Source organism: Lycium barbarum, chromosome 9, assembly GCF_019175385.1.
Source record: "Lycium barbarum isolate Lr01 chromosome 9, ASM1917538v2, whole genome shotgun sequence".
Lineage (NCBI taxonomy): Eukaryota > Viridiplantae > Streptophyta > Magnoliopsida > Solanales > Solanaceae > Lycium > Lycium barbarum.
In genome coordinates, this window is record NC_083345.1 from 20,927,377 (window position 1) to 20,999,465 (window position 72,089).

General features: G+C 36.0%; 3 protein-coding genes and 1 long non-coding RNA gene across 4 annotated transcripts; 1 reads left to right on the plus strand and 3 right to left on the minus strand.

Annotated features, from left to right (window-relative positions):
- Positions 1-4,553: 4,553 nt before the first annotated feature.
- Positions 4,554-6,708, minus strand: LOC132610887 (chloroplast envelope quinone oxidoreductase homolog). The gene is made up of 4 exons (XM_060325294.1): positions 6,423-6,708; positions 6,064-6,205; positions 5,816-5,907; positions 4,554-5,415 (listed from the first exon to the last, which is right to left on the minus strand). Exons 1-4 carry the CDS (start codon positions 6,486-6,488, stop codon positions 4,723-4,725), a joined length of 993 nt encoding a protein of 330 aa, XP_060181277.1. The 5' UTR covers positions 6,489-6,708; the 3' UTR covers positions 4,554-4,722.
- Positions 6,709-15,904: 9,196 nt separating this feature from the next.
- LOC132610889 (uncharacterized) lies at positions 15,905-18,051 on the minus strand. Its single transcript, XR_009571364.1, has 3 exons — positions 17,074-18,051; positions 16,928-16,996; positions 15,905-16,796 (listed from the first exon to the last, which is right to left on the minus strand). It is a non-coding gene; the product is annotated as an uncharacterized LOC132610889 (long non-coding RNA).
- A 916-nt stretch (positions 18,052-18,967) lies between these two features.
- LOC132611744 (ATP-dependent DNA helicase PIF1-like) lies at positions 18,968-25,273 on the minus strand. Its single transcript, XM_060326124.1, has 6 exons — positions 25,121-25,273; positions 24,034-24,312; positions 23,839-23,928; positions 23,572-23,676; positions 23,410-23,492; positions 18,968-23,243 (listed from the first exon to the last, which is right to left on the minus strand). Exon 6 carries the CDS (start codon positions 20,489-20,491, stop codon positions 18,968-18,970), a length of 1,524 nt encoding a protein of 507 aa, XP_060182107.1. The 5' UTR covers positions 20,492-23,243; positions 23,410-23,492; positions 23,572-23,676; positions 23,839-23,928; positions 24,034-24,312; positions 25,121-25,273.
- Positions 25,274-34,736: 9,463 nt separating this feature from the next.
- On the plus strand, positions 34,737-37,423 carry LOC132610493 (xanthotoxin 5-hydroxylase CYP82C4-like). Its single transcript, XM_060324807.1, has 2 exons — positions 34,737-35,849; positions 36,556-37,423. The coding sequence occupies exons 1-2, from the start codon at positions 34,860-34,862 to the stop codon at positions 37,186-37,188; spliced, it is 1,623 nt and encodes a 540-aa protein (XP_060180790.1). The 5' UTR covers positions 34,737-34,859; the 3' UTR covers positions 37,189-37,423.
- Positions 37,424-72,089: the final 34,666 nt, after the last annotated feature.

The following is a 72,089-nucleotide window of genomic DNA, read 5'->3' on the forward strand; positions in this document are numbered from 1 at the left end:
AAGGTAGGCGATGGGGTATGCTGACAACAAATAGCTCTGAGTCATTCAATGGTTTGTTAAAATCTGCACGCGGACTACCTGTCACCGCAATGGTGAGAATGACATTTAAGCAGGTTGTGGAGCGGTTCGTCACTAGATCAAAAGAGGCCAAAGCATATACAACAGAAGGTCTAAAATGGTTGCCAAAATCGTCAAAACTGTTCGAGCACCACAAATATAAGGCTCAGAAACATGATCGGATGGAGTACAACCCTGCAGAGCGCATATTTGAACTCACAACAAGTGTACACCAAGGTAAAGGAGGTAACGTCCACACAATTTGTGAGATTCCAAGAACATGCACATGCGGCAAGTGGCAATCATATCACATGCCATGCTCTCATGCCTTCAAGTGTTTCATCACAATGGGAAAGAACGCCTCCTCGTACATGGCTGAGGAATATACAGTTGAAAATTATGCAAGAACATATGCTGGAAGTTCTACCCACTTGGCAATGAGAGTTATTGGCCACCGGATCCATTTTCAATGGTCGCAAATAAAGCATTTATCCGTAAATTCAGAAAGAATGCATACTCGCGTATTCATAATGAAATGGATGTTCCACTGGGGAGATACACTCGAAAATGCTCATTTTGCAATTATGTTGGTCATGATAAGTGCAAGTGTCCCTTACGACATGGTGGTCAAACTACATCTCGCGGTGGAAGTACCTCTAGTGGTGGTGGTACGTCTAGCGGTGGTGGTACGTCTAGCGGTGGTGGGGGAAGATCAACTCAAGGACATTAATTGATGAATTTTTTTAAAGATTTTTTCTTACTTTGATGATTTTATGATTATGCTGTTATTTTGAAGAATATTAGTATGTTAAGTATTTTCATCTACTCAAGGTTATGAATGAATGGTGCAATTTAATTAAGTTTTTTTTTTTGTATGAATGCTGTCATTTTGAGAAACTTTTGATTAATTATTGATGAACAAGTTTAAATATTCGCAAAGAACTTCAAGATAATGTCGCCGAACCTTCAAATGAAAATGGCGCTCGAGCACTTTTCAGCCACTAAAATGGTCATCCGAAATTTTGCGTATCCTTGATGTATTGATCCTACCTTGGGTTCTATATAAAATATTGATGTTTCGGGGTTGCGAAGCATGATTAATCTATGGTCAAAATACGTTAAAAAGTGTAATGGAAGAAGGGTTAACTAAAAGGGCTGGAAAAAAAAACGCACTATAGCGCAGTAATTTACTGCGCTATAGCATGTTCGTGTAGACATTATAGCGCAGTAATTTACTGCGCTATAGCAGTTAACGACTCCGTCTCCGTTAGTGCTATAGCGCAGTAAAATATTGCGCTATAGGTAATTTTGTAACTTTTTTTATTGGGGTATTTTGGTTCAAAATGTTTTTTGTAAGGGTATTATAGTTTTGGACTCTCTTCTTCATTTCCCCACCCCTCCCCCCACCCGTGATGGAGTTGGGGAGTGGGGGTGGCGTGAAGGTGGAGAAGAAACCAGGGGGGTGTGGGGGCGGGGGCGGGGGCGGGTGAAATGAAGAAGAAGGTGGAAATTTAATTTTTTAACTAAAAGAAAAGAAAAATAATTTAAAATTTAAAATTTAAAATTTAAAAGAAATCTGATTTGGCGCTGACGTGGCAGGCGAGTGTATTACACTTTCCATTGTGCAAGTGGTCATCAGTTTGCAGGGGGCAAATAATTTCAGTTTTTAGATGTTCAGGTGTGTAATAGGTCGTTCGTATAGTTTAAGTGTGATATCGACATTTTGAGTATAGTTTAAGGGTGATTTGATATATTTTGCCTAACTTCTTATTATCCATCCATCTCTGCCTCTTCCTCGCCTTTACCTCTAATCAAACCAAATAAATACCAAAAGCTAAAAAAAAATGACAATGGAGAAGAGATCAGCGATCGATGATTTTTACTTGGCATTTAACTGTACAAATACATTGAAATATATCCCAACAACGCACATAAACTGTACAACGACTCACCAATCTGTCAAACTGATTTTAACAATAAAAACCTCAACATAAAAAGGTAGGTTTTACTTAGCAATTAATTGTATAAACACACTAAAATTCCAAACAAACGTGATTAATACAATATGAATATGAATATGAATGAATAATCTATTTATAGGACTACAATATGGAATACCAAATGATGCCATGGACATGGCTATTAGTTATTTAGGGGTTATGATAATAAAAGGTTGTGTGAGTAATGGAAATAAATATCATTAAGTTCTTTACATTTAAGAATATGAATGAATGGAGGAGTAACAATTGATGACACATTTATTCTTGTACAATAAAAGAAGAAAAATCGGGGAAACTATCAAATAAATGAGAAAAAAGATAAATAGGATCCTAGGCCAAAGAGAGATGCCACATCACTCTTTTTTTTTTCTAGCTTTATATTATATATAAATATGAAGCTAAGAATTAGGAGAGTGATGAGGCACCTCTCTTTGGCCAAAAATTCTATTTATCTTTTTCCTCTTTTTTTTTTTTTTTTTTTTTTTTTTTGTCATTTTCCCCCTCTTTCTACTCATTCAATTAAATTAGACTTAATTTTAAAGATGGAAAAAAATATAATTTAACAGAGCCGTTTTTCTTTTATTTGTAACGTCCCAAAGCTGCCTCAGATTTGCATGTACTAGACTGTCTCAATGTTTTTTATTTGAAAATCCAAAGGTCACTACATATAAGAAACGTTCATTGGTATTAATATTAATAATGAATAATTAGTAACTAATATATCACTTTCTTTAGTTTTTTTCCCTAATATTATGTCATTTATGTGATATGTCAATGGTCATATGTTAAAGAGTCCAACAGTTGCGTCATTAATTCAAAAATAATTACGCCCCTCCCCTTGTAACAGTTGCCTAGAAATTTCACTAATCCAATTAAATACACTTAGTTCTCTACGTTGTTACTTCTATAAGCCCGTTTGGATTGACTTATAAACTGTTTTCAGCTTTTTTGAGTGTTTAGCTGGCCAGCTTAAAGTCATTTTGTGCTTAAAATAAGCTCAAAAATATAATTGGACCCATTTGACTTAGCTTATCTAAAACAGCTTATAAGCTGAAAACAGCTTAGAAGCCAAAAAAAAAAGTTAGACTACCCAACTTATTTTTTTTAGCTTATAAGCTGTTTGCAGCTTATAGGCATAAGCCCATCCAAACAGACTTTGAGCCTGTTTGGATGGGCTTATGGCTTTAAGCTGAAAACAGCTTATAAGTCAAAAAAAATAAGTTGGGGTAGCCCAACTTATTTTTTTTGGCTTATAAGTTGTTTTCAGCTTATAAGCTGCTTTAGATAAGTTAAGTCAAATTGACTCAATTATTTTTTTGAGCTTATTTTAAACACAAAATGACTTTAAGCTGGTCAGCCAAACACTCAAAAAAGCTAAAAACAGCTTATAAGCCAACTTATAAGCCAATCCAAACGGGCTCTTTATATCTTATTGAGGAGCATTCTCCCATCTGATATTCATTTTGGCTCAAAGGATATGATAATCCGGGTATCTGGTATTCCAACCTTTACTCATAGAGATTTAAGATTTATTGTAAATCACTTCTTGGTTGAATTTTGTTTGTAATAAGGAGGTTAAACTGTCTGTGACTCAATTGGACAAAAGCATTGGGACAAATATTTTGATGTATATTATCATTCTAAAATATCATTAATCTACGCAATATTATTATTAGTTCCTCGATTAGCATGTTCTTAAATAACTTTCTTTAAGGGAACTATCCAATTTCCAAATCAGAACTCTGGATGAGAATTATTTTGTTCTTAAACAACTTATTTTGTTTTCTAATTTCGAGAACTTGATTTAATTGGTCGGGAATTCTTTGATCAAGTAGATATGTTGACTATTGTATTAGTGATAAATATAACGGGGCTATTGTGTCGAAGTATAATCATGTATCTAACGTGGATATCATTTATCATATTATCTTCTTCATTTCCTAGGTTTGTTGCCAAGTTATGTGAATTCTTTTATTCTATCGGTTAAATATGATTAATTCCTTCAAAAATTTGCTGACCTTGCCTCTTGATTTTATTATTGAAGGGATCAGTGGCTAAGCTCCTCCTGATTTGGTCAGTTTGATTTATGACCGCACCAAATTTTTGCTAGTAGTGTTTATCTTGGAGTTGGCAAAGTTTTGTTAAACATCTCTTTCTGATTTTCTAGCTAATGTTTTTGAAGACTTTGTGAACATTTTATTGACATCTCCTCTTTTATTAAGGCGTAGAATTAAGAGGGGGATTACAGAATTGGAATGAAAAGAAAAAAAAAAATTGAAAAATTGAAAAAGGAAAAGGAATAGGAGAAGAAATAGATATTTGAGTTTATTTTTTAGAAGTGATGAATTTTTCTAATTTAAAGAATATGTTGTTCATCTTGCTATAATTATTAGTAGAAGATATAAATAAAAAAAATTATTTAAATTTATATTGTGTTTCATAATTGCGCGAAGCGCGAGCAAGTTCTTAGTAAGTAAATATTAGAAGTCTTCTATAAGTACCTGAATATCATATCATTTATATATGCAAGCTAGTTGAGTGAAGTAAAAAATAGTTATTTCCTCCATTTACATGAAAATTTGAGCGGTTTGAGATTTCAATCCTCGTATATTATCAATGCTCAACAGCAACATTTTCACATTTAAATCAATTGCAACAAATTTTTTTATGGCTCCACAATAATTTTCCCTATGGCATGTCCATCAATCATCTTAGCCCAAGCATCTTGAGCCTTGCTTAGAGGATGTTTGGAGTCAACAACAGTCTTTAACTTCCCTTCCTTCACCAACCTAACAAGCAAGTTTAATTCCTCATCTCCATTAGGAATCAAAATAAATGGAAGCAACTGCTTTTTGGAGAATGTCAGTTTCTTCAGTACATATGTGTACATTGCACTTAGCCCAGGAGTCAGATCAATGACTTTACCATTTTCACTCAAATTAGGCTCAAATGTTGACCAAGGAACCCCTCTAGCACAATGAATCACTGCATCATATTTCTTTCCTGATGGACTCTTAAGAGCTGCTCCTTCTGGCGTCTTGTAGTCAAGAACCTCATCTCCTCCTAAGCTCTTTACGAATTCAATATTACGAGCTCCACATGTACCTGTAACGTGAGTGTTACCTAACTTTGCCAATTGAACAGCATAATGTCCGACACCACCTGAGGCAGCGGTGACAAGAATGTTCAAATGCGGTCCACTTCCATCTAATTTGATCCCGATAATATCAACAAGGGCCTTGTGTGCTGTAAGAGCAGCAATTGGAAGCCCTGAACCTTCAGCAGCTGATACTTCTTCTGGTCTTGGAACAGTCAAGCTCTCCTTTGCAACGACATACTCGGCCAATCCACCTCCTATCTGTTATCAAGCACATGAATATTGTTACCTTACAACTATGATAATAGAGTTCATATTCTGTGCATCTGCAATTCAATGAATTTTTACTCTTATACATACAATTTAAGTTGGTCTACATGTAACTCTCCAAATCAACACTTAAATTGTAATCTAAAGAAATTGGATGGATATACTATAACATTTGTTTACACTACCAGCGTATATAACCTTAATACATTATATTAAGGCAAAAAGATCAAGTTGATGAGGATACTTTCTAATACAACAGAGACCAAATTAAATAAGATACAGAGACAAAGGTTTCTGTGACTTAAAGTGTAATTTTAGAACATACCGACTGAAGAAAAATGCAAGAATAACATACTGAAAGCAAGTCAAATGAAAGGTGAATCAGACTTACAAGAAGATTAAGAACTGCCACAACTTTGTCACCAGCCTTAAATTTTACAACACTAGATCCAACCTCTACAACCTCTCCTGCTACATCAGTACCTACTCCTCACAAAAATTTGCAGTATTAGAAGTGTATAACATACTAAATAGAAAACTATAAATGATGAGCTAGAAGGGGTTAATTAGGGCCTCTTGATGTCTCCTTATTTTGGATTCTGAAGAAAGGACTAGATGTGACAGATTAATTGAACTTACCAGGTATGACAGGACATTTGCGAGTAACAAAAGGACGATTGACACCTTTCTGAAACCTCAAGTCTAATGGATTTAAGCTTGTGGCCTCCAACTTTAACAAGACCTCATCCTTATTTGGAGTAGGCACTGGAACTTCAACATACTGCGACAATCAACAAAGAGCAAGAGAATATTTATACTGTAAGATAACTACAAGTAATAGACCATATAAAGGGAGACTAATAACATAGAAAATAAAACAGGTCACCTGCTTACATAGGAAAAGAAAAAAGACTGATAGCTTAACAGAAATATACTAGTTATTTCCATCATCATATATAGAGAGTTTCCATCCAATATTATGACTGGAGAGAAAGTACCTTCAAGCCAGCAGCACCTCCTCCATAAGAGTCGTACTGAACCGCACGCATTAGCTTCCCCACCATACTAGTTACTGTTTCAATATTCACTAATTTCACTTCATCCTCCTACTGCTTCAGCAGAAGCACTTAAAATAAGATTGGGGACGAAAGTTGAAGCAATATTCTAATCTTGAATTGTTGAAAGTTGGTGCTAGTCAGGGTTTTCCTCCTTCCTCGCGCTTTCCATCAGCCTTGTAAAGTCACTTGTTAAAAAACTGATCAGGTTTGAAATAGTCAAATGCATTGACACGTGGAAATAGACAATTGTTATCAACCAATCAAATCCATTTTCTTGAAGATCAAGTTATGTCCCCACACACAGACATGTAAACAAAATAAACATATTAAAATTGATGTTGTTGTATAATTTTAATAATATCTATCTGTCATTTTTTGGAGCATTTGGGCCCTATCTGTCATAGATGTTGTTGTATAATTTTAATAATATCTATCTGTCATTATTGTTTTATAACATGAGTTCTTGTATTTTTGCAGGTTACGGATCGTGCAAGTTCCCAAGCGTCACACTTTGAATATGGGTGGCACGTTTTGCTAGGAAGGTCAATGGAAGCTACGGTGGCAGATAAATTTCAATGAGACAAAGCCACGCCTTCTTTTGTATACGTTAGAATACAGTTGTACACAGAATTGTCTGATGTCGAATCAGAAAATGGTTGTTTTATTCTTATTATTATTGTTCCATTAATTAATCCTACAACACCTTAGATTTGTTTGTCCTTCTGTATTCTGCCGTATAGAATAAAATTACCTACCTAGAACAAGTGTTAGACAAACAATTGGATTCCACATTTTAATAGGCGTTTGGCCATTAAAACCAAATATTTTTCACTTTATTTGGAATTTTGAAGTTGGAATTGAAGATAAATTGTGTTTAGTTATAATTTTTGCAAAGAATATTTGATTTATTTAAATGTATTGAAGTTGCATTTAGAATTTTCATAGTCAAATATTATTGAAAATATGCTTCCTAATAGTATGAACCACATTTCTTCAAGTGTAGTTATAAACCATTTCTAAGCGCTACAAAGGTTGTGTTAAAACATCTCCAGGAATCTTTCACGGAAAGGCATGCAAGAACTGAGGAAGAAAAGAGAAGGCTTACCAGCATTTAGTGGAACTCTCGTTTGTAGTATTAGAACTCACTAATTCTAGCTTCAAGTATTTCAATAAATTTGGAGCCTAGCAAATTAAATGAAGTGTGGTTAGATTTCGAATGTAATTTCATAAAGTTTAAATTCTGAATTCATCTCTAAATTAGTGAATCTGTCTTCGGATTATTCGTCTAGTGCACTAATAGATGAATGTCACATTTGTAAAAATGAAATGAAAGAAACAAGAGCCACGTAAATGGATCCCCTCTAATAACAAAGTGTCCAGTATTGCTCAATAGTACATTTGATGGAAGACATGCGTAAGAGTTAACTTTTTAAATTTTTATCCACTAAATGATTTTAATAGGAAAAAAAGGCTTAATACCTAGATGGACCCTTAAACTTGACATGTTTTGTAAGATAGGCATATAAACTTACAAGGTGACCAGATAGACACTTAAACTTACTCAAAGTGTATTTTTCAAGTTTTCCAGTTATTTTGAAAACAAAAACTATATTTTTCAAACACTCACAATTTTCATGGCCAAACAAGCCCTAAATATATCACAAAATATTTTTTTTTAAAATGCAAAAATAAGGCAATCGCATATACATGAGACTATAAATGTGCACTTAAACCAATAAATACTCGCTAATCGCAATTTTGCAGCTTTCAATTAACTCGGTTTTTTTTTTACACTTGAATAATTAAAAAACAATAACTTTAACCAATAAAAATCCTTAAAAAAAGAAATTTCAAATTAAGATTTTTTTTTTAAGGATTTTCTTCTCGGCTTTACAGTTTTCTTAATTTGAAATTTCTTTTACACTTGAAATACTGAACTTAGAAATTTCTTAATTTGAAATTTCTTTTTTTAAGGATTTTTATTGGTTAAAGTTATTATTTTTTAATTATTCAAGTGTAAAAAAAAAACCCGAGTTAATTGAAAGCTGCAAAATTGCGATTAGCGAGTATTTATTGGTTTAAGTGCACATTTATAGTCTCATGTATATGCGTTTGCATTATTTTTGCATTTTAAAAAAAATATTTTGTGATATATTTAGGGCTTGTTTGGCCATGAAAATTGTGAGTGTTTGAAAAATATAGTTTTTGTTTTCAAAATAACTGGAAAACTTGAAAAATACACTTTGAGTAAGTTTAAGTGTCTATCTGGTCACCTTGTAAAGTTATATGTCTATCTTACAAAACATGCCAAGTTTAAGGGTTCATCTGGGTATTAAGCTGGAAAAAAACTAAAGATTAGTATCCACTAAACGGTGTGGACTGTCGGCAACTCATCCACCATTTACTTCACTTTCCTCTACCCAGCTCCACCCTCACACCAACACACTTTGTCCTTTTCTTCGTCAACATTAATCAAAATGATTGCCTATCTATGTGGGTATTCACCTAGAATTCAAAATAAAAATAAAAATACGGGAGTTCATAATAAATCCACTTTGTTTCTCTCCAGATTTTATGAGAATGAGTTGATATTTCACCAACAAATCGTTGAAACAATTGAGTTGCCGACCGTCTCCAGTCTTCCGACTATATTGTTTGTGAATCTCAGAGCACAGGGAGTTTCAGAAAGGAACCAAAAGTACCGTCCCAAAGGTGTAGTTAAATCATGAATGAAAATGCACTCTAATTTTGTCTTGACATTATAATACCAGTTCATAAACTATTTAAAAAGGAACAAATTTGAGCCAAAGTAAGTACTGAGCATAGATATGCATAAGGGGGAAAATGCTTCCAGCATGCTCAGGGAATATCTTTCAACTTTAATCTTGGGCTATGCCAGCTCAAAATTTTTGGGTCTAAAGTTAATTAGATTGGGTAGTTCAAAATATTTCAAATGTACATGTCTGAATGGCTGAACTTGCAAACTCTCAAGCCTAACTTCAAACTTAAATCTCATATGGACATTTTTATTTCCTCTTAACCTAATTTGCTATCAATATCACATGCCTAATATCTAAAAGATACTTAGGTCAGACTTTCTACCCATCCATAACTCATATGAAGTAAATGTAACTGATTTGTTGACATAGGATTAAGAACATAGGCAAAGGAATCAGTAATGCATCCCTCAGCAGAAAATGAAAATTCAGAGGCGACCCAGGATTTTAAGACAGCGGGGGCACCATTATCTTGACATAACCTCCAACAAAAAGTTTAATGACGACTGAGGGATAATACCGTATCGGACTGGTCATTAATAGCGTCGCAGTGGTGAAAATACAAGTATATAGGTCAAATATGTGTAATAAATAAAATTTAATACACTGAAGCAAATGAAAGAGATAGCTCAGTGGCTAAGGCTTTGCAATATGTGGTGACAGTGCAGGTTCAAATCTGGGTGAGCTCATTTAACGCTTATTGTTTTCCTAAAAATAGGCTCAAAAAAATAATTAAAAGTGACATTCAGGTTCGATCTGGAGTGACATGTAAAGGAAGCAACAGTTGCAACCAACGTGCCTCAAAGACAATTTTATTGGTTAGAGCGCACAATTAAATATATACTAATTTATCAAGTTATATACATATATATATATACATAATTTTTTTTCTGAAATCGACAACTTTACTTGCGCCATTTTAGATCTTACCATTTTGAGGAACATTCTACTTGAGACAATGAAATCAAAACGAAATCCTAGCGTAGAAAACTCAAGGAAAGAAATTAGAAAATGAATAAATGACAAAATTAACAAAGAAAGGGGAAAGTCTTGCTAAGCTCGTCGATTACAAGTGCGACGGGGAAAGAGATCGGGATGGAGTTCCGCCTATATTACTACTATATATAAGGGCAAACTTAGGGACTTTTGTAGTTCTCACGAGAATTTTAATTTTTTTTTAAATTTTTTAATTAATTACTTTTAGGTCCTAATCTTATTTATTTAAGTCAATTTTTTTTGTTTTTTGTTTTTAAGGTTTACTTTTCAAAAGCTATCGAACCTCCTGCCTCATTTTTCATGTTCTTTGATTTTCTATTTGGTGCTCGATATTCGCATTTGAGCCCAATTAATTCAGATAATTCGCACTGTATCGCGCCCATTCGGGGGAACCGCTCCCTCCAAACATTTTTTTCATATCCATGTTCGAACCCCTAATCCATTATTAAGGGAGGAGCAGCTCCATCTGCTGCACAAGTTAAATTATGTATTTGTCTTAAAAGTTCATTAACTATGTATAGATTATTTATTTAGAACTAAATAACTTCAAAAAATTAGGATACATAACTTATAAATGTCAAATTCTGGCTCCGCATTTGATTTGAAGTAAATAATTTCATCAAAATGAAAGTTAAAATATTAAAGGTGTTATATCCCATATTTTCATACATTGGGACGTTTTAAACTAAAAGTGACAAGTTAAAGACAAGACTATTTTAAGATACGAAATAGAGATTTTAACTTCCGGTTTCGTTTCAAGTCATAATTTAACTACAATTTCGTTTGGCATTGATATATTAATGGAAAAAATTGGGATTAAACTAACTATAAGTGGGATTGGGAACAAAAAAAAAATCTGCCCACATTTTTCTCCATGTGTAGCCGTGCACTATAGTGCCTTGGTCAAGGAATCTTGACCCAATTTAGTGTGATCCACATGTCCAAGGCATGGAGGGGACAAAGAGACAAAAAAAAATCTGTTCACTCCACATTTTCACAACTCATTACAACATTCCAAAGTGTAGAACACTTAGAGAGAGAAAGAGAGACTCACGGCTAGAGCTAGCCGAAAATGGTGAACAAAAAATTGATCCAAAAATTTCAGTTTCTCAAGCAATTTAACTCCATTGAAAGTATATTAACGTGTAGCATCCATTGATATAGCAAGAACAAGTATTAAAAAAAAAATCCAAGAAGTGAAAGTGAAGGCTAGCCGATTGAAGTGTAGATACAAGGTAAGAGTTGATAATTTTTTTCATGTGTTGTATGACGATTTGAATGTATAGTTCATGCATGTTGTTGTTGGATTGTTGTTGTAGTTGAAGTAAAGAGTTAGCCGTGAGTGAGGTGAAGTCATGATTGATTTCATTTTGCATGTATTGTTGATGAATTGAATATGTATCAACATAAGCAAACGAACAAAGATTTGTAGAAGTTTGGTTGTGATGTTGTATGTTGGATATTGGACTGTTTTTCTTGAAATGAAAATGATCCGTGTGTTGAAGGTTCTAATGAAGTCATGCTTTATCTTCTTGAACATGTATTGGAATGGATTGAATGTATTGTAGTTGGATAAACGGATGAAAATCACGAAATTGTGGGAAGGGTGTTGTAGCCGTGTAAAAAGGGACTGTTTTAGGGGAGATTTAGGGACTGTTTTGTGTCACATTTGGATTGTTATTGTTATAGACATTGTGGTGTATTGTATGCATGTTGAATATGTGAATTGAGGTGTTAAAGAAATGAATTATGATGAAGTGTATAGGCAGTCCAAAACTGTGGACAGTTTTGATGTTAGAAGTGAATTTGTGTGTGTTGAATGTTGATTCTTGTTGCAAACGTTTAGTGAAAGTAAAGTGCATTGATTCAAGTTGAAACTGAAATGATGGTGGGCTGTTGTAAGAATGAAAATGATGCTAAAACAGTTCCAAAAATCATGAAAGTAATGTCATTAAACGTGTTGTTGTTGTTGCAAGTTAAAACTGGAAAATTGCTAAGTGAGAATGGAAATGCTATGTGTGTTGTTTAGCCATGTGTATGAAACAGTTTTGAATGGTGTATGGACTGCCCAAGTTCCCTAAGTCATGTTTAAACAAGTTTTGATCAATATATGAAAGAACGATTAGCAATGTTAGCTTGTAACGCTAGTGGGTTTGAATGCGAATGAAACGTCGTTTAAATGTTAGAAAGGAATTGTGAGCGTCAAAATACGTATTGAATTCCCTTGTAGACTAATTGTAGTTCTTCATATCTTGATATAGGATAAGTGTTTGTGGGCAGCAAGTACAAGTTAGAATACAACTAAACGCTAAAGGTATGTAAAGCCTATTCCTTCTTTCTTTTGGCATGTCCTAAACATAAGTATGAAACGATATGAACCTCGGGGTAAATTCTATTCTCTAGTTCCATGCATGACTTATGATTCTATATTTCATTAAGGCTATTGTCATGTGCCTACTATATGATTGACTAATGAATGATGTATAGAAGTTCCTACTCTTAAAGAATTGCACAAGTAGAGACATACTTGACTTTCAAAAGCTACACCATGCTAAGTTGATACATGTACACGAAATCTGAAACGTTTCTTGTTATAGTTTGTTATGAGACTTAAAAAGAACTGAATATGAATATTATTTTGACACTTTAGAGCTGGTTAGTGCTTGTCCATTGAGTCTCAAAAGATGAATTGCATATATGTGGTTGCTCATTATTCTGCTCGTGCTTATCGCTATATCCTTCACTGAGTCCCGGGCCAGGACACGTTCTCGTGCGCATATTTACTATATTAATCACCGAGTCCCTCACTAGAGGGCCGGGACACGTTATATATATATATGATGATATGATGATGTGATGATATGATGACATGATGATATGGAGATGGTGGCCAGGAGGGCATATTCCTTATTACCGAGTCCCTTACTAAAGGGCCGGGACACGTCTATATGCATGTTTATGATACTATGATTTTAATTACCGAGCCCCTCACTAGAGGGCCAGGACACGTTATATATGTTATATACAGAATGATTATGCAGCTTTGATTACAAAACACTGTATTGACATTGATATGAGAATGATATAGATCAAATATGTCCAAAGGCAAGTTTTATGAATTTCTGATTGTTGCATTGGGTCCTACATACTTTGTCTCCTTATGAGTCTATTACTACATTTCATGCTTTACATGCTCAGTACATATTCCGTACTGACCCCCTTTCTTCGGGGGCTGCGTTTTTATGCCGCGCAGGTACATACGATAGGTTCGCTGATCCGCCCGCTTAGGATCTTATTCTGCTATTCTGAGGCGCTCTCTTATTCGGAGCCTATATTTTTGGTACAGTCTCCTGCTATTGTATAAATGTACGTCACTCAGGGGTACGACGGGGCCCTGTCCCGTCATATGATTCTGTCGGTCTGTTTAGAGGTCTGTAGACATGTTTGTGGGTTGGGGTCTTTCTGTACGGATGCGTGTATATGTTGTGTTTGGGCGATCCCATTCGCCGCGGCGGCCGGTCTGCATATGTTTAAATGTTGCTTTGTTGGCCCTGGGTGGTCTTTGTTGGTATTATCTGTGCGCAGGGTTAATTTGGATAGTCTGTAAAACAAAGGAAACTCTGCCGAAATTTTTCTGGAAATTATCTAAATTTGAAATATAGCCTTGTCGGCTTCTGTTCTATACCTGGATGTGTTTGATATAATCTGAGGCAGCGTTAGATATTTGTGTCGGTATAAGTCATCTGTTTGCCACTCGGATTTGTGATTGTGTTCGGGTGCCCAATTCGGGCCCTAGTCACTGCCCACGGGGTTGGGTTGTGACAAAAGGAGTAGAATGAAAGTTTTGCTTTCATATATTGAAAATATACTTATATGAAATTTAATTATTACTAACGTAATTACCCACTTGTGGGACTACAAGGGGTATATGGTTGTTATTGTTGTACACTTGTACTAACACAAATTATATTTTTTTAATTAAAATATCTACTTTTATATTTTGAGTTTAGAGCACGGGCCTCACATAACTAGTATATATATAAGGCCATATGTTACTACTAGAGGGGATAAGCCCGGGCCCAATTGAAGTTGATTTGAAGTTGCTTTAATGGGCAATTCGCACTTCTTTTGGGGTGGTCTTTAAATTTTGCCCCTCATATTTGAAATCTTTAAATTTTGCCCTTCGGCTAAAACCCATGGGTTCCAGGTTCGAACCCCCACTCAGTCAAAACTCAAAAATTTTAAAAAAAAAATAGCAAGGCATAGTTTAAATTTCTCTATGCCCCCACCGGCATACACTTGTTAAGGAATTACCAAAATTATGCCGGACCCGGCATACTTATGCCTTATGGGCAGACTTGGCATAAGTATGCCGGATCCGGCATAACTTTGGTAATTCCTTCACAAGTTTATGCCGGATCCGGCATACTTATGGGCAAACTTTTAGTTAAGCCTTAACTAAAAGTTTTTTCCTAGTTATGCCTTATGGGGCAGACTTTTAGTTAAGGCATAACTAAAACTATGCCCCATAAGGCATAACTTTTCCTTAAGACATAGACTTTATTTTATAAGCCAAATTTGGTTTGTTCAAACTCCGCATATTGGCAACCAAATTGAACTTAACATCAGCAAAGTAGTAACGCTGGGAAAGAAACAGATCATACATTGGCAGAAACAAAGCATGCTTATAAAAGACTGATATTATTTTTATATTTTATCTACTGGTGCATCGTCGGATGTGTCAATTTACACAACTTGGTAAGTGCAAATACTAACAGACTGAGGTACATTTGCAAAATTTTAAGACCTGAATATGCATTAAGATACATTTAGGTAGAACAGAACATCCACATTCTTTATTGGTTTGTTATGATTTACTGGTCTGGTCCCATTAAAAGTTTGTCCATAAATATGGCTGACCCGGCATAAACTTGTTAAGGAATTATCAAAGTTATGTCGAACCGGCATAAACTTGTTAAGGAATTATCAAAGTTATGCCAGAGCCGGCATAAACTTGTTAAGTAATTACCAAAGTTATGCTGGACTCGGCATACTTATGCCAAGTCTGCCCATAAGGCAGAGTATGCCGGGTCCGGCATAACTTTGGTAATTCCTTAACAAATGTATGCCGGGTCCGGCATACACGCGATCCAAATCTTGCCTTGCAATTTTTTTTTTAATTTATGCTTTAGCGGGGGTTCGAACCCAGAACCTTATGATTTCTGCGTGAACGCCCAGGGTTGCAACGCAAAGGGCAAAAATTAAAGACCAGCAATATGAGGGGCATAATTTAAAGACCACAAATATGAGGGGCAAAATTTAAAGACCACTCCAAAAGAAGGGCAATCCGCGCAAAAAAATGTGCTTTAATCATAACCAAATAGCTCACTTGGTATTTGACATGGGAATTTGCTACTATTTGTTGTCTTAAATTTAAGGGCCCGTTTGGTCATGAGAATTTTTCACTTTTTCCAGAAAAATTATTTCACTTTATTTGAAAAGCAACAACATTTGGTTATGAAAATCTCAACTAACTTAATTGAAGTTGTATTTAAAATTTGAAAAACAATTAAAACCTTGTTTTCACTTTTTTTTCACTTTCAATACATTCAAACAATCAAATATTGTTTGCCAAAACTATAACTCTTCATCTCCGGTTTCAACTCCAACTTCAGAATTCCAAATAAAGTGAAATATTTTTGGTTGTCATGGTCAAACGCCTACTAAGTTTATCCTCACTAATAATTCATAAATGGACTTGCTGCCATGAGGATTTTAAAACCAGAGAGTAACAGATCATTATACTGAAAATACTGAATAGTTGTTGGTTGTGTGATATACAATGTTTGTCTATACTTTTGGTGTATGTTATAATGTTAAAAAGAATTTTTATCAGTTTGGACAAAAGGAAAGATCATATACTATAATAACTTGAAATGAATTTCAGTCCTGTGTGGACAGAGAAAAAGTACAAACACAGCCTTTAAGACTGTCTGAATCTTACTAATTCTTTGACTGAAAGCATGCTGAGTTCAAGTGAGATGCTGGTGTATATGTGGTTTTACGTGGTTATGTATGCAACGGGTATGTGCCGTAATCTGTTCAATATATTAAGTTAGAAAATACAGTTTAGATCCGTATGGGAAGAAATGCTAGTGCTGGTAAGACAGCAGCCGCAAATTCTAATACTGCAAATTACTCGAACTTTCGGCAGGTTGGTGTTGGTAGCTTGGATCCTTCAATTGCAGCAAATGTTGTCCAGTAGGCACATGAGAGAATGAAGAGAGAACGTGATAATTCATGGGGGGGAGCCATAGAGAGGCACTTCTTAAACAGAGAAGGCTGGATGAAGAGGGAATTCGTTTTGGATCCAATGCACCTCAATATGTAGAAAGGACTTACGGTTTCTCTTCTAGCAAGTTTAATAGTACCAGGGAGCTGATGTCGCTCGAAAACCGGAATATGCTGATGGGGAAAGCTCGGAAAGAGATACTCAAGAAGTTGGATCAGTGGAGATTGCAGATGCAAGATGACCATAAACCTAAGGTAAAAGAGAGCAAAAAAGAAAATCAGAGGACAGCTTTGTCTGAGTCTTGTCAAATGTTTAGATTTAAATTACAAAATGGATCAAAATTTCAACTTTATTTTATAGGCTTGAAAGAACTATTTCACCTTTACTTCCTGTGGGATGACATAGCAATTGTGAATCTTGGATGTTGAATCTACACATGATGTGTTTAGCTGGCATTAGCAAAAAAGGGAAGCAAAATTACAAACAAGTCAGAAAGAAGAAATATATCATATTTGAAAATGATTACCGCAAGTGAACAGAGAGAGCTTTGCATAGCAAGTGAACATAGAGCTTTGCATAGGCTGTAATTATCTTGTTCTCTGAATTGCTGCAATAAATCCATAAGAGAAGCCTCACTTCAGTGGCTGGTAGCATGAATACGTTAGTCATCTTGTCCGAACATGTAGCTATTATCAGTTCTATAGTCTGCCCTAAAACGTCAAAGCGTATGTAATGCCAAATAACTTAATTACTGTGATAGAATGCTTAAAATGGGATTGTCGAAAGCATACTTTGTAAATGGCTTGTAACCTCACAGAATAGCTTTTGTTCTTCGCACAAGCAATGTTTTTTGGATCATAAAATGGAAAACAATGTTACTTACCATCATGCCACGTTACTTAACAACAAACTCATCATCTCGTTATCATACAAAAGTAAAATCAAGTAAGCGGCGAAAAATTTGCAGAATGCAACCAGCACTGCTTATAGAGCGAGCATATTCAAAGTATATAGAAACAACTACAACACAGTAATACTTAGTTCCTCATGAATAATAGTGGAATCAATGGTGCAGACTCAAGAAGAATATAAGTTCGCTCATTTTAATAAACGGGGAAGATCAATTGTTGTTTTTCATATGCGCTGACGCAAGTGCTGAAGAAGAACTCACCCTTCCACATAGAAGAAGTTCAAGTGTAAGAGGCGAAAAAAGAGCATAACCAGAATAATATGATTCATTTAGCCCAAGTATTGACAATATATAAGTATGGGCAGAAACATGGTTACTAACATTTTAATACATCTAGACAGAAACCTGCAAAAGGACTCAAATTTTCTAAATTAAAACCCGCAAATGAAGCAACATGTAAGTTCTGAAAGTTAACTGCAAAATTTAATTTTTGTGCCAGAGAATAGACATATATACGAAATACAGTTACCGAAAATTAAAAGGAAGGGGGGGGGGGGGGGTGAGGGAGAGGGCGGGTGTGAAGATTAGTGCAATAATTAACAATTCAACTCCATATTTGATGAGAAAGATGAAATAATCAAAATCAATTAGAAAAATGGCAGGTGCAGCAGAACATACTAAGAGTTGTCATAACAGCAGTGAAGATGATGATCTTTACTGGCCTGTAAATGTTTATCTCTTCATTGACAGGTGTGTGAACCGAAGAATACCACCACCTGTCAGATCAAGTAACGAAGCTGACCTCAATGCCACAATAGTAGCATATAACTGCAAACCATCAAAGTAATGAGGTTTGAGAACATTTGAGCAAGTTTAATTAATAGGTGAAGTATAACATAAGTGGAGCCAACATGATTAACTGGAAGGAAAAGTTACAATAGAACACCAAATAGACGGCGACGTACATTTTGATTATTGTAAGCAATCATGTCTTCAGAAAGTTGCTTTTTTAGTAGAAATAAATTGAGCCCACAAAGGGTAAAAGCATAGTATATCAACAAGATGTAGAGCTATGCAAGAAATCTATTCATGCAAAGGCTTTCTGAATGATTTCATCATAAACTATATTGTATGTTGAATGATCATCACTATCTGTTGTGGCTGGCCGAATTAATACTTTTACACAATGAGAACTTTTTGCTCTTGATAGGGCAACATAGAGTTGACCATGTGAAAAAACAGGTTCGCGTAAATAAATTCCAACGAAGTCTAATGTCTGACCTTGAGCTTTATTTATCGTCATAGCAAAACATAATCGCAGAGGAAATTGTGTTCTTTTGAAAGGAACAAGCAATTTTTCATATGCTGATGATAATAATGGTATTCTTGGTATAAATACATGTGTATTTTTAAAATCTCCACTTGCAATTTTAGCACTAATAACATGTTTTTGAAAATCAGAACATATCAGTCGTGTACCATTGCATAAGCCTTCACATGGATTTAAATTTCATAGTAACATAACGGGACAATTTTTTTTCAATATCAATCTGTGTGGAGGTAAGCCAGCAGGATGTAATGTATGCAAATAATCTTCATATTGACTTTGGTCATTCACTTCAGTTGTTTCATCAAATGAGACATAAGTTTTAGGATCACCAGGAAACTGAGCTATGAGCAAATCATTCATTTCATCAACAAAGTCATTTTTGGTTGTTAGAATTACACGTGAAGTCATCGAAGATATATCAGAAAAGCATGTATGTAGATCTGGATAGATTATTCTAAACAGGTGATTTAATGATTCATTTTCTGAAATGAAAGGAATGATAAAACAATCAAGAAGTTTAATTTTATCATGGCTATCGATTTTTTCTTTTCCATTTCCTATTCTCATCAAATATTCACAAAATGTAGGATTTTTTTTGGCTCGCATATTCTCTAATAATCTCAATTTCTCGAGTTGATTCCAAATTTCAGAATATAATAAGCTTTCTCGAATAAAATCTTCTTTTCTTCCACTTCGAACAACTGACATAGTTTGTCTAAAATCACCACCAAAGACAACAACCTTTCCACCAAATGGATTCCAAATTTCAGAATATAATAAGCTTTCTCGAATAAAATCTTCTTTTCTTCCACTTCGAACAACTGACATAGTTTGTCTAAAATCACCACCAAAGACAACAACCTTTCCACCAAATGGTTCATTTGTATCCATTAAATTTTTCAACAGAAGATTAAAAGCTTCTATCACTTTTTTCTTAGCCATGGTCACTTCATCCCACACGATTAGTTTGGCATCACGTATCAAGGCTACAAGTGAACTTTGCTTACTGATGTTGCAGGAACATTGTTCATCTATTTCAATAGGAAATTTAAATCGGGAGTGAGCTGTTCGGCCTCCAGGGAGAATTGAAGCCGCAACACCAGAGGTTGCTGTTGCCAAAGCGACAAAACCTTTTGATCGCACAGTCGCCAATAAAACACGGTATAAAAATGTTTTCCCGGTTCCACCAGGTCCATCTATAAAAAATGCACCTGATTGATTAGAATATATTCTATTAAGAATTGTATCGTATGCTTTTCGTTGTTCAGTAGTCAACTTTGCCTCTAATAACAAATCCTCCTCACTGACAATAATATGTCTTTCAAAATGACAATCTTTCGCCTCTCTAATAGCTGGTGGCAATGTAATTCTAATTCTTTCGGGCACAAGCTTATATTCATTAATATCATGTCCCATCAAATGTAAAATGTCATTGATGTGACTTAAGGTCAGATCACGTACATTTTTTGCATTCAGATTAGGCAGAATATTAAAGTCTTCAGATAACGAATATTCAAATTTCTTCCAAAGCTCTGATGAATTACTGGGATTACAATACACCAATAATGTTGCGAACAAACGTCTTAAACTATATGGCATTTGATAACTCACAGCTTCACACATACATTCAACCAAACTGCTATCAGAGTGTAATAATCCTCTTTTTTCCGCGGATTTCTCTGAATGTTTCACAACATACCCCATCGACCATAAGTAGATCTTGATATGATTTTGGACCTCTTACATTCATCAACAATAATCTAAGGTAATATCTTTCTCCTTCTGTCAGATGACATGTTACAACACGACCAATAACGGTACCTTTTTTCCGGCGTGTCCATGTTTTGTATGCAGGTGACCATACAAAGTATTGGGGAAATTCTTTATATAGTAACATAAGTTGCTTAGCATCTTCGTTTGTGTTGTTCATAACAAAAAATTCAGTCAACATTGTGTTTCTAATCATTGGATTAGCTAATATTCTTTCTATATTTTGAGTACTTTTAAAGGAGACACATTGTTGTCCCTCTAGATGTAACTGAAGGTGATACACAGCTGGAACCATTTCACTAATATGGAAACTAAATAAACGCCAAGCAGTCTCAGGAGGTGAAACCCATCTAGCAGATTGATATTCTTTTATTTCATCTGTGTCTGTATCTGTATCACTATTATGTATACGAAATGCAATTTTATCATGGCCTTTGCAAATATATTTGTAAATATATTTAACTACTTTGATATCAGAACAAACTTCAACATTCATATGGCAATTATACTTGCATAACAAAAATGAATTATATGGAACAACCCATGAATTGTCTAAAAAATGACGTCTTATTTTCACAGTCTCACCAGTTTTTCGCCTTCTATATATTGGATATGAATTTTTTCCTTTTGATGTCTGATCAGCAAAATCTTTTGGATATTTGAACTTGCATTTACCTAGCTTGCTCATGCAAATATTTGTCGGCTTTAACTTTCCACAAGGACCATGCATCATATGTTGAGTAACAAGTGAATACAAATAAGGATCTTTGTTAGAATCAGGCAATTCAGCACAAACAAATCTGTCATAGGATTCAGGAGTTAATAATTTTTGTTCATTAGTAAGTATAAATAAGAAAATGAGCATGCGGAAGACCACGCTTTTGGAATTCTATCGTATACATAAAACCCGCAACTTTCCCAAAAATTTGTCTCTTCGATATATCATTTTTCAATTCTTCTATCTTTGCTTTGAATACTCTACTAACTAAATCAGGTCTATTTTGTACTTCATCAGTGAGTAGTAGATGTTCTTTTATTTCTGGCCAAGATGGATTTCATGTCATTGCTATAAATAAGTCAGGTTTTCCAAAATGCTGAGCCAATGCGATAGCATCCATATATCGCCGACGCATGTCCCTTGGCCCTCCTATAAATGTAACAGGTAGGAATGATTTTTTTCCAACTTTTGCAGCTTCTCTTTCACCACATCTCAAAATGTCTGGAATTCCTTGTAGGAATTCAATTCTAAATAAATCTTGATTAAATGAGAAAAAGTCTAGTCTTTGTGTTTCAAGCTTGATATACACGTCCACTATAAATTATTTGAATATTCTTCCGCAATGTAATACTTCGTTTGTCTCGTTATCTCTTATTTGAAATTTGTAACAATAATACTCTCGACAAGAGACCGTATCTCTTTTTCGTTTTCCTCTTTGTTGTGATTCGGCTTCCATGTCAAGAAATCCATCAACTGAACACATGTTTGATATACTGGGTAGCTCTTCATGTTCACAATAAGCTCTATTCCTTGTCACACTATTTGATTGAATAATTTTTTTAATTCCACAGTGCCATCCATTTTGACCATATGGAAATAATAACAGATACCGCAAGGGATCATCATAACATCCGTAATAATAATTTACTATCTGAGATCTATTACTGTGAGTATAAATCCGAATATGTGGTGCAGAGATAGTCTCTATAGAATTTTCCTCGGGCCATATTGCTGCAACCTCTGATGAGCGGGGTAAGTTATATGTTCGCTGATCTAAGGATGAGTCACATTTAAGCGCAATATAGAAATCTGGTAATTGTGGAACATTCAAGAGAGATTTCAGGAATATAGTGTATGGATTGACTTTCAATATGTCCATCAATTTTTGCACGATCGATTCGTTGACTCTTGTTGAACAAGCCATCCTATTGGTTAGTTCATTGTCATGGTCGTAAAAGTATAACTGTAAGTTCCTGGGATCTTTATTGGAAGCAATCAGATCATCTATGAAATGATACATTTGTCCTTGGACCCTAAATGTGTAAATACCACAGTTTCTTCGCGCTAGTTCTTTATCATACTTCACACCAAGCGAGGTGAATGCGAACATATTGTTGTATGTTCTAATATAAGTTCGAAAATGTTCAGATTCTTCTGTCTTTTCAAAGTACAGCTTAGCTAAATCAGGTGGCATTTCATGTGATGTTAGCCGTATTGAACCATTGTTACAACAAAATCCCGGAGATTCATATTCAAGCTTTTTTGCATTGCAATATTGACAGCTTGGAACTTTTTTTTAGAGCAACATACGTACTTCGTTGTTCTATAATAGCTGGGCACACCTTTTTGGTCCGTCTATGACCTGAGTATTTAAGAAGTATCATAAGAAGAGAAGAGAATGGTGTCACACAGTAATGTAGTTCATTATTGTAGTACCGAATAAGTGCAAACCTTTGGTTGGAACAGTGTTTAAGGTCGGAAGATGCTGGGTAGACGACACGTACCCGATGCGCACCCTTATATGCAAACAATGCTAGTTTACAATAATGTAAGACATAATATGCCATACTGGAAAACATAATGTAAAGAGTAGGCTTACCTGTTTCATAAGCGTTGAAGGGATTGCATATTTGTTTTCCTTTGTCTAAAGTTCTGTGGGTTTAGTCGCAGAAAGTTGGTGAGTGGCAACTGATAAACAAAATAGGTAAGACGCTTAAGCCACTTGGTAAAGTGCGAGCAGGTGTGAAATAAAGCATATCGAATAGCACAAATTGTTTGTGTATTTCAGTTTAGGCAAGAATTTAAGATAAGTAACATATCATAATTGAAAACATAATGTAAAGAGTAGGCTTACGTGTTTCATGAGCGGCAACGGGATTGCATATCTGTTTTCCTTTGTTAAAATTGTCGTGGGGTTTAGTCACACAAAGTTGATGACTGGCAGTTGGTAGGAAAAATAAACAAGTTATGCAAGCAGTTAAGATTAGTAAGGTATTTTATTAATAACCGCGCGAACCTTTTTCAGGAAGAGTTGAAGGTCCTCGTATCGTAACAGCAGCTTGTTTTGGAAAACAGGTGTTGTACCAAGATGATGTTGCCTGCTCTGGAGCGCCAACACTAACTGGTAAACAAAATACATAAGACACTTAAAGCCACCTGGTAAAGTGCGAGAAGGTTAAAATAAAGCATCTGAAAGAGCACAAATTATTTGTGTATTTCAGTTTATGCAAGCACTTAACTAAGGTATTATAAATTGAAAACATAATGTAAAGAGTAGGCTTACGTGTTTCATGAGCGGCAACAGGATTACATATCTGTTTTCCTTTGTCTAAATTGTCGTGGGGTTTAGTCACACAAAGTTGATAGCTGGCAGCTTGGTCAAAGTAAACAAGTTATGCAAGCAGTTAAGATAAGCCAGGTATTTTACACATAGTCCAAGGAAATAAATAAGCATCACTAAATTCATAACCGCGCGAACCTTTTTCAGGAAAGGGTGGAGGTTCTTGTATCGTAAGAGCAGCTTGTTTTGGAAAACCGGCGTTGTACCAGGATGACGTTGGCTGCTCTGGAGTGCCAACAGTGGGATTTTGTGTTGTCAAACGGCGTGACAGCAGCAATGCTCCCTTTCTATGAGCAGATATTTGGCTATATGTATCGCGTAGTTTCAGCTGTCTTGTAGCCTTCCGTTTTTCTGCATATGAATAGTTGTTTGGTTTGTTGGAATCCATCAGCTATAGAAGTTCAAGTCTTTTTATACCTGTAGATGTTTAAAGCCGAAATTTGGCATGAAATATTCAAAAGAGGCGCTAGTAGTAATTTATGTTTAGAAGACTGACGAAAAGGCAAGTGTACATGTTATTTTCAGGAATAATAATGTAATATATGCGCATACATATAATATAAAATGCAATTCCTTTAGTATAGATAAGACATGGAATATCAATAGTAGTAGTTACAAAGGAGGCCTTGTTATCAAAGAAAAGCCTATATGCACGCATAAGAATACAATTCATTTAATACAAATAGGACATGCAAACTCTGTACAAATCTTGTACTACAAATAGGGCATGGAATATTCATATTATTTACCACAATTCAGTTTGAGAGCCAGAAGAATGTTTGCCAACCGAAAGGCTACTAATTTTTCGGTCGTGCAAAAATAATTCAATCTATTTCCGACAAAGTTGAACTATTTCATTGTATCGAAAGAGGTAGATATTTAAGGTGGTAATGTGTTTTTGTGAAGTCCGTGTTGCGTGAAAGCTTATTCCGGATATTTGGGAAAAGTGGAGGTAATATTTAACTCAGTCAAAAGTGATCAGGCGCAAACAGAGAGATGGAAGACAACGTTCAGAACCACAAGTTAGATTCAATCAAGCAGTTGGAGAGCTGAAGGTCGATTCTCAAGCAGTCACCCAAGACAGTAAAGGGGAAAAGGTAAAACGAAACACATCAGCAAGGACAGAAAACAACCAGACCATAAAGAGGAAAACGGAAAATCCAGAGCTGCACACAAAGGCACAAAACAAAAATTCTTCGCCATTAAAATAACAAAACATGTTCACCTGTAATATTTGTTGCGGCCGGAAGCTGAACCACTAAAGAGAAAACTGAGAAGTAGAAAATGAAAAGAGAGAGAATTGCAAGAAAGGAGGGTGGAAGAATGAGATAGTCTTGGATGAAAAGAGGAATTAAGCTGTGATGTAATAGGTGTGAAAAATCCATGCGCTGCGCTCTGAATATTTATGAAATATAGGAGGACTGCAATTCCCTTTTTTTAAATGCCAGGCAGGCGTGTCGACGACCTGTGAGCTTCTCCCCCTTTATAGTATAGTAGAAAACATGAAAGTTCTTTTCTTTATTTACCAAACATAAAAAGGGAAAAGTTTATTTACCAAAATGTTGAGTTGTATAAAAATTGTATTAATTTTGTATGTTGTTGTAATTGTATTAAATTTGTATATAATGTTGTTGTAGTTGTATTAAATTTTCAGAACCAACATGAACTTTATATAAAATTTAGGGAAAAGTGTTCAAAATACACTTAAACTATAGCCAAAGTTACCATAACACCTAAACTTTGCGGGGGTTCTATGATCCCCCTGAACTTATTTTTTGTGTATTATTTACGCTTTTATATGGACAAAGTCACCCAAACTCAAATGAATGTATGCACGCGCCCCCTAAAATGTTAAAATTAGAGGGGCCTTTTTCATTTATGAACTTTCCAAGTTTGAAAACCCGAAAAAACTCCATTGTAATGACCAAATCAAACGGGTCTTTTTCGATATTATATAAGATTTGTGACATTGTCGTCATTGAAAACATGATTATCAATAGTGGATTAAGATTATAGAACCAGTAAACAAAAACTCCATGACTCCATGAACAAAGCTTGAAGTTGGGTTTTCAAATTCGGGATTTGATGAATAAAATTCTTGGTTGCTGATTGTTTGAAGCTGAACTCGAGCTAATAAGACGTCTGAACGTGAAGAAGAACTGAACGATTTCATGACTGTCATGAACAAAGCTTAAAGCTTCGAACTCAAATTTTTGGGTTGCCGTAAATGAGCTCCATTTCAAGTGGGTGATATATCAAAAGAACCGGAACGTCGAGAGGAATTCGAATTTGAAATTTGGTGATGTTTGGTTGAGATTTGAAGTGCATTAGGATCAAATTTCAGTCCAGTTCTCTATGAAGAAGATGAACAGTAATTTGCTGCCCAGATTTTGCCAAAGTTGCCATAACACACCTAAACTTTGCAGAGGTCCTATGAACCCCCCCCCCCCCCCCGACTTATTTTTTGTGTATTATTTACGCTTTTATATGGAATCTTAGGCACTCAAAGAGAGTAGGTTCAATCGCTTGTACAGGTCACCATATAAAAGCGTACAAAATACACAAAAAATAAGTCCAGAGGGGTCATAGGACCCCCGCAAAGTTTAGGTGTGTTATGGCAACTTTGGCCATAGTTTGAGTGTGCTTTGAACACTTTCCCCCAAAATTTATACAATTAGATACATATTTCATACATAATTTATACAATTTTTATACATGAAATCGTGAGAGGGATTCGAAACTTGAGCGTGATTTTTTTCTAGAAAACCAACATGAACTTTATACAAAGATAGTTATATACACATTTCATATAGATTTTATACACGAAATTATGAGTGAAATTCTAAGTCTTAAGCGAGATTCGAAGTGTGATTTCGTATATGTTTTGAAAGAAATTTCCTACTATGTTTGGTAAACGGAAATCCCCTGCTACATTGGATAAATATGAGTTATTTTGTAATTATTTTTTTAAGACCCTTTATGGATTTGCTAAAGTGGGGGTGGGCTTGGTCTAGCTTATTAGTAGAATGGGCTAGGATTAGTAATTGAGAATGGGTCATTTGCACGATTGGCCTTCAAAGGCACTGGTCTTTAATCTTTGTCCCTCAAATTGGTTGTCTTTAATTTTTGTCCTTCACTTAATACCCAAAGTTCTGGGTTTAAATCCCGGCTCAATAATAAAAAAATAAAAAAATCACAAGACAGAGTTTCGTAGCAAAATTAGGCCTATTCAGGCAAAACTTAGGCCTTAAGACAGAGTTTTGCAAAATTTCAATTGAATAAAAAAAAATTACTTTAATGCAAACCTCTAAGGCAGAGTTTCCCCCCGTGAACTTTGGGGGACGCGGCTCCTCTCCAGTAGAATTTACCTTCATTTCGTCCAGTTCGCTGTCAGATGATAGACACGTGTCCTTTATTAAACCCTATGGACTAGATTTATTGTTTTCTTAAAAATGCAAAAGAACCAAAATATAATCATTATCAGCATATTCTTTTATCTTCTTTGTTTAATTTTTTTTCATTCCTTTCAACTCTTGGCTAAGCACCATGCGGAAAGAGAAAAAGACATAAAATTCAAATACCATATGCTTGGGTGCGCAGAATTAAAAAAACCAAGAATTTGGTACTTGGGTTGCAGTTGGGTTTGTTCTTCTTATGGCTGGGTTTTGGAACCTTTAATAGATATGGTGGCAAAATGAGTTATAATTATAATTTCTTTCCAGCCATTCACGTCATAGCCGCTATAATCTGGTCATTTCAATTGGATAGTCATATTCACAGTACTCTCTTCCTCTTTTTCTAAGGATGAATGATCCGTGTTCTTCAAATTATAATCTCTCTCTCCCTCTCTAATCATAGCTATATCAGATCCTTTTTAACCAGTTCCATCCATCCATTTAGCAAACAGACTAATTAAAATAAAGGTTAGAATGATTATGACACTAATTCATGGATGAAAAGAGAAATCAAAAGGAGTGAAAAGTCTGTGTGCCTCTCTTAGTTATTTTGGTTCTTTTGCATTTAAGAAAACAATAAATTTGGTCCATAGGATTTACTAAAGGACACGTGTCTATCATCTGACAGCAAACTGGGCGAAATGGAGGCAACCTCTACTGGAGAGGAGCCGCGTCCCTAAAAGTTTGGACGAAATTCATTTCCATCAAAGTTTGGAGGGCAAAGGTGAAAATATACCCTTTAACTTTGCGATTTAGATAAGGTATACCTCTCGCTAAAAAGTGATGTATATATGTCCTTATCGTTACAAAATAGTGCAAATATATCTCTGCCGTTACACAAATGGTGCACATACACCCTTTTTCGCTGACGAAATTTTTTAAAAATCATTTAGTTTATATTTTAATTTATTTTGTAATTCAATTGATATCAAAGTTAACTGTTCTACAGTACTAAATATAAAATAATAAATATATAAACTTCGACAAACATGTGGATTTTTTTAGAAAAAAACTAATGTATAAGAAAATAATTCAAATAAATAAAGCACTGCCTACCTATTTGTAGTTTTGAAATGACACCTCTTAAGGAGTAGTCCTCTCAATTAAAAGTTAATTACAAGCAATTTACAAGCTTACTTGAAAGGAAATTTAAGAGTAATTGTTGTTGTAAATAATATTAATTTAGACAAAGGACATATATTCCCTCTTTTATATGATAAAGAATCACATAAGTGACATATTCTTTTTGTTCAAATAAATTACATATTACTAACAAAGCTTACTTAAATTCTATCTAACTAAGAAAGATCCGAAGAGTAAAAGTAAAAAATGCATAAATGTCATCTTAAAACTACTACGGAGTAATACCCAACTAAAAACACTTAATATGTTATTACTTGAGAATAAGAATTTATATCATGAAATAGTAATTTTTATTAGAAACTAAATTATCATTAGAAGACGACTTCCGATTTCCTTGAAGAACAAACTCTAACCTTTTAGCGCTGGATTATTGTTCTTGGAGGGTGCATACCTTCTATTTGGATAAACACTTAAATAAGCAACAACAAAAAAATAGACTATATAATTGTAAATCATAAAAACTGGAAACTTACTCAATGCAATACTTACACTTATCAAACTCATATGTGATATGTGATATGACCATCTCACGGTGAATCTTCCACTGCCAGTGAACTTCCTTCTTCTTGATTAACTTATGTTTGCCAACATATATATGACTTAAAAATTACAACTTCTCTGTCATTGGGACGCTGCACGTAGAACTTCTCTATTTCGACATGAATATTGATTTTCTTTGTCATCCCACTATAGAATGCAGGGCTATAAAAATGGAAGAAAGAGAATATGCAGATTAATAAATGTTTAAAGATAACTGCTCTATAAATGTAAAGCAAGCAGTGGTGAAAGTACAAGAGTTATAACTGTCTTTGGAAACTTGTAACGTTACCATGACTTTTGGGTTGTTCGTGAATGATGGGAGAAATAGTAGGAGAAATAAAAGGGAAGAGAGGAGATGTAATTAAGAAGTGGCTTTTGGATTTGTGAATAAGACGGAAAAGAGTCCGGAACCAAACTGCCCCAAAAAAAACATTTTGAACTAAAATACCCAACAAAAAAAAAGTTACCAAAGTACCCATAGCGCAGTATTTTACTGCGTTATAGATTTTTTTTTTTTTGGTACTTCTATAACGCAGTAAAATACTGCGTTATAGAAGCATTGTTTTAAAAGGCAGTGTTAGGACTCGCCCCGGGGCTCGCCTCGGGGCAGGGCAGTGGCAAAACGCCCTGGGGCTAACGTGCGGGGCTTAGTTCCTATGAGGCTTACGCCTTAAGCGCCCAACCGTACGTCCTAAACACGCCTAACGCCCAAGGCTCGCCTAACAGTTCTTACACGCCTAACGCCCAACGCCCAGGGCTCGCCTAACAGTTCTTACACAAATTATATTTTAAATTCCTTAATTAAAATCATTCACCCTCATAATTGTTTAACAAAATAATGATACTTAATAGTTTTTCATCTATAGAAATAGAATATTGGGTGTAACTCATCTAACAAGTCGTAGTATTGGATATTTACTATTTGAGAACGTCGTGAGGGTGAATATCACTTAATTTAAAAAAAAAAAAAAAAACACATAGCGGAATTGTACATTTTCACTTGTCATTGGTCATAAGTCCTATGTATCAGAATTATCATATAATTTTATTTTTTGTTCATGAAGAAGTTATGTTTTAATTGTAATATTGATAAATTTTATTGATTATTTGCTTATAGGGAGATAAAATGAATAGTATGATAGTAATAGTGTTTTAAGAAACTATGTTTTTTTCCGTGTTTGAAAGTTAAAATGTTAGAATTGATTTGCATTTCATAATAGCTTTTATTTCATTGTATTGTTTATACTTGTAAAATTATGTTATATATAATTACAAGTTATAAGCGGTGTATAATGGATTGCTTTGATCATTTTTTTGTGAGGATCAACGCGCGCGCGCATACACACGCACGCACGCGCACACACACACACACACACACACACACATATATATATATATATATATATATATATACAGTTTTTTTTTTTTTTAATGTAATTTTACCTATTTAAAAATATTTATTGTAATTATATTATTTTAAGAAATACTAAAAATTAAATACCCATGGGGCTTACGCCCCGTGCCTCGAGGCTTACGCCTCATCGAGGCGTATGTAAAACGCCCCGCCTTACGCCCCCGCCTTTTAAAACACTGTTTCAATCCTAGCATCAAATACACCTGGCAAATAAATTATGTATTAATTATATATCTTATATATTTATATCAAGTATATACCATTAATATATCATTTTTAAAAAGACTATCAAATATGATTTTAGCAGAAGATTTTCATCATTGGTGGTCATCATAATATCTACTTTGTTTCCACACACAGAGACAAAAAAAAAAAAAAGTAAAACAAAAAAGTTTCCAAATGAAAAACATTATTCATATATGAAAATAATACCTTTTTTCTGGGTAAGCGAATCTTCATAAATCACCTTATAACTGATAAAGACATAATTAATTAATTAGCTTAAATTTAGGGATTTTTTATAATGTGAATTTCTTGATTTCGGGAGAGAGAGAAGGTTCCTTTTTAGTATATCATGTAATAAATGTAATAATGAAATTGGTTGTAGATTATGTAATAGTTTACTCATGTGCCAGTATTTATGTAATTCCCCCAAGAGAAAAAGAATGTTATAAATCTCTAAATTGGACTTGGACCTGTCCAAAAATTTTATGAGGCACAAAGGAGCCCATTTGATATGTAATCTTAAGTAATCTTTTTAGATATTGTGAAAGGTGGATATATCTCAAGTGCAACTTGCACAAATTTAAGAGCGTGATGTTTTTGAACAGTGACAACAATATCTCAGGAGCACCCAAATATTCTGCAGCTGCAATTGAATTTGGAAAATCACAGGAAAAAAAAATCATCTATTGAATAGGATGACTGTTCATTAGTTTGAGCTTGTACTTTTTCCTTTCAGATTTTCAATTGCTCATTACACATATATTTTAATATTGCATGTACTGTACCATTTTACAAAACTTGTGTTCATTTATATGGGATACACGTATCCAGAAACTAGTATGTATGTATATATATATATATATATATACACACACACACTAGTTTTTACGAACGTGCGTCGCACGTTAATACCATGTCAATTATTAGCAAGTGCTTGAAGCGAAAGATCCTTTGTAACATATAGAATTATGATTAGATAGTAATCTAAAGTGAATTTGCATATTAACCAACAACTCAATTATAGGAAGTTTGATCCTTAAAATCATTATTCATCATAGCATTTCAATCCTAGCATCAAATACACCTGGCAAATAAATTCAACACATGCATTAGTGTACGTATATCCCCCGTAATAAATTGAAAGATGTTGTTACTATTTATAAAAGGAGAATATCACTTTTGGTATCTTTGTTATTAATAAATTTTAATTTTTATTCCTGTGATAAATGACTCAACACTTCTAACCTTCAATTAATTAAAATTGAATTTTTCACTTTCGTCAGCCGAAAAATATATATCTGAGCTATTTGTGTTACGACAGCGGTGTAAATGAGCCACTTTTTTAACAGAGGTTATATTTACTCTAAATCATGTAGTTCAGGGATATACGTGGATCTTTTCCCTATAAGAAATGTGTTATATTTTTACTACTTTTAGAAGTATATTTAATTTATATTTGATTTTCATAAGGATCTAGAGTGCAGTTTATGAGTCTACTGTTGTATATATATAAATAAATATTTAATTGGGAACTCTATTGTTATTAAAAATTAACTTGAGGTCGCTACAAAAATAGGCTTCAAATTTTGGATCGTCTCTGGCCAGATAAAGTTGTATTATATTATTTAAGACTTTATATGATATTTACTTATTTAGTATTCTAAAAACAACTAAGATTTTATCTAATGGGGAGTTTTATACCCTTCTAACAATTCAAATCGATTCTCATAAGGATGATCTCTATTTCTCTTTCTATTGCTTTATAGAATACTGTATAGAGATTAGCGTATATAATACTTTGATTTTTCATTCCATTTCGTGATTATAATTATTCTTTTTATTTTATTACTCTCTCTTGGGTAATAATTTGAGTAAAATAGTGCCTTGATTTCATCAAAATGACTGCTTTTTTGAAATCAAGTCGGCATGTTTACTTATTAAAGGTAAGTAGTTTTGTACGTGTGAGATTGGAATGGATGTAAATTTTCAATATAATAGGTAGAACACGATATCGCAATTAGCAAATAGCTAAGAAGTCCGAACCTGATGAATATCAGTATCTTAAATATTAGAATTTTATCCAGTATTGAATTACTTTTTAAAAAAAGAGTAGTTTTTAAAGGGCATAAAAAAAACCAACACTTTAGGAATATTTTAATCATTTAATATTTATCGTGTTAAACTTAATTACCAAAATTATTGTCTCGAAAGAGAAAAATCTTTGTTGAATTCAACAGTTCATATATTAGTTCCTCCAAATTTTAAATTGTTAATTCTTTATAATTTTATCCAACAAAAAAAAAGGTAGTTTAATTTGTTTGGCCTCTTTAGTTTCAATCTTCTATTTTGACTTGGAGTCCGTTGGTTTTAGTCTTAGGTGCCGTTTGGCCATAAATACCACAAATATTTTCACTTTTTTTGGAATTTTTGAAGTTGGAGTTGTGTTTGACCATAATTTTTGAAATTGTAGTTTTTGGTGAAATGTAGTGTAAAAAAGTGTTTTTTGAAAAACAAGTTTTTCTTGTTTTTGGTATTTCGGAATACAACTCTAGAAAAAAGTGAATAATTTTTATGGGCAAACGCTAAAAGTAAAAAAAGTAAAAAAATTTTCCGGAAAAAAGTGAATAATTTTTATGGCCAAACGCCCACTTATACTCTGACATGGATTCCAGTATTTTTCATAGTCAAATTAATTTTAACGTTTTACATATTAGACAAGGTTGTGTATATGTACAACTTTATCCAACGTAACATCATCTTTTGAAGAAACGAATTAGTCGTCCTCGAAGGGTATAAAAGTCGTTCAATATTTAAAGGATATTTTGGTCAATCAATATATATATATATATATATATATATATATATATATATATATATATATATATATATTGGTACCTGTTTATGGTTGCGCGAAACACGTACTACAAGAAAAAATATATTTGGCAACACTTTTTTTTTTGTTGCCATAAATTGATTATTTTTGCAAAAAGTACTTTTGACAATAATTTTTTTTTTGTTGCATAGACTTTTCCCAATGACTGTTATTGCAACAAAGCGCAACAACTTTTTTTTATTGTTGCAAAAAGTACTTTTTGCAACAATAATCAATACTATGACAACAAAATTAAATTCTTTGATAACCAAAAAATTCATTTGCCAACAAGAAAACTAAGTTGTTACCAAATATTAAATTTTTTGTTGTCATTTTTATACTTTCTTGTAATGAGGAACAAATGCACTAGTACTTACTACTATATAAGATTGAAAATCAGTGCAATTGACTATCAAAGCTTTTTGTGACACTAGAATTACCAGTAAGAGGAAGTACTTACTTATAAATGGATATTTAATGGGAGATAGTGCCAACATATAGATCATGTTTTAGTAATGTGACTCACAAATAAAAAAGTAACAAAAAATGTTTTTCACAAGGCGGCTTGCTTGATTATTTGACGCAGTTTGCAGCTAAACTAAAAATCAAAACGTCTGGATCCTTTTTTGTGACGAGGCAGAACCTCTCAAAATTTTCCCAATGTAACGGATGTGAAAGATGGAAGAGGCAACAATCAATGCTGTCCTTGTGCTCCTTTTGTCGGACTACCTTCCAAAAGTTCGGATAAAATAACTTAACCATTACAAAGTTTTTTTATTTTGAGAAATCAACGGTTTAAAATCATTAATTAAAAAGGTAATTTGACTAAATTATTCTTATTTATTCTTTGATCTCAATTTAACATTACTCTTTTTTTCACCACATTAATCTCTCTCTATATTTATTAAGGGTAAATGTGAAAACTAATACTACTAATTACTTATATATTGATTTTCTAAAATGCAAACTATTTTTGGATCATCTAATTTTATTAAGGACAACAAGTAAAACGGCTGGAGGGAGTGATGTATAATTTTGGAGATCAAGATTAAAGTCCATTTGAATTTAAAGAATGCAGTAAAAATTAAGCCATATGGAAAATAAATAAAGCCATACCCCCGTGTCTATATTCATGTACTTCAGTTAAATTCATCCCCACAGTACTAGATGTCTAGGTCTATTTTAGGCCACAAAAAATTTCTAAAGTTTCTAGCCCCTTGAAACCCAAGTTCAATTATAAATACGCTTATCTGATCTCATACTTTTAACAACAAAATATTCCCAGTCACTACTAGCTAGCTCTACATTAGTCAATATGCATTTTCTTTCTCAACTCCTAGCACTATTTGTTACTTGGTTCTTGGCCTTTTTTGTTGCTCGCAAATACAAAATTAGAAACAGATCAAGTGCACATAATGCAAAGAGTAATAGTACTACTATATCAGCTATTGGTGCACCTAAAGCTCCAGGCTCGTGGCCTATCATAGGTCACCTCCATCTACTTAGCGGGCAACTTCCCGTCTGTCGAACCCTTGGTCTCATGGCTGATAAATATGGACCCATTTTTCAACTTCAACTTGGAGCCCGTCCAGCTCTTGTTGTTAGCAGTTGGGAAATGGTTAAAGATTGCTTCACAAATGGCAATGACAAAATATTTGCAACTCGACCAAGCATGGTATTAAGCAAGTACTTCTATAACGGCAAAGTTTTTGCTTTTGCACCTTACGGACCATACTGGCGCGACATTCGTAAAATGGTAACTCTTGAAGTCTTAACCAACTCTCGCCTTGAGAAGCTGAAACATGTCCGTACATCAGAAGTGAATTGTTGTATTAAAGAATTGTACTACTCGAATTGGAGTAATAGTAGTAACGATTTTCCTGCACAAGTGAATTTAAGTAGCTGGTTTGAGCACATAACGTGCAATATAATCATCAGAATGCTTGCTGGGAAGCGATTTTCAGGCAGCGTAAATGAAAAGAGTGGAACAGAGGAAATGCAATTCAAAGAATCGATAAAGAAAGCGTTGTTACTCGGTGGAACTTTCGTTGTTTCCGATGCAATTCCGTCACTTGAATGGATGGATATTGGTGGAAACATTAAAGCCATGAAGCAGACCTTTAAAGAAGTTGATAGTGTATTTGATAGCTGGTTAAAAGAACACATCCAGAAAAGAAAAGATTGTGATATTAATTCTACGAATGGAGACCAATCTGATTTTATTGATGTGATGCTTTCGACTCTTCCAGAGGAAACTATGGAGTCTGGATACGACCGTGATGCCATTATCAAGGCAACAACGTTGGTAAGCTGTTATTTGTCGTTTTATCCCAAATTTATGTTCCACAAAATTTCTTTTACATAATTTTTCTTTTTTGAAAAGTCACCTAGTTCACATACTATATATTCCCTCTGGCCCATGTGTTGTTCTTTTAGCTAAATATATGCAGAAAATTAAAACCGTGACAAAATTTTTTAAATACAACAAATATAATTTCTGACTTACAGTACTGATCATCAACCAATTTACAGCATGATATTTGCACTAAAAAGCAAATTAATCTGTGTAGGAAAATATATTGAACAATGATAAAATTGACTACCAATTATGTTCTATATATGTAACTAAAATTATGAGAAAGATGAAGTATTCCCTTTCTCCCAATATGTATGTCACACTTTACTTTTAGTCAGTCATGAAAAGAATGTCATCTTTCCATACGACTTAAATTTAAAATTTCTATTTTGCACTTAATGAGATAATTTATATATAGTCAGACAAATGCTTATTTCAAATCAAAGTTTCAAAATAAAAATAAAAATTGTGTCTAGTCAGATATTCCCACATAAATCAGGATGACGGAGTACTTTATATTCGTAGCATATTGATATACGATGGAACAGGATAGTTTATCTTGTTTTATTTATTACTCCACACCATTGCTAGTTTTTATTTCGAATCTCCAATCACTTGGCTAACATCTTATTTATTCACTTGCGAATTGACTCAGATACTTATCATGACGGCATCAGAGAGCACCGCAGAGACATTAATATGGGCCCTATCTCTGCTAATGAATGACACTCGCTCATTAAAAATAGCCCAGGACGAACTAGATGAACACGTAGGAAGAAACAGATGGGTTGAAGAATCAGACATCAAGAACCTCCCATATTTACAAGCCATAATAAAAGAAACTTTACGTCTTTACCCACCTGGTCCTTTATCAGGGCCTCGAGAGGCTAACGAAGATTGTTACGTTGATAAGTTTCGCATTCAAAAGGGCACTCGTTTGATTGTCAATTTATGGAAGCTTCAACGAGACCCGAGAATCTGGGAGGATCCTGATGAGTTCAAACCGGAGAGGTGGTTCATGAAGGAACATGTGAATATTAATTTTAGAGGACAAAATTTTGAGTATATTCCATTTAGTTCTGGGAGAAGAATGTGTCCTGGTTTGATGTTTGGCACCCAAGTAGTGCATTTGACGCTAGCAAGATTACTTCATGGATTCAATATTTCAATGCCAAGAGAGGAACCAGTTGATCTAAGTGAGGGTTTAGGCATTGCCTTGCCTAAAATGAAACCTCTTCAACCACTTCTTTCTCCCAGGCTGACTGTGGAACTCTACCAAAGTCTTTGAGCAAGTAAACTATCAAATAAGTAGTAGTATACTGTGTGTTTATTTTAGTCTAAAAAGATAATGGAGTATAAAGTGTGATATCAGAACCAAAATGTTAAATTTTGGGATAAGTCATTGATTCCTTGGATTTATAAATAAGACTATTATGTTTTTAAATTACAAAGAATGTACTTGCTCTCGATTTTCTACTATTGAAATACTTGAAAATATATAATTGAACAATCATGATTAAAGATGTGAAAATGTACAAAAAAGAAGATATGTTGTTGTCAAAAGGCAACTCTATCGTCGATCTTGACAATTCAAGCTGAGTGCTCTTTGTTGGAAATAAGGATCCACGTGAAAGTGCAAGAGAGGGGGTGAATTGTAACTTTTTCGATTTGTTAGTTGACTAGGTAGGACCAATAGTCGACTGTTTACTCAGAGAATGCTAAAGTAAAATGCAGAAGGTAAATGACACCAAATGTTTTTTACTGGTTCAAATTCAATGTGAATCATAATCCAGTACACTTGGGTTGCAAGGGTGTTCTCTGCAGCTCTTTTATGAAAGGTTTGGTACAATGGTGGTTTGAATGGAACTCCTACGTCTACACTCATAATCTTTTGATACAATGCCTTACAAACTATACTATATCTCTTCTTTCTTTTTTTGTTTACACTATAGATCACTCAGAAATACAATGTTTATGAAAAGTAAAGCAGAGCACTTAAGAGAATGAGACAAAGGTATATTTTTTTGATTTGTGAAGCTGCCTTTTATAGTCGTTTAGGCTCTTCCCGCAGAGATATCAACCCAAGGGATTTGATCCTTCGAAAAAGGAATTAGTGATCCTATTTCCAAGAATAAGGTTAGAGCTGTTGATGTGTCTTGATACTTCTTAATAGTTTTTCCTTGTGTAATGGAACTGCATCGTCAATCAAGAAGATTGTTACCCTTGATTAAATATTCCTTCTTTAATGCGGCATATCCTACAATCTTCTTTCCTTCCTTGACCTTGATTTGTACTGCTTCCTAAGCTGTAAATATTTCTTTTAGCCACTGAGATATACAACATATATTGGTGCCTCTGTTGTAAGGCTGTAAAGTCTTCCTTGAGTTGGACTTGTGTAAGCCCATCTTGCATATACGTCTGTTGGGCTCCTTACTGGACTTGTGGGCTTTTTCATTCTTTCGTCCATACTGTAGTCAACTTCCTTGATATCCTTGCTTCCCTTTCTTAGTTTAATTTCCATACCTACACAAGTAAAATTGTCATCATTAAAACTTGACACTAACAATCTCCCCCTTTTTGAGGATGACAATTTATGATAAGATGTAGTCAACATGTAGTCAACTTCCCTATTAATATGGTGGATGCTCCCCCTGAATAGGTGGAGGCTCCCCCTGAATAGTTGACTTGTCCTTGGAGGCTCCCCTGAATAGTTGACTTGTCTTTCGAATTAGTTGACTCCGATTCTCCCTCTTTGGCATCACTCAAAAAAACATAACAAGCAACAACAGAGATGGAAACTTATAACAACTAGTAATTAAGATGCTGAACACATCAACACAAGAGTAACAAAAGACCTAGCAACACAAAGGGACTTAGGTCCCACAAAACATATTGTTTAAACATGCCAAAAACACCTAAAAATAAAAGAAAACTACTCCTGACGCTTGAACACTGGGCGACGAAGAAAATAAGCTAAAGTATTAACAATAGAATCTTTCATATCAGTCAACGGTGTAGTTAGACTTTTAGGCATCGTACCAACACTAGCTTGGAGCTTCGCGGACAGTTTGATCGCCTCCTTTATCACAACATCCAGCTTAACCCGTAGCCTAGAGACATCAACACCAGTTTCTTTAGTCGAATCACGAATCTTCTCCACTTGAAACAGAGTGGATGCCATTAAGTCTTTGATGGACTCAATTTTGTCATCCATAGCGGAAAGTTTGGAGAGAAGTTCAGCATAGCATTCAGCAGAGACAACAGAGGAATTAGATTTTTGACTTTTGAGGAGGGACCAGGGTTAAACTCTTCACAGGCTTCCTTAAGCACCCAAGATTCATTGCTCAAGACATAACCCATGCTACCAAACACTCGAGAATTGTAACACTGCTTAACATGAGTAATGGGATAGTCAACTAAGTTAACTTTATGGACTTCAAGTATGCGAGAGATGAGCATACCATAAGGGAGGCTAGAGGGATTGGAGGCACACTCAATCATGAAGTTGATAACTATGGAGCACAAATTGATTTTCTTTTGGAGAGAAGGCAGAAGGCAAAGATGGCATCACGTTGAGAAATAGTGGAATAGGACCCAGGACGAGGGACAATGGTAGTTGCAACCATATGGGCTAGCACACGAGCTTCAAAAGATATGTTTAAAGGACCAATTTGAGCAGGGACATAGGATGAATTGGAAAGAGTTTTCTTAACATCATCAAAAGACACTTTAAGAGACTTAGGCCAGAACTTTTTTGGTAATTCGGAAAAACCAGAGCAAGTGCAACCAAGAATAGAGTCAAGAACAGAGCAATTTAACACAATGTGCTTACCAAAGACCATAGTTTCGAGTTCATTTGGCTTAGTGGAACGAAGATTAGCATAGAACATACGAACGGGGGTGTCATACACATGAGCAGGGGTTTTGAAAAAGTTTTCCCAACCTTGATAAAAAAAGAGATATTTTACCTTACAGCAAAGAGAAAGCATGTGATCAAGAGCAACAATCCTACCAGAGACAATTGTTTTGTCTTTAAGAGACAAGAAAAGATCCCGATGTTCGTCATCCCAATTTTTTTTGCGAAGATCAAGAGGTTTTTCAGAGATAGTTTGAGTTTCTTTGAGGAATCGGAGCATGCAGCATCAGCAAAAGCTCGCTTGCCAAGAATAATGGAGTCAGAGGCATCAGATGATGAGGAGTCGCTAGAGTTTTCAGAGTCGTGAGGAATGGAAGAGGAACTTTTACCATTGCCCTTGAGCCTAGAGCTTTGACGCGAAGAGATAAGTTGGGATTTTTGATTTTTTGCCATGGTAATGGAGAGAAGGAAGACGGACAAGAGGGTTTTGAAAAAATTAGAACAGACGAAGATGAAAGGGGATATGTATGGAAAGAGGGAAATGTTTATGGGGAAGGGAAAAAGATGGAGTAGAAAAATGGAAAATTGTGTCAGTCATAATGAGATGGGAAAGCAATTATGGCAAGTATTTTGTGTAAAACGAAGATTTTGGCAGAGATTCCTACAAGAATGTTTTTTCAAAAAAAAATTCAAATAAACACGGATAAGGAAAAATTTTAGACAGATTGATCAATAATTCCCAAAGATTTTCTTAGCATGTAAAAACGTTCTTCAAGAAGAGGTTTAGTAAATATATCAGCAAGTTGATTTTCAGTGTTCACAAAAATTATTTCAAAATCTCCTTGAATAACAAGATTTCTAATAAAATGATGTTTAATATCTATATGCTTAGCTCTAGAATGATGCACATGATTTTTGGATTGACAAATAACACTCGAATTATCACAGAGAATTTTAATAGGTTGAAAGAACAAGTCATAATCACTTAATTGATGAGACATCCAAATTAATTGAGTGCAGCATTGATCGATAGCAATATATTCAGCCTTTGTAGTAGAAAGAGAGACTGATCCTTGGTTTTTGCTATTCCATGAAATGAGGGATTTTCCCAGAAATTGGCAAGTACCACTGGTGCTTTTTCTATCATCCTTATCACCTGCAAAGTCAGCATCTGAAAAGCCTTCAAGTGTAAAGTTATTAGTGTTTGGATACCATAAACCATAATTAGTTGTTCCATGCAGGTATCAGATAATGCGCTTAACAGCAGTAAGATGAGATTCCTTTGGAGCTGCTTGGAATCTAGCACACCTACATCACTAAACATAATATTTGGCCGACTAGCAGTTAAATGAAGCAATGATCCAATCATGCCACGATACTTAGTTTCATCAACAGGTTATCCTGCTTCGTCCTTATCAAGAATGCAAGTAGGACTCATTGGGGTACCCATAGCTTTTGAGTCAGCCATCCTAAATTTTTGAACAATTTCCTTAGCATACTTGGATTGACATACGAATATCCTTCTGTCGGTTTGATGAATTTGAAGTCCCAAAAAGAACATTAATTCTCCCATCATGCTCATTTTGAACTCGCTTTGCATGAGATCAGAAAATTCCTTACACATAGAGGGGTTAGAACTTCCATAAATAATATCATCAACATATATTTGAATAATGAGATTTCCGACAGAGGAGATTTCCTACAGAGGAGCGTTTGATAAAAAGAGTTTTATCAAATTTTCCTCTAGAGAAACCATGACTTACCAAGAAGGAGCTTAAGCGATCATACCATGCCCTAAGGGCTTGTTTAAGACCATATAAGGCTTTAGTTAACTTAAAAACATAATAAGGTAATTTTGGGTTTTCAAAACCTGGAGGTTGTTTGACATACGCTTCTTCTTCAATGAAACCATTTAGAAAAACACTTTTGATGTCTATTTGAAAAAGTTTGAATTTTTTAAAGGAAGCATATGCAAGCAAAATTCTAATGGATTCTAACCTGGCAACAGGTGCAAAAGTCCCATCATAATCGATTCCTTCCTATTGTGAGTATCCTTGAGCAACAAGTCGGGCTTTGTTTCTAACTACCTCTCCGGCCTCATTTAACTTGTTTCTGAATACCCATTTTGTTCCAATGATTGATGCATTTTGAGGTTTGGGAACCAGATTCCACACTTTGATCTTTTCAAATTGGTCAAGTTCTTCTTCCATAGCTTTGACCCAGTTTTCATCTTTTATGGCATCGACAACTTTCTTTGGTTCATATTGAGAAATAAGAGCCAAATTTACGTTATTTTTACTAGATGCTCTAGTTTTCATCCCTTCATTAATGTCTCCAATAATAAATTTCTTGGGATAATCAGGTTCGCTTCTCCATTCGTTTGGAACTATTCCAATTGTAATATCAGTCGACTTAGGTGTCTCAGAAGTCGACTCAGCAGATTCATTCTGCTCACTAGATTTTGTAACCACAACAACTGGCAGTTGACTGTCTTCTTCATCTGCAATTTTTCATTTCTCAGCCAGGTGATTTGTATCATCAGATACAACATGAATAGAATCTTAATAGATAAAGTACGTTTATTGAAAACTCTATAAGATCTACTAGTTGGAGAGTAGCCAAGAAATATACCTTCATCACTACAAGGATCAAACTTATAGAGATTGTCTTTTCCATTGTTGTGAAAAAAGAACTTACATCCAAAAGGATGAAAGTAGCTAATATTTGGTTTTTTACCAGTCCATAACTCATAAGGAGTTTTCTTTAGGATTGTTCTGATCAGGCACCTGTTTAAAATATGACAAGCTGTACTTACTGCTCAGCCCAAAAGTGATGTGGTAGATTAGTTTCTACGATCATTGTCCTTGCCATACCTTGTAGAGTTCTATTCTTTAGTTCAACCACACCGTTTTGTTAAGGGGATCGAGGTGAGGAGAAATTATGAGTATATCCTTGGTCATTGCAAAACTCCTCAAAGGCTTTATTTTCAAATTCTCCTCCATGATCACTTCTGATAGAAGTGACGTAGTATCCCTTTTCACGCTGAATTTTCTCATAGAAAAACTTGAAATTCTTTAGAGTATCATCTTTATGAACAAGAAATATTACCCAAGTAAAGCGAGATAAGTCATCTATTATAACAAATACATACCTTTTTCCTCCAATACTGACAGTTCTAGTAGGACCAACAGATCCATATGAAGTAGCTGTAAAGGTTTTGAGGCAGACACAATATCTTTAGAATTAAAAGAGTTTCTGGTTTTTTTTTTTTTTACCATTTTGACCCGAATCACATATATGATCTTTGGTGTAGTTGAGTTTTGGCAGTCCCACTACAAGATCGTGTCTTTCCAACTTTTCTATTAAACGCATACTAGCATGACCAAGCTTCTTGTGCCACATCCATGGGTCTTCTCCTATTGAAGCCAAGAATATATGACCAGTTGGATTTTTGATAGAGTCCAATGTATACATATTTTTGCTTCTGCTTCCAGGAAGAATTTTTGCCCCAGTGGAGTCTTCTATGATACAACCTGTTTTTCTAAACCTTACCTCAAGTTCCATGTCGCACAGTTGACTTACACTTAAAAGATTATCAAAATTAATAGTACCAATACCAATTACCGTTCTAGTCGAGTTATCTCCAAATGTTACTAATCCTCCATCAAAGTCAGCGACTGATTTGAACAAGCTTTTGTCGCCTGTCATATGTCTTGAACACACACTATCTAGATACCATTTCCCCTTTTTCTTTTTCTTGTGGTGTTCCTGCAAGACAAATTGATTACTTTTGTTTAGGTACCCAAAGGTTCTTCGGTCCTTGATGGTCAGTTTTGAAACACATATTATTCTTGGGTTTCCACACCCAACCAGGAGCAGTTGAAAAACGAATTCTACAATTATAATAATCATGACCAGTTCTTCCACAACAAAAACATGTTGGCAAAGGTTTTCCCTCAAAATCACAAAGGTTGGTCGACTTGCTCACATGTCTATTTATTGCAGACTTCCTTTCAGTTGACTTGAAAATTCTAGTCGACTGATCTGTCTTTAAATGAGCATTTAGCTTACCTTTTAAATTACTGGGCATAGGCATGGGCTTTTTCCCAATTGACTTATTGGTATAAGTTGACTAGTTAGGTTTGATATAACTATGACTTGAAGGTTTGAATAATACATCTATTTTAGATTGTAAATCATAAACTTCATTTTGAAGAGAATTCTTTTCCTTTTCACAAACTTCCAATTTTAATTCCCATTTTTTTTTCCAGTTTCCTATATTCATCAAAAATATTATTTAGGTCTATAAGAGTTTGATCTAATAATTCTTGAGTTTCTTCACATTTAGAGCGAGGATACGAACTTACCTTACTAATTTCTTCAAGAGCCATGAAACGCACATTTTCAATATCCTCATTTTCTCATCTGAGATTTCATCTTCACTCCAACTACTAAAGGCCCTTTGCTTTTAATAGCTTCTAGTTGGCTTTCTTTTTGCCTCAGGACATTCAGATGCAATATGATCATATTTTCCACATTCATTGCATTTTCCATCATTCTTTTGTTGAACATTGCGAGTCTTACCTTTTCTAAAATTTGAACTTCCTTTTCTGTTGTTCCTTGATCTTCTCATGGCTTCTATCACATGTCTAGAAATCATGGCAACTTCTTCTTCTTTAAAATCATCATCAGATTCTTCACTTTGAGCCTTGAATGTAACTACTTTTTTCTTTTCGTCCTTCTAATATCTTTGATTATGATTTTTTTTTCAAATGCTATCAGGTTTCCTCTTAGTTCAACATAAGTGACTTTGTCCAAATTTCCATTTTCCAAGACAATTGCCTTAGTTTCCCAAGTTTTTGGTAAACTTCTAACAAGTTTTCTAATTTGTTGAGTGTTGGTGTAAGTTACTCCAAGAGATTTGAGTTCTCCAATGATTTTGCTAAATCTGGTGAATCTGTTGATCACAATCCAAGCTTGATAATCTGTTGACTGCACAAAGATTCTAAACCTCTCCTTCCAATGACAATAGTGTTCACCATTGAAGTACGGTGGTCTTGTTGTTGAGTGCCCATCTTGTAAGATTGCTCCAGGAATTTGATATCCAACCATTTGATCTTTTCTCACGTGTGATTAAGCAACTTAATGTAAGTTCTCGCTCTGATTCCAATTGAAATTGCAAGAGGGGGGGGGGGGGGGGGGGTGAATTGTAACTTTTTCGATTTTTTAGTCGACTAGGTAGGACCAGTAGTCGGATGTTTACTCAGAGAATGCTAAAGTAAAATGCAGAAGGTAAATGAAACCAAATGTTATATACTGGGTCAGATTCAATATGAATCCTAATCCAGTCTCCTTGGGTTGCAAGGGTGTTCTCTGCTGGTATTTTATGAAAGGTTTGGTACAATGGTGTTTTGAATGGAGCTCCTACGTCTATAGTCAAAACACTCGTAATATTTTGATACAATGCCTCACAAACTATACTATATCTCTCCTTTCTTTTTTTGTTTACACTATAGATCACTCAGAAATACAATGTTTATGAAAAGTAAAGCAGAGCACTTGAGAGAATGAGACAAAGGTATAGTTTGTCTTGATTTGTGAAGCCGCCTATTATAGTCGTTTAGGCTCTTTATGCAGAGATATCAACCCAAGGGATTTGATCCTTGGAAAAAGGATCATTAGTGATCCTATTTCCAAGAATAAGGTTAGAGCTGTTGATGTGTCTTGATACTCCTTAATAGTCTTTCTTTGTGTAATGGAATTGCATCGTCAATCAAGAAGATTGTTACACTTGATTGAATATTCCTTCTTTAATGCGGCAGATCCTACAATCTTCTTTCCTTCCTTGACCTTGGTTTGTACTGCTTCCTTAGCTATAAATATTTCTTTTAGCCACTGAGATATAGACCATAAATTGGTGCCTTCTGTTAACCACTTGCTAGCATCATATTCTCTAATTCTTCTCTGAGTACTAAAGTGAAGCATAAGGTTATTTCTAACTTTTCCTCCTTATCTGACTCTATTCTGGGGTTGTATACTATCTTTCTGAACTATAGACATGGATCACACTTAGAGAAATTTCATCTGTCTCAAATAAGGAATTGGAACAACTAACCCCAAACTCCCTATATGCTTTCAAAATTATATCATACTATACACATCAGGGATAAATACTTAATCATATAACCTAAAAGGGAATTGTCATATATTTTATCTCATAGTAATATCTGCTTCTTGTAGTAACTTACTAACGTCATACTTTTTAGGTCTGATCTGAATAAGTTTAAACAATTTAAAACTAACCCTAACAAAATTCAGTATCGTCTGCTCGTGGTTTTCTTATCGCATCAGTCCGTTCCTAGTCATGTGCATAGATCATATGGCAAATATATATATATCCTTGAAAAAGTTGATACTTTCTAGTTTTACAGGGGGTTGGCTCTTAGGCTATTTCCTACTCAAAACTACCGTGGACAATTTATGCCTGCTGCAGTTAACTTTATAATGTGCTACCTCGTGGGGTCTTATATATGAACCATCACCCTTATACTATAGCTCCATGGTCAAAGAGTCCAAATAAGCTTGTTATATAGGGTATGTAATCTATGTGTACTATCATACCGAAACTTGTCTTTGAAATGGTATTATCACCTGATAAACACACAATGCACTATTTGGCAAGTCTTGGGTCTCGAATTTCCTTCTTGCCACTTACACATTTGATACACTCAGAATTCGATGGAAAAAAATGTTACTTACTGCTCTAAGCTTCATGGCACGAATTAGAATAATTTCTGATGACTCCATCTGAAAGCAACACATCGATAATGATTAGATTTATATATTCCTCATCCATTGAGACGTGGCGTATTTAGTAGAACGGGAAACAACACCGAGTCTGAGTGATTTATGAGAACATAGCTCTATTGTAAGATCTAGAGTTGAAAGAAGTGAGACAAATCTTAAATGTCTTGGTGGTCAACTGTTTGTTTATATGTGTGGGTGCCACACACATATAAAAGTGACCCCACTGGACACGATTTCATAGACTCCCTAAGACACTTGAACCTAGGGCTCTGATACCAAGCTTTGACACGCCCCGAACTATGGCCTGCGTGACACGACACTCGGTGCCTGACTATCTATGACCGAGCAAACCCATGGCTGCTGAGTCTAACAGTTGTATCATGAAAGCATGAAAGATATAAAATGAACCAAGAGAATATTCTAACTCCAATATAATAGAGGATGCGGAAATAAATATTGTGAGGCAAAACCAACATAACTGACTAAAGACTGTGTCTATGAAACCTCTACGATGAAAATACTGTAAGAATAACTAGGTTAGGACAAGACCCTAACATGCCTCAAATACTAATGAACTAACTAATATTCGAAAGCTGGAAATAGACGGGAAGCCCTGAATGAGAGGGGCTCACCAACTAACTGATGTACTCAAAGTGCTGGAAGCTTAGCAGCTGCTGTATCCTCCTGAAAGTCAGACTCTGCACCGTGAAGTGCAGGCCCATGCATAAGGACGTTAGTACATTTGAATTGTACAAGTATGATAAGCAACTGAAGCAACGATAAGGGATACATGAACGATAAAGTATAATGAAACTGAATACTCATATCATGAGCTGGTCTGTATAGAAACCACCGGTGCAAATATCATGTAACTATGGCCTCAGGCCCAATAAATAATGAGATCTCAAGCTATGGCCTCAGGCCCAAAATAATTACATATGCATATGAATCATAACTATGGCCTTAGGCCCAATCAAAAATGAAGCAACAGGTCTAAAACTAACTACTGGCTCTGTAACCTGACTAATGACTTAGACTGCATTCTGAGAATCGTAGATTGAATTACAAGTCTTTTAGATTAAGCTTGGGTCCATAGCATGCATAACAAGTATGAACATAATCAGAAAACTGAGCTCTAACCCTAGGTTATGAAAATCATGAACTTGCTGGATTACTGGGAATCATGATTATTAAGGTATGAGGATGATTAAACAACTTTCCTCATGTAGATAGTATGCTTAACATACCTGGAATTGCTCCCAACTTGAATAAAAGACATGAACTTTGAAGAAGATTTTCAAAATCTTAAATCTTGAACCTTGAGATGGGTTTTCTTGAAAATCCCAGGTTAGGAATGATGATTTATTATTTATATTACAAGGATATATATTATAATTGACTTGGAATGATTAGAATAGGCTTACCTTGATGTTCTTGATGATGGGATAGGGTAGGAGGTCGTTCTAGGGCTTGAAGGAATGAAAAATAATGATTTGAACTGACATGGATGAATATATACTGTTCTGGAAAATTAAATTTATGCCCAGTAAAATACTAGCCATATTTTGAAAGACGGGCCGTATTTTGAAACACGGTTCGTATTCTGTGTGGATTGCACTGCAACTCTTCAGTAAAATGGCCATAACTCTTTGCACAGATGTCCGTTTAACCCCCATAATATACCGTTGGAAAGTTATTTCAAATCCCTACAACTTTAATCAAGGACATTTTCCCAAATTCCAAATACATTTTGAAATACGGGCCGTATTTAACATTGTAACCTCCAAATGCCAAATTCCAGAATGCTCAGAAATCTTCGGTACCAGTTTACGACTTGAAATACGGGTCGTATACTGAAATACGGTCACTGTTCATGGGTGTAAACCCCCATCTTACAACTGAAGGGGTAATTTCAAATTCCTACATTCTTTATCTGGTTTTCTAAGTCTAGGATTATGGTCAAAGTTTAGGTTAAATGTACGAGGTGTTACAGTATGTCCCTCCAAATGGAAATCAACAAAACTCTAGTCAACTGCCTACTAGCGATCCCGCTAGTTAAAAAATCGAAGATATATTGTCAAGAGTGTTGAAGAAAGTGGAATCCACCGATACCTTTTGCACGAAGATGAGAGATGAAGTGAAATCAATGGGGCAAGTTGTAAGTTCTCACTCCACTTCCATTAAACAATTAGAGTCTCAACTTGGCTAAATCTTGGCTATCCTCAATCAAAGGCAAAAAGGTACACTCCTAAGTGATACGATCGCGAACCTGACAAATGATGAGCATAAATTGAATGCTATCACAATAAGGAGTGGCAAGCAAGTTGGGGAGGAGACCATGTTGAAAAGGTATGTTGTGGTTGATGATGATCGGGTTATTGATGAACCAAGGGTTGTTGAAACGCAAGTTGAGGATTACTTTTGAAGAGCCCATTGTGGTAGAAAAGGGTCCCAATAGTGGTGAAGCCATGGGAGATGAGAAAGTGGATGATGAGGTTCCTCAAGCAATGAAAACTGTTCCTAAGCCTCCACCACCATTCCCTTAAAGATTAGCAAAAAAAGAGGATGATAGGAAATTTCTCAAGTTCATTGAAAGGTTGAAGGGGCTCCTAATCAATATTACATTGGTCGAGACACTTGAACAAATGCCCGGCTATACAAAGTTCATGAAGGATCTAGTGACTAAGAGAAGGAGCACTAGCTTTGAAACCATAGGAGGCACTCATCATTGTAATGCAATTGTTACCAAAGCTTTGGTAAAAAAGAATGAAGACCTTGGAGCCTTCACAATTCCATACACAATCGGTAAATACAAGTTTGCAAAAGCTCTAGGTGATCTTGGAGCAAGCATCAATTTGATGCTGCTTGCTATATTCAACAAGTTGGGTTTGCCCCCCCCCCCCCCGTCCCACGACGATAAGATTACTTATGGCGGATAGACCCGTAAAGAGGGCTGTCGGCATTCTTTATGTGTACTTGTGAGAGTGGACCGATTTAGTTTCCCAGCCGATTTTGTGATCTTGGATTGCGAAGTTGACTTTAAAGTGCCCATAATCTTGGGAAGACCATTCTTAGCTACGGGGCATGCCCTCGTGGATGTGGAGAGAAGTGATTTGAAATTTTGAATGAATGATGAAGAAGTCACCTTCCACATTTGTAAATATATGAAGCAACCAGCGGATATGAGTGTTGTGTCGGTTATTGATACCATCGATGAAGCCATTGAATCAATCATAGAACATGAACATGTGGGTGAGATACTAGCGGCAGTCTTGATGAATTATGATGGGGGTGGTGATGAAGAGTTTGAGAAGACGGTGAATGCTTTGATTGGGTTGGGGGTCATATCACTATAATCCAAATAAACGTGATCTTGATTTAGAGAACCGGGCATCTCCTCTCGCAAAGCCCTCTATTATTAAACCTCCTAATTTGGAACTCAAACCTCTTTTTTCACATTTGAGGTATGAGTATCTTGGTCCTAACAGGACATTGCCTATGATTATCTCCGCCCAGTTGACGGATGAGCAAAGAGAGAGGTTTATGGTAATCTTGAAGAAATATAAGAAAGCTATTGATTGGTGTATTGTGGATATCCAAGGGATTATGCCCGGTATTTGTACTCACAAGATCCAACTCGATGAAGAGTGTGATCCAAGTGTCGGACATCAAAGGAGGTTGAATCCTCCAATGCAAGCGGTAGTGAAGATCGAAATCATCAAGTGGTTAGATGTCGGGGTTATGTATCCGATAGCAGATAGCTCTTGGGTGAGTCCGGTACAATGTGTCCCCAAGAAAGGTGGAATAACCGAGGTGCCAAATGCTGAAAATGAATTGATCCCGACACGCACGGTCATCGGATGGCGGGTATGCATCGACTATAGGAAGTTGAACAAATAGACTAAAAATGATCACTTCCTAATGCCTTTCATGGATCAAATGCTTGATAGGTTGCGGGAAGAGATTATTATTGCTTGTCCTTATGGAACATTTGTTTTCAAGAGGATGCCCTTTGGGCTATGTAATGCACCCAAAACTTTTCAATGTTGCATGATGTCTATTTTCTCCGACATGGTTAACAAGTCCATAGAAATTTTCATAGATGACTTCTCCGTGGTTGGGGACTCGTTTGATGGGTGCTTGAAAAATCTTGCCCAAGTATTGAAAAGGTGCGAGGAGACAAATTTGGTTCTCAATTGAGAGAAGTGTCACTTTATGGTTAGAGAAGGAATTGTCTTGGGTCACAAGATCTCGAAAAACGGGCTTGAGGTTGATCAAGCTAAAATTAAAGTTATTGTCAAACTTCGCCCCCCCCCCCCCCCCCTTATTTCCGTCAAGGGTGTTCGTAGCTTCCTTGGTCATGCAGAATTTTATAGAAGATTCATCAAGGATTTCTCGAAAATAGCCAATCTTTTATGCAAGTTCTTAGAAAAGGAATCCAAGTTTGTTTTTGATGATGCTTGCTTGAAGGCGTTTGATTGCTTGAAAGAGAGACTCACATCGGCACCTATCATCATTGCTCCGGATTGGTCTAAGTCCTTTGAATTAATGTGTGATGCAAGTGGATTTGCCATGGGGGCCGTTCTTGGCCAAAAGAGTGACAAGATTTTTCATCCCATCTACTATGCAAGCAAGACTCTAAATGTGGCTCAATTGAACTACACGGTTACCGAGCAAGAGCTACTTGCCATTGTGTTTGCCTTTGAAAAATTTTGAGCATACTTGTTGGGAACTCATGTGGTGGTTCACATCGACCATGAGGCACTTCGCTATCTCATGACCAAGAAGGATGCTAAACCAAGATTAATATGATGGGTTCTCTTGTTGCAAGAATTTGATTCGAGGTCAAAGATAGAAAGGGGTGTGAGAATCAAGTTGCAGATCACTTGTCATGGATTGAAGAGGGCGGGAAGCCCTTTGGTGGTCTTGAAATCAATGAAACATTCCCGGATGAACAAGTGATGGCCAGGTCGTTTGATATGATTCCTTGGTATGCCGACTTTGCCAACTACCATGCTAGTGATATAATGCCGAAGGACTTAAACTTCCATCAAAAGAAAAAGTTCTTGAGCGATGTGCGGAAAGTTTATTGGGATGAGCCTTTCCTATTCCGGATTTGTGCCGACAACGTAATACGAAGGTGCATACCCGAGGCGGAAATAATGCCTATCATTGAGGCATGTCACTCGTCACCAGTGTGCGGTCATTATAGTAGTTCAAGAACAGCGGTAAAAATCCTCCAAAGTGGTTTCTATTGGCCTACCATTCACTAAGACGCTCATGACTTTTTGAAAGCATGTGATCAATGTGAACGGCAAGGGAGTATCTCTAGAAGGCATGAATTGCCTATGACACCAATTCTTGAGATGGAGTTGTTTGATGTATGGAGCATTGATTTCATGGGGCCGTTTGTAAGTTCCTACAACAATAAATACATCTTGTGGCGGCGGAATATGTGTCCAAATGGGTGGAGGCCGTTGCGCTTTCCAATAATGAAGGTAAGAGTGTCACCGCATTTTTGAAAAAGCACATATTCTCAAGGTTTGGAACTCAAAGGGCCATTATTAGTGATGGAGGTACTCACTTTTGCAACCGCTTATTCAAAACGCTTCTTGAGAAATATGGAGTAAAACATAAGGTGGCTACCCCTTATCATCCCCAAGTGGCCAAGTTGAGGTGTCAAATCGGGAAATCAAGAGCATCGTCTCCAAGACAGTTAATGCAAATATGACTAATTGGTCAAAGAAGTTGGATGATGCTCTATGGGCATACAGAACTGCATACAAAACACCCATTGGCATGTCTCCCTATCAATTGGTATTTGGCAAAGCTTGTCACCTTCAGGTGGAACTTGAACACAAGGCACTTTGGGCATTGAAAAAGTTGAATCTTGAATGAGGAGATGCTTCGCAACTAAGGATGGATCAACTAAATAAGCTGGATGAATTCCGATTTAGAGCCTATGTGAGCTCTTCCATCTACAAAGCCCGCATGAAGCATTTCCACGATGAAAAAATCTTGCAAAGAGAGTTCAGTCTCGGGGACCGGGTGTTATTGTTCAATTCAAGACTCCGGTTATTTTCTAGAAAGTTGAAATCCAAGTGGTCCGGCCCGTTTGAAATCACCCAAGTGTTCCCACATGGAGCAAATGAACTTATGTGCTCAAGTGGAAATAAAATTAAAGTGAACGGGTAAAGGGTGAAGCATTACTTAGGGTCCCCGAATGAAGCAAAGATCATCGAGGTATTCTTCCTCAATGAGCTATGAAAAGGTACCAACTTCTTGGGAGGCAACCCAAGTTTTCATTTTCATGTGTATATTATTTTTACTTTCGTGATGTCTTTAATATGTGTTTAAGTGTTTAGGAGTGAGGTGGGATGCACAAAAGAAGAAAAGTTGGGAAAATGTCAATAGGCACAACATGCTGCAGCAAATGCCACTCACCTGTCATGCTTGTTGCCACACCTGCGTCTCGCAGGTGGTGCAAAATAATAATCCAAGAGCTTTAATTTCTCTGTCAATAGGTACGACGGAGGTGCACTATATGCGAAACGCATGCACAACATGCTCCTCCACATGCGAGACGCATGTAGTGCAGGTAAGTGAGAAACTCGCGGGTAAGTTGACCCGATTCAATTTTTTTTTAAATTCAACACAAAAGGAACGTAACTGATGTTTTCATCAGTTACAACCTTTCCCTCTTCCTCTTCTCAACCATCCGCTTTCCCTCCTATATCATTCCTTCACTCCATTCATTCCAATTCAGACAACAATTCATAACTAAGGTTCCTACTTAATCCAACTAAGGTTCCTAATTAATCCAACAATTTTGGGAAAGCTCTTTCCAGTGTTTAAATCTTCATCAACTCTCAAGGTAAGAATACTCTACTCTCCTTTTCACTAAGTGATGCCCAAGTAGTGGTTCAAATCATTGAGTTGCTATTCATCTCCATGTAATGTAATTAGTTAGTTTTTTTATGAAGAAATATCTTTTAAATAATGTGGGTTGTTTGAAATTGATGAAAAATGGGGAACTCTTGAGTACCCATGCTTATGTGGTCACACTAGATTGATAAAAAGTTATAGTTGATGAATAATGATGAGAAATATGGGGAATTCTTGAGTACCCATGGTCGTGATAGATGATTGTTAATGAATGCTCATAACGTGTTTGATGAAATGCCTAAATGACCCTTTATGCTTAGATTTTGTGGAAATTAGAGAGTTTGCCAAACTTAGGAAATTCTTGAGTACCCAAAGCATTTTGATTGTAGATTGGAACCTATGGTGCCCTCGGAATCTTGTAAATTTGATGTTTAATTATGAGGGATATTTATTGAACATTGTCCTAAAGGATTAAATAGCTTTTCCCAATGATAGATGGATCAACAACCTTCTTAAGGGAAATAGTTACATGAGGATGTTCTTGTGTGTATGAATATGATTACCTGTGAATATGTGTTGTGTATATATCACTGTGTTTGTAAAAAAAAAAAAACCAAAAAAAAGCAAAAACAACAAAAGTTCTTCAGCGCTTCAACTGCGTGCAGCACCTGCGAGTGGCATGTTGAACATGCGACTTGCACTTGCTGCAGCAGGTGTTGACAGCAAAACAACAAAGATAAAAGTTCATGTGGCAGCACTTGCGACACTACATGCGAGTGGCATGTCATACATGCGACTCACATGTGGTGCTCGCATGTGATGCCACCATGCACTGTTGTATCTTTTACTTTTTCTTTCGGGTTCCATTTGCTTTACTCCTTTATTCTTACTTAAAGAGAACCATAAATAGTGGGTATTTTTGTGTGATTCATAGAATGGTTCTAACAAATAAAGCAAAAGGTGGAGGAAAAAAGGCAACAAGACAAGCCTCCACCTCTAAAAGAAAAGAAAAAGCACCTGCGGATCCTGTCCCCCAGTCTGAAGAGGGGACACATGAAGCTTCCTCATCCGAGCCCGAGGATGCCATCACAAGAGGAGAAAAAAGGGAAGTTGTGGAGCAAAAGTTCACAGCGCCTGGATCCAGGGAACTGTACAAGGCTTGGGGAGTTATCAAACCCGATGGAAATCCAGTCCCGGGTTTCATTGTAGAAAAGAGGGTCACCTTGAATGGTCTTACGGACCATTGCCCGGGCATCATCCGTAAGCTCGAGGCATTGAGATGGACTTATTTCATGCAGCCTGCCATATATTGCCCAGCCCTTGTTATGGAATTCTATGCGGCATATTAGACCAAGTTGAATGCAAAAATCTCGCGCCACCATCCCAAAAAAACTGAAACACTTCTGTTGGATTTCGGTTCGGGGGAAGGATATTGATTGCGCTGCCGATACCATAGCTTCCATCATATATGAGCAGCGAAGAGAAGCTGAACCTATTGAAGGTTAGCCTCCGGTGAACTCTGAATATGAACTAAGGATGGAGAACCCGGAGGAGCAGTGGGAGTGGGTTGCTTCAGTGATTGCCTCAGGGACTCCGCTGTGGCTGGATCCATCAGTTTCCATTGAGAAGAGCACTTTGAACCGCGAAGCTAAGTTTTGGCTATCACTAGTATCCTCGGGGGTGATTCCTCCCAAGAATAACACTGACAATACCCATTGCGAAGTGTATTCTCATTGCTTCACTCATGTCCGGATACCTCGTTAATTTGGGGGTAATTATCAAGGACGAGATCAAGAACAAGTCCACTCAAAAAGGCACATCATTCCCTTTTTCTTGGTTGATCACTGAATTATGCCGTAGAAAGAATGTTCGTAATATTCCTTAGGTGGACAGGATAGTGAAGGCTGACAAAACAATAGATTACACCAAATTGGAACCGGTGAGTAGAAAGAGGAAGCGGGTGATTCCAGAGCCGAGAACCTCGGCGACAGTGCTTGGTGCTCACATTCTTGAGCCCGAGGACTTGGCTATTGATGATGATGCTACTGCTCCTAGTTCTGTGCCTCCCGCTCTGAGGCCTGACCCTTCGAGTGCTCCCTCCTCCACTACAGGTCCTTCTTCACCTATTCCACCATCGACCACAACAACTCGTGGGTTTTCTAGCGAGGGTATGCGAGTGCTTCGGGCAGCTGATGCTGAGGTAAATTGGCTTGTAGAGAAGCTTCCTAATTTTGTGAAAGAGACTATTGAGGCAGCGATGGCACTATATACACAGGCCATCACAAAGATTCGAAATGAGCAGGACAAGATTAAGGAGCATGTATACCAGATCGACCTTTGAATGGAGCGTATCGAGGGTGGTGATGATGGAGGACTTCCAACCATTTGGAAAGACTTGGCAAAGGTCAAGGAGGATAGTCGGGTGCTGAAAGTGCCGAACATTGAGCTTAGTGCACCCATTCTACCATTCAATGCCTCCTTATTCTCTACTAGGCCCACAGCCCCCGCCATGATTTCGGGGAAAGGAGTTGATGAGGTAGTTGAGGAAGAAGAAGAAAAAAAGGAGGAGGAAAGTGAGGAAGAGTGTGAAGATGAGCTTGAGGGTGACCCAGCTGTTGAGAGGGTGCAACCGTCTCGAGTTGGTGAGACAGAGCAGGAGGCTCGAGAGAGAGAGAGCGCCTCGATGTTACATCTTGAACTTTTAGAGCATGAGTATGCCATGTATTTCACCGTATTAATGGAGTATCGGAGACGTCCCTTGATGTTTTGAAAGGTACAAGCCATGGAAAGTACGTAGCAATGAAGTAAAGGATAAATTACTATCTCGTAAGTCGTAACCGGAAAGGTTAACCTTGAAACCAAAGGACATGACCATTATCAAGTATTATTAATGATAAATATCATGTATGGAGAGTTTCGGAAGATTTCAAGACCAAGCAAATCGAAGAAAATAAGTTTGTCAAAAATTTTGGCAGAATTTTGGATATAAATTCTGGGTCAAGTTTAGAGAAGTATATCTCCTAGTATATCAGGAGTTTTAAAGTGAAACAAGAGCCTAAATTAAAGTTCAGAAAGTCTAGTTTCCAAAGAAACAAACTGTTTATCAAAATGACATTGGAGTAGGGAGTTATGGGCATTTCAAGATAAGCCTCCGAGCTGCCAAATGGCACCCTGCGGGCCCCACTTGGAAAGTCGGTGGAACCGACTTTCAAAGGGTATAAATACCCTATTATTCCCTCTTTTTCATCATTTACACTTCTTTTGAGTTCTAGAAACATCCATACACTTCCCTTAAACACTTATAATTCCTTAAATCAAGAATTCAACAAGATTACACCAAACTAGTTCATGAAAAGTAATTGTTCTTATTTCTACTTGATGTTGTGGTGAGTTTGGTCTTGAAGAAAGTTGTGTGGCTAGGTTTCTTTAAGTATAAGGTATGTTCTGCATCCTATCTCTTATGTTGAGTTGATTTGAAGGTTTAGCAAGTCTTAAAAGTGAAAATAGTTATGGAGGAAAGGTCATAAATTGTTGTGTTGTAGTTGATGAGTTTATGGACTGTTTTAAACATATTGTGTGCTGTGTGGTTAGGATAATTTCCATGTATATGGATGCTATCTAACGTTGTTAGTGTGTTAATGATATTATGCTCCTTGATTGGGAAGAAATGAAGTGTACATCGTTATTGTATGTTGATAAACATTGTGTGGGATGTTTTATAGAATATTATGGTATTAATGATGATGCTGTTGGTATTAGTATTGTTGTTGTTGTGTTGGTTGTTGGTATTGTTATTTCGGGCTAGGGATATAAACAGGGGAGATGCTGCCCGAATTTTGGCAGATTCTAAAAAGGTTTAATTTGAATACTTAAGACAAGCATATGATGATTAGCCTAACAGTAGTATGAATTCTCTTTAATATAGATTTATGAGCTTGAAAGGATAAGCGTCAAGTAATAGGAGGCCAAGAAGGTATGTTAAGGCTAGTCCCTTTCTTTCCAAAGGCATGATTCCTTTCTTATGAACATATATATGTTTTCCATAACATTCTTATCTCAAAAAAGCTAGAAGTTCATAATTCTCAAAGTTCTTAGGATGCTAAAGATAGATGTTTCCTATGATGATAATGATGATGATGATCCCATTTCTAGAGATTCCAAAGTTTAAAGTCTTGATGCAATTATGAGATTATTTAGCTTATTTCATGATTTCCTTGATTTTATCCATTGTTGTTGATCTCACCCCATAATACTTGTTCCTTCGAGGTGAGATATAGCGATGATAATAATTCCATTTCCAATGCTATCCAAGTTCATCGTTCTTGATATTCTCATGACACTATTGATCTTAGCTTAAGATAGTTATAATGATAATGATGATGATGATGTGCTTTTATTTATGTACTCTTACATATATATATATATATGTGTGTGTGTGTGTGTGTGTGTGTGTATGTATGTATGTATCCATACATAGATATACATATATATATATATATATATATATATATATATATATATATATATACATACATACATACATACATATATATATATATATATATGTATATATATTCATGTGTGACACCGAGTCCCGAAAGGGCCGGGTACAGATATGATCGAGTCTCGAAAGGGCCGGGTACAGATATGACCGAGTCCCGAAAGGGCCGGGTACAGACATGACCGACTCCCGAAAGGATCGTGTACATATATGATCGAGTCCCAAAAGGGTAGGGTACAGATATAATCGAGTCCCGGAAGGCCCGGGTACAAATATTACCGAGCCTTACTATGGCCGGCTACCGATATTGTATAGGTATGTATGTGGATATATGAAATGTTTCTTCTAGAAAAAGATTAAGTAAGCATGATGAATGTCTTAAGGGTTTCATGAGGTATAAACAGTTCGTTTATCTTACGTTATTGTTCATGCTTTTATCATGTTACTATTCATGCCTGACATACTCATTACATTGTTCGTACTGACGTCCCTTCTTGTGGACACTGCGTTTATGCCCGCAGGTAGACAGGTAGATGGACCTAACCCATAGGAGCTTCATTAGTGAAATCTCAGGAGTGGTCCATTTGCTTCAGAGCTTCAATCTATTGGTACTAGTCCTTATGGTCACTTGTATTCTATGTAGAGGCTTGTAGAAATGTGTGTACAGTTAGGCATTTCATAACCCTATCGGTTCATGTCATTGTATAACATTTTAGTAGCCTTGTCGGTTGCTGATGATGGGCATAATTGTTGAAGATTATGTAAAGATGTGCCATTATGTTGTTATATATGTCCTTACAGATTATGTTATCCATGAGTTATCTTTATGGTCTACCCAGAAAGGATTATGAGACGTATGTTTAGAGGTGCTCGGTGTGTTAGCTCCACGTACCCGTCATGGCCCTATGGTTAGGTCGTGACAAAAGTGGTATCAGAGCAATTCGTCCTACGGAGTGTCTACGAGCCGTGTCTAGTAGAGTGTTGTTTATGGGTGTGAAGCGCGCCACACTTATAAACAAGAGGCTGCAGGGCATTTAGGAACCATTAACCCTTCATTCTCATCTTAGATCGTGCCGTAGAGTTAAATTATAGGATGTGATGTCCCTGATTCGAACCCTAAATATTTTGATTGTGGATAAGCAGTTGATTATGCAGCTATGAGGTAATTGATGAGAATTGAAGTTGATACTCCGAAAGGAATGAGGCAGTAAAACGTATAGAGGAAACTCTTTTACAAATTGAATTGTTTGAATGTCTATGCTATAGAGAAAGAATGAAGGGAAAATGTCACAATCGGATGTTTGGTAAGTTATTATTGAATGAACAATTATGAGATGCTTTCAAAGAGAGGTTTTAGAATGATTTTAATTTAATTTAAGGGAAGATCCCTGGAGAGGAGAAATGATTAGTAGTTAAAGGAACTGGAATGCGTTGCATTCGAAATTTTGGAGGATTGAGACTTATTGAAAACATAAGGAAAGTTGATATTAGGAACTTAAATACGGTATTACGATTTATAGATTAGATTAGTTTGTAAAAGATAACAAAGAGATATTGATGTGGAAAATGAAGTTATGTGACCATTGACGATAAGAGGAAGTCTAATAAATTAGTAAGGTTTGCCAAAGGTAGACATTGATAGCATAAGACAATGGACTTGAAATAGAGATACGATTACAAGGAAACAGGACAATCTTAAATAGTATTGGGATATTTTGTAAATGAGGTATTAATAAGCGATGTAAACGATAACTCATGAGTGGTCACATTAAATATTATGTGTGCCCTTATGATCGATCTTACGAGATGTTAGAGGTATTGATTGGGCTGGGTATTGAAGTTAAGGTAGCAAATGCTACAGGGTAGGTTGATATTGTTTTCTCCGAATGTTAAAGTAGGATAATCATGATGTAATAATATCGGGGGAGAAGAAGGACATGTATATATAAGAGTAAGAAGATCATGATGTCATGAGAAGAGAAGAAGGGTAAAGCAAGGGAAGTATGTTGCTAGTAAGCGTCAAGTAAGGTTTCCAAGAAAAGGGTTAAGGCGACGGTAGAGGCGAAGAGCCATCCGGATAAATTTCTAAAGTAAGTAAATAGAAAGGATAGAGTATGGAAATATAGAATAAAAGATGAATGCGAAGATTCCAAAAACAGATCTTGATAAACAGGATTGAAGTATAATAACGATGGACGTGGATATAACCTGAGAGGGAATAATCAGATTTTATGAAAAGGGTCAAGGGATTTTTGACTCTTAAGGTACATCCGAGAGGATAAATATGAAGCCATATTGATACATTCATTTAGAAAGCGGAAAAGCCCCCCCCCCCCCCCCTAAAAGGCAATCTTAGGAATAGAAAGGATTTGTATTTCTAATAGAATATTCTATGAATTCCAGGGCCAATGCTGTAAAATGGCAAATGGAGAATAGCGCTTTATGAGCAATGGAAGTCCAGAAAGGCCCTAAGAGAAAAAGTAAGAAAAGTGGAAGTGGACTAATGAATTGGAAAAGGAAGTTGTGTAGCCATCAAGGACAAGAAGAAGGATAATACGCTAACAAGTCTGGCCATGAGGCAAAACATAGGTAACATGGGATAAGAATCTTGATAAAGAGTACAGAAATTCGATCACAAAGGAAATAGGATGAATGTACGGGGGGCATGTATAAATATGAATAAGTTGTAGTATTATAAAGGAAGATGAGGACTCAACGCAAGGAGAAAGAAAAAGGTGTGCCTCATGAAGATTTGATGATAAGAACAGGAACCGACAGAATCTTAGAAAGACTATGATGCATGACTGTGATGCAAACAAGTAGTTAAGAGAACTACGAGATAATATGAGCTAAGCTAATGAAAGGATGAGTTGTGGGAATGAATGGTAGAGAGTATCAACTTCTAATGGTATAGTATTGATATAAATCGAAATTGAGAACTAAGAGCAAGAAGAATCTCAAGGACATTAGTAAAAAGATAGTTATGAAGGAAGATTAGGGTTGGAGGTCAGACACTCCATAAGGAGTCTAACGAATTCCGTTGTCATCATTGATTCATTAGCCTAGGGGACTGTTAGTTATGAAAAGAAGAGATGATCAATAAAGAAAGCATCTGAATTATATCCGATATGTGTAAACATTTGACTTAGTACAGGAATCCAGTTAGCAAAAAGGAAATAAGTTAAGCCATGCGATGAAAAGAACTCCGGCATTATATGGAATAGAGGAGTTGAAGGATCACTAAGGTCGGATAGATGACTATCAAAGACGGTTAATACTCGAAGGTTACTGGTATATGAGAACATCTTTTAAAAGGGGGGAATAATAAAGTCGGTTCTAAGATGAACTACAATATTCCCAAGTTCAAAAGAGGGAATGTACTGGCTTGAAGGAGCCAAAATTTGATTGAACCAATATATCAAGAATGCGCTAAAGAATAGTGAGAATTGAATAAATGCAAGTATATTATGAGACAAATATGAAAAAGGAGGCATGACAATATGATAAAGGTTTAGCGAATCAAAGAGAATAAGTTTCGTCAACGCGATGCGTTGTATTCCGGACTATGACTTGAATCACTCGCGCTGAATTTTTTTTAGGTACATTTAGATATGCAGTAAAGTACTCCAAGGGGTAACAGAAGGAGTAAAAAAGGCCGCATGTGATAGGTATAAGTATAAGGGTTAATCTGACAAAATAATCACTGAGAATAATAAGTCACTAGCAAGGAAATGTTATTGCAAATCATCTGGGTGCTACCATAGGTGGAACTATAATGATATTGTAAGGAATTAAAGAGTCCGACCAAGTAATTAAAAGGAGATGATATGGTATGTATATAAGGTCAACTAGTACAAAGAAAAGGGATAATCTAAAATGGCACCAGAGAAGCAAGCAAGAAAAGGTGCCATATCTGAACATGAGAGTTTGTTCACTAGTAGAGAAATAAAGAGCAAGTAAAAAAAAGGATACAACAATTAAGAATAGTCGCAAGATCAGCGGAGAGCCATAGAAATCATGAGCCAAGACTACCTTAATGAGAACAAGACAATAGCTGGATATCAGTTGACCACCGGTTACATACATGAGGACATGAGGATATGAAACTAATGAATGAGTTCGATAAAGAATTGGGAGGATATAAAAGAAGACTAATGAACCCATAGTATAATAGCATGGAGATCAGGAACTAAAGGAGGACAACCATTCCAAGAAATTAATGGTAACATCGTAAGCTCGCAAGCTATAACATTCGAGGATAAATGTTTCTAAGGGGGGAAGGATGTTACACCTCGAACTTTTAGAGCATGAGTACACCATGTATTTCACCGTATTAATGGAGTATCGGAGACTTCCTTTGAAGTTTTGAAATGTACAAGCCATGGGACGTACGTAGCAATGAAGTAAAGGATAAATTATGATCTCGTAAGTCGTAACCAGGAAGGATAACCTTGGAACCAAAGGACATGAACATTATCAGGTATGATTAATGATAAATATCATGTATGGAGTGTTTCGAAAGAATCCGGGACCAAGCAAATCGAAGAAAATAAGCTTGTCAAAAATTTTACAGAATTTTGGACAGAAATTCTGGGTCAAATTTAGAGAAGTATATCTCCTAGTATATTAGGAGTTTTGAAGTGAAACAAAAGCCTAAATTAAAGTTCAGAAAGTCTTGTTTCCAAAACAACAAACTGTTCATCAAAATGACATTGGAGTAGGGAGTTATGGGCATTTCAAGATAAGCCTCCAAGCTGCCAAATGGCACCCTGCGGGCCCCACTTGGAAATTCGGTGGAACCGACTTTCAAAGGGTATAAATACCCTATTATTCCATCTTTTTCATCATTTACACTTCTTTTGAGTTCTAGAAACATCCATACACTTCTCTTAAACACTTATAACTCCTTAAATCAAGAATTCAACAAGATTACACCAAACTAGTTCATGAAAAGTAATTGTTCTTATTTCTACCTGATGTTGTGGTGAGTTTGGTCTTGAAGAAAGTTGTGTGGCTAAATTTCTTTAAGTATAGGGTATGTTCTGCATCCTATCTCTTATGTTGAGTTGATTTGAAGGTTTAGCAAGTCTTAAAAGTGAAAATACTTATGGAGGAAAGGTCATAAAGTGTTGTGTTGTAGTTGTTGAGTTTATGGATTGTTTTGAACATGTTGTGGCCGTATGTTTAGGCTAATTTTCATGTATATGGATGCGATTTAATGTTGTTGGTGTGTTAATGAGATTATGCTCCTTGATGGGGATGAAAGGAAGTGTATATTATTATTGTATGTTGATAAATATCGTGTGAGATGTTTTATGAAATATTTTGGTATTGATGATGATGGAATTAGTATTAGTGTTATTGTTGTTGTGTTGGTTGTTGGAATTGTGATTTCGGGCTAGGGATATAAACAGGGGAGATGCTGCCCGAATTTTGGCAGATTCTAAAAGGGTTTAATTATCGACTTAAGATAAGCATATGACGATAAGCCTAACAATAGTATGAATTCTCTTGAATGTAGATTTACTAGCTTATAAGGACAAGAGTTAAGTAGTAGGAGACCAAAAAGGTATGTTAAGGCTAGTCCCTTTCTTTCCAAAGGCATGATTCCTTTCTTATGAACATATATATGTTTTCCATAACATTTTTATCTCCAAAAAGTAGAAGTTCATGATTCTCAAAGTTCTTATGATGCTAAAGATAGATGTTTCCTATGATGATAATGATGATGATGATCCCATTTCTAGAGATTCCAAAGTTTATAGTCTTGATGCTATTATGAGATCATTCAACTTATTTCATGATTTCCTTGATTTTATCCATTGTTGTTGATCTCACCCCATAATACTTGTTCCTTGGCGGTGAGATATAGCGATGATGATAATTCCATTTCCAATGCTATACAAGTTCATTGTTCTTGATACTCTCATGACACTATTGATCTCATCTTAAGATAGTTGATCCTCTAAGGAAAGATACGGTGATAATGATAATGATGATGATGATGTGTTTTTATTTATGTACTCTTATATATGTATATATATATATTCATGTGTGACACCGAGTCCCGAAAGGGCCGGATACAGATATGATCGAGTCCCGAAAGGGCTGGGTATATATATATATATTGATGTGTGACACCGAGTCTCGAAAGGGCCGGATACAGATATAACCGAGTCCCGAAAGGGCTGGGTACATATATGATCGAGTCCTAAAAGGGCCGAGTACAGATATGATCGAGTCCCGAAAGGGCTGAGTATAGATATGAACGAGTCCCGAAAGGGCCGGGTACAGATATGATCGAGTCCCGAATGGGCCGGGTACAGATATGATCGAGTCCTGAAAAGGCCGAGTACAGATATGATCGAGTCCCAAAATGGCCGGGTACAGATATGACCGAGTCCCGAAAGGGCCGAGTACAAATATTAACGAGCCTTACTATGGCTGGGTACCGATATTGTATAGGTATGTATGTGGATATATGAAATGTTTCTCCTAGAAAAAGGTTAAGTAAGCATGATGAATGTCTTAAGGGTATCATAAGGTATAAACGGTTCTTTTATCTTACGATATTCTTCGTGCTTTTATCATATTACTATTAATGCCTTACATACTCAGTACATTATTCGTACTGACGTCCCTTCTTGTGGATGCTGCGGTCATTTCCGCAGGTAGACAGGTAGACAGACCTGACCCGTAGGAGCTTCATCAGCGAAATCTCACGAGTGCTCCATTTGCTTCGGAGATGCAGTTTATTAGTACTTGTCCTTATAGTCACTTGTATTCTATGTAGAGGCTCGTAGACATGTGTGTATAGTTAGACATTTCATAAGCCTATCGGTTCATGTCGTTGTATAACATTTTAGCAGCCTTGTCGGCTGGTGATGATGGGCATAATTGTTGAAGATTATGTAAAGATGTGACGTTATGTTGTGATATATGTCGTTACAGATTATGATATCCATGAGCTATCTTTATGGTCAATCCAGAAATGATTATGAGACGTATGTTTAGAGGTGCTCGGTGTGTTTGCTCCGGGTGCCCGTCATGACCCTTTAGTTGGGTCATGACACTCGAGGAAGCACGTACCTTAACATGGGCTACTGGTATTCCTGAGGACGATATTGAGACATTTGTGGCCATGCAGTAGTCCTTTGAGGCAAGCAGGGAGTTAGGGGGGACCTCAGCCCTCGAGGGCAGGTGAGGCTAGCTCATCTGCCGCCGCCCCAACTGATACACCATTGCCACTGTTCGTAGGCCCTGAGATGGTGACACCCGAGCCAGCGGCGAAAATAGGGGGTGCTACTGAGACGGCTCCATTAATAATGTCTCCATTGGAGGTCCTTTCTGCTGATCAGGCACCATCGGATGCCTGAAGTGTCCTTTGTGAGCTACTCATCTCTTGTATTACATTTGATGCATTGGGGACACTGCATATTCTTTTTTTTTGGGGGTGGGATAGCTTATGTTTCATGTTTTTTTTATGTAGGATAGTTCATGTTTTCATGTACTCGTAGTTTTTCGTTGCCAAGTATGATTGTGATGGATGATCAGTTTATAGCATAATTGTTTCCATCTTGTTTCAACAATACGCCTCCCATTTTTTTTATGTGCATGAGTACTTAGAGGGAAGTAGCATAACTAACATGACTCGTTTGGTGACATAGTTGTGTTGCAAGCACAAAGTGATAGGTTGAGTAGTAATTAGAAAATAGTCAAGTAATCCACGTGCCATGTGTTGTGAGATGTTATTGTTCTAGTCTTGTGCATAATTGTGATCTAGAACTTGCCCAGGAAGTGTCTCAAGGCGAAATCCTAAACTACACTTGTTTGAAAAAGGATATTAGACTTTCTTTGGATCGTCACTAAACCTTGAAATACCTACCCATTGCATATCTATCCTAGTCAGCCCCTTTTTTAGCCTTATTTTTCTTTCTTTTCTTTTATGAAAACCTTGTTATAAGCCCTTTCCCTTTTGCCCTTGTTTACCCACTTTTTGACACCCTATCTCCCTAAGTGATTCGAATACGCTAAGATAGGCAAAAACGCCTAAGTTTGGGGGTGGTGGTTGGCAAGAAATGGTGTGGTATGTGATGGAGAGTTAAAGGGCACACTAAAAAAAACTATTTATGTATATATATATATATATGTATAGAAAGGTGTGTATATGTACATATAGATTGTATAAGTAGTTGTGAATGCGAGTGTGTAAATAATGGTTGTAACTTAAGAAAATAAATGGGGAAGCTAGGGAGGTAAGAATGGTGTTGGCTAAAGGAGCTACTAATGGGTGGTAGATGCTTAAATGATGAAAAAGGGATGAATTAGGTGAAGGGAGCGTGTTCGATAATGCTTAGGGAGACGTTAAGTCACTCTTATCCAAAATGCACCCTACCTTAACCTCGAAACTTCATTATAGCACGCAAGTCCTAGTTGATTTTGAGCAAAGTGCGTTTATATTAGCGGAGAAATACTTAAAGGGAAAAATTATGGCATCGCATTTGTGCACTTGTACATTTTCTGTCTGAGTGAGAGTTGTTCTCTTCTTATTCATCTTTTATCCCATTTGTTATTTGTGAATATTTGTGTTTTGGGACTTTCTTTGGTCTTTGTGTGAGGGCATGTGGATTACAAAGCTTAATGAAAGAATTGCTTCTTGGCTTGTCATTTGAAGACGTTCCCTTAAAAGCTAGAATAACATTGTGTCACCAAGTAAAGCGGTTGGTTAATGCTCGACCTTTGAGAAAATGCACCATGTTTTGCAACGAGAGGGAGGGGTAATCATCTTGTAAAAGTATGCTTTTAACTGATCACTATCATCACTGTAGTACTTTAGCAATTGACATGTGTTGTAATGTTGCTTTAGTTTCTTGAGGACAAGCAATAGTATGAGTTTGGGGGTGTTGATGTGCCGTGAAATTACAGCACATTCAATGCCAATTGCTTAATCTTTTGTGAATCCTCAAGTACTTTTGATGTCACTTTTCGTGTTTTTGTGTTAATTTGTAAAATAACAAGTGTTGGAAAAAAAATGAAGCAAATACAAGCCAAAGTGCACCAAAACACCACGTGCGAGTCGCAGGTACTACTGCATTTGATGACAGAGATGTTGAATAATTGAAGATAGTGGTGCAGCACTGGCGAGCACCATATGCGGGTCGCATGTGGTGCATGCAAGCCGCACTTACTGCAGCATGTGCTGCACAACAACTGCTAAAATCTGCAGCACCTGTGATGAATTTGGTGCAACCTGCAACTGGCAGGTTGCACATGCGACACCAGATGCGATTAGCATCAGACGCGCAGGGGTATTTTTGTCCAGAATTTGTTCCCGTTTTGGCACTTCTATAAATAGAATTCATGGGTTTTGGATTCATTATTATACACTTTTTAGAGTTGTCTTTTTGTGGAGCTCTTTTATTATTGGTGGTTGAAGCTTTTTAAGAGATTCTCCACTTTTGTCATCTTCTCCATTTAAGACTTTTGTAAGCTTCATGAATACTCTTTATGCTTTTACTTTATGTGTAATGAATATTATTGGTTAAACTCATTTAGCTAAGGTTGTGGGACCAAATGTGTTAGTTATGTGATTGGATTTAATATTTACACTTCATTTATATGCCAAATGTGTTTTCTATTAACTTTTCATACTTCAATGTCTTGTAATGGTATACAACATTACTTGTGCCTTATTACCATTACTTTGCTTGGAGAAGAAAATAGAGGTTAGGAAAAGAGTTAATAGCAACAATTTGAGGCATAACCCTCATCTAATATCTTGAGCTAGGAATAGGAAAGCTAAGTTGAGACTAAATGGGTGTTCTCATATAAAGCATTCTAAGGCTTGAAAAAGCTTAAAATGAATTTTGTTAATTTGGTTGGAAATAGATTGGCAGGAGTTAAGTGACCCTTGGTCTACTATACTTAAGTATAGGAATGAGTTGAAGTGAAACCCAAGTGCATTACATTCCGTTAGAACTACAACCTTAGTTCGACTTCCAAATATTGAATCTCATATCAACAAAGCGTAGACATAATGGTCAAAGACCAAAATAAAAAATTACTATATCCCCCTTCCCTCGAAATATAGATTAAGAGTCAAGCGTTACACTTAACAAGCATATTTATTCATTGAATTCTCAGTGGGATTCGACCCCAACCTCGTTGGGTTCTATATTTGACAACGACCGCTTACTCCTACTATTAAAAGTGTAATTTGGGCGTATCAACCACCATAAGTGCCAATTATTCTACTACTTATAACATTACAAAATGCCATTTTAGTTCACAATACCCCACCCCCCCCCCCCCCCAAAAAAAAAGGAAGAAGTGAAGGGGAGGGAAAACAAAAAGAAAAAAAATGTCAAAAATCTCTAAATCAGAATTGGACCCGTCGACAAATTTTCTGAGGCACGAAGGGGTCCATTTGATACCTAATCTTAATACTCTTTTTAGAGATTGTGAAAGGTGGATATATATCAATTGCAACTTGCACAAATTTAAGAGCTCTTATGATGTTTTTGAACAGTGACGACAATATCTTAGGAGAACACAAATGTTCTACAGCTGCAATTGAATTTGGAAAATCATAGGAAAAAACATTTAATGAAAGTCAAAAGACAAGCATTCACCGATTTCTGGGGCAATGTATTTTGAAGTAAGCATGTGAATTAGGAAAGATATAAAGGTTTAGGTGTGGATTATTTTTTTTTTGTTGTCAAAGTTTCCTTTAAAATTGCTAAATTGAGTTAAAACTTAAAACTTGCTAACAATATTAAACTAGACCATTTTTTGCTAATACTTTACCCGCTCGGTACACTTGTGCCAACTTCCCTTAAAATTTTCAGATGATTGAACCAATTCTAGGTGTAGGCTAATTCGATCCAATTGATGAGAAAATAGCATTTTCTCTTTTAAATATATTACTGTGTGTTGAAAAAAATGAAGATTAAAGACTGAAGGGTAGCTTGTAAATACAGTAAATACACTGAAGGGAGGTTTTTTAAATACAGTAAATACACAATTTTCACAATATTAGTTAAGTTAGTTATGAGGTAGTTAGAGGTCAAGTTAGTTAGTTTACAACTTCCAAGTTGTTCATTATGTAGATTAGGGATTCATCACATTGTGTGTATATATATATGAATCTTATCCATTGTAAACACAAGTTAATTCATTCTCTACATCGTATACATTCATTTCTCTTATCTCGGCTAACTGCCTCTTCTTTCTTCTTCTCTCCTTCTCGTCTTCTCTTCTTTTATCTCCTTCTTTCTTGATTCTTGATGAACTTATATTGAGTTCTGAATCATTTCATGGTATCAGAACAGTTGAACGTCTGAATCAAAGTTCAGTGTTAAAATTTGGGAAGTTTTGAAGCTATCTAGTTGTTATATCCCGTGTTTTCACACGTTTGGAGAAACTTGAATTATATGGGATTCTTGAGATATAAGATTAATTTTATATCTTGTTGAACATAGGAGTTATGCATGAAAGAATAGAGTCATGAAAGTGTGGGACAAGGCTAAGGGTAATTTTGGAATTTTGGAAATTTGTTTCGGGAATTACAAAATACGATTCACAAGTTGTTGGGCTTGTAAAATAAGAAACAATTGAGGCCCAAAATATTAGGGGGTGGCCGGCCATGATGGCCTTGGCCCAAGCCCAAAATTTGTATTTAATTTCCATAAGATTAATTAACATAATGGCCTTGATCCAAGCCCATTTTTACTTGGTCATGTGCTTGGTCATGTGACCAAGTCTTGATATTATATGTATAAGAAGATTCAAGACATTAGAAGGCAAGACCAAACAAAGCAAAAATAAGAAAGAAAAGGGAGAGGGTTTCGGGTTTGAGGGGCAAAATTGACCCTCCAAAATCTTGCTTCAAAAATTCATTTCTTGTTAAATTCCTACTAATTCAAGGTTCCTTTGCATCTTGGTATAGTTGGATTGGAGTGGGGAGCACTAGAATCTCCAAGGTGATCATATATTCAAGTGAAGGAGACTTGAGGAAAAGGTAAGAATTTCTACCTTTTTATTGTGTTGTTGAGTTTTGTTTGTGTTGTAGTATGTAGAAATGTGTTGATTGGATGGAAAAATGGAAGTTTGCAATGTGGGTTTGGAATTGGAGGTGTAGCCGTGTGTATATATATGTTGTATAGCCAAAAATGTGTTGAAACTATGTTGTATTCTAGTTGTGAATGTGATGGAATTCATGTTGAGAATGAAAGTGGAATAAATTTGATTGAATTGCTAAAATAGCACTTGGCCGTGTGGTGTATTTGGCTTGAGAATAAAATGGATTAAGTTTGTTTAGTGTATTGGAGTGTTATTGTAATGCTTGATATGTGAATGAAGTTAGAATGATATAAGTTTGTATTGAATTGGAATATAGAAACTTATGTCGTTTTAGTATAATTTTCCGACATTAAGGAAATGAAGTTGTTTGATTGCTAATAGTGATGATCATTGATGAATTTGGAAGTTGGAAACTTGTTATGAAGTTATATGCCAAAGATTTGATGTTTTGCATAAATTAAGACTTTGGCGGAAAATTGTATATTATGTATATCAAGTGTATATCTTAAGGAAAATGATATGAAATGCCTCTAAATCTATGTTGTGATGATCTTGAGTAATTATGGATGTGAAAGTAATGATGTTAGTTTGAAAGTTTGGATTAGAAGGGAAGTTATGGCAAGTTGTGGAAACAATGACTAGTTGAAGGATAATTGTGTTGTTAATGCTTTTTGTTGATGTTAATGTTGTTGTTTGGGTTGTTGTTGATGAATTATAGCCGAGTTGAATTCTCGGGGTGCTATATGTATAGGAGAGGTGCTGCCGAAATTTCGGTAGCCAATTATGCATCAAATTGGAACTTTGGTATTATTAGCTTACAATTGGTAAACTTGACCAATTGCAGTTTTTCGACGAAACGGGAAGTGAGATTGGAAAGGCTTAAGGAGCGTGAAAGGTATGTAAAGCAAACCCAATTCTTCCCTTGGCATGCCCCTAGTATGTTAGGGTCGGATCCGGGCCTCGAAGGACCTCTTGGCCCTCGGAATCCGCAAGACAAAATTTCAGTTTTTCCTTCAATAGAATTGAACTACTTTGATACGCTTTTTCTGAAATTATGCGATTTTGCTCCAAATTACTCAGAAAGTCATAGAATGTCTGTAGAACCTTTTTAGGTGACTCGATATGCTTAGAGGGCACAATTTGAGCCCGCCGCCTTATTTGTCCCGAGGCGGGCCCGCTATTTACGGTTTTGCCCCTAATATGCTAAAGATTCCTTTTTAAGCGATTTTTGAAAGAAATGTTTTAATTACCCTACTAATCGCTTAACGAATATTATTCTAAATATTCTATTAAATCTTATAAATTATTTTGACACTCGGAATGACTTCAGTAAAGTTATATTTTTGTAAATTATTATGATATCCGAATTGTATTAATTCTGATTCCGTCCGACTCCATTTGATTTGTTTGTCTTCGCTACGCCTCATCGAGTCTTTGAAAATACTTATGATATTTTTAAATTGCATTAGTCTCTCACTACTCCATTCGTGGATGTCCCAATGTTTCCCACACTGAGCCCGGGCCAGGATATGTTGTCAAGCGTAATTCTCTGCATTGTTCGCCGCGTCCCGTTGTGAGGGGGCAGGTATACGCGTACATGGGTCTGTGGAGTATGATGTGCCATGTCCGCCTATTCTGATCTGATCTGTATGGCCATTTTGATATGACATTATATGATACGGGGCCACGCCCCTTTTTCTGATTCCTCTGTATAGTGGCACCAGCGTCGGGAGGGTGGCCACATTCTGTCTGCCGAGTCCCGTGTCAGGGACCGGATATGATATGATATGACATATGTTTTTGTACGCATTCTGTCTGTTTTGGAAATATGCATTTGACACTCTGGATTCTGTACTCATTTTCTGTAACCAATATGATTTGACTTATGTGATTCCGCTTTACATATTCAGTACATATTTCGTACTGACCCCCTTTCTTCGGGGGCTGCGTTTTCATGCCGCGCAGGTACTGACGACAGGTTCGCTGATCCACACGTTTAGGATCCTATTTCTGCTATTTGGGGCGCTCTCTTCTACAGAGCCCATCTTTTGGTACAGTC

Bases quoted from the DNA above. Each gene is read 5' to 3' on its own strand.
- LOC132610887 (XM_060325294.1), bottom strand. From the start codon at position 6,488: ATGGTGGGGAAGCTAATGCGTGCGGTTCAGTACGACTCTTATGGAGGA. The intron at 6,206-6,422 runs GTACTTTCTCTC...TGATTGTCGCAG, and splicing joins GAGGTGCTGCTGGCTTGAAG to TATGTTGAAGTTCCAGTGCC. The intron at 5,416-5,815 runs GTAAGTCTGATT...GCTTGATAACAG, and splicing joins TGGCAGTTCTTAATCTTCTT to ATAGGAGGTGGATTGGCCGA.
- LOC132611744 (XM_060326124.1), bottom strand. From the start codon at position 20,491: ATGGGGTATGTTGTGAAACATTCAGAGAAATCCGCGGAAAAAAGAGGA.
- LOC132610493 (XM_060324807.1), top strand. From the start codon at position 34,860: ATGCATTTTCTTTCTCAACTCCTAGCACTATTTGTTACTTGGTTCTTG. The intron at 35,850-36,555 runs GTAAGCTGTTAT...GAATTGACTCAG, and splicing joins TTATCAAGGCAACAACGTTG to ATACTTATCATGACGGCATC.